At 46.6% G+C, this 71,075-nt stretch overlaps 2 protein-coding genes across 2 annotated transcripts; one reads left to right on the top strand and one right to left on the bottom strand.

Moving 5' to 3' along the window:
- Nucleotides 1-4,745: 4,745 nt before the first annotated feature.
- LOC129399142 (TBC1 domain family member 30-like) lies at nucleotides 4,746-13,719 on the bottom strand. Its single transcript, XM_055118399.1, has 3 exons — nucleotides 13,026-13,719; nucleotides 5,768-5,932; nucleotides 4,746-4,837 (listed from the first exon to the last, which is right to left on the bottom strand). Exons 1-3 carry the CDS (start codon nucleotides 13,717-13,719, stop codon nucleotides 4,782-4,784), a joined length of 915 nt encoding a protein of 304 aa, XP_054974374.1. The 3' UTR covers nucleotides 4,746-4,781.
- Nucleotides 13,720-32,958: 19,239 nt separating this feature from the next.
- Nucleotides 32,959-70,837, top strand: GNS (glucosamine (N-acetyl)-6-sulfatase). The gene is made up of 14 exons (XM_004602640.2): nucleotides 32,959-33,268; nucleotides 40,166-40,225; nucleotides 43,154-43,360; nucleotides 45,783-45,848; nucleotides 46,433-46,531; nucleotides 48,511-48,678; nucleotides 50,705-50,787; nucleotides 52,240-52,358; nucleotides 54,508-54,611; nucleotides 59,199-59,300; nucleotides 63,509-63,616; nucleotides 64,429-64,539; nucleotides 65,813-65,973; nucleotides 67,896-70,837. Exons 1-14 carry the CDS (start codon nucleotides 33,098-33,100, stop codon nucleotides 67,975-67,977), a joined length of 1,641 nt encoding a protein of 546 aa, XP_004602697.2. The 5' UTR covers nucleotides 32,959-33,097; the 3' UTR covers nucleotides 67,978-70,837.
- The last annotated feature ends 238 nt before the right edge of the window (nucleotides 70,838-71,075 follow it).

The raw sequence follows: 71,075 nt of genomic DNA, 5'->3' as shown, positions 1-71,075 counted from the left end.
GAGCCATTTTCAATTCATAATACACACATGATTCTTGTTTCAAAATTATTATATCCCCTTAACGTATTCATTACTGAAATAAACGTGAAAGGGCATGAGAGACAGCTCAGCGCTGACGAGTGCTGGCTCCACATGGCCCCCCCGGACACTGCAGCAGTGAAGCCCACGCCCTGAGCAAGGAGACGCTCCTGAGCACCAGGAAAACAAACCCAAAACTAAAATAAAGCCATTGATACAATATTGTAAAGTGATTTTATTCCATGGCATATTACAGTGTTATGAAGGGGTTAGAGCTGTATTGTTTTGTTTTGTTTTGTCGGGGGAGAAAGCACACCCAGCAATGCTCAGAGATTACTCCGGCTCTGTGCTCGGGGATCGCCCTTGGCTGGGTCTGAGGGACCACCTGTAGTGTTGAAGGCTGAGCCCAGCTCAGCTGCACGCAAGCAAGTGCCCACTGGACCCATCGATCTCCGGGGTAAGCCTCTCATGGAAAGAATCACAAGCATGAGACCAAACAGATAACACAAGAGGTAAGATCCTTGCCTTGTCTGTGGCAAAGCCTGGTACGATCCCTAGCACCACATACAGCCTGAGCACTGCCCCCATACTGCCAGGCATGGCCCAGACCACCCATGTACCCATCCGCCCAAAAACAAGTATAAGCATGGAATCCATATAGAGGGAAAAGTAGGGGTCATATGGACTTTGATATATGAAATACAAGCAAGTTAGCACACATGGTATTTGAGTGTATCAGCACTAATCACTGCTAAAAGCTCAGTTATTTAGCATGATAATGAAATCTTAATTTTTTTTTAATTTTCTTGGTTATAAGATATATTTTAACAGCAAATTGTACATTTTGCTGTTAAAATCTAGAGACATTTCTGCGAGCTCCATTTTGTGCTCAAAAAGCAATGATCACCGTGCTGTGCTCGGAAAGGAAGGGCCGAGAGAAAAAAACCCTTCCCCCATGGCGCCACATGGGGCAGTGGCTCAGTTCACAGTCTAGAGGCATTTCTGCGAGCTGCTGGTGCCCAAAGTAGTTTAGTTGGCCTCTGGGATCATGCTCGTGCAGCAGTGGAAACGCCTTAACAGCAAATTGTAAGGTGTTGGATATTAGCCCTAAGTGTTTTAGCCTTCATCAGTGAATTGCCCCTTTTCCTCCTCCCAGAGAAGCTTACAGTGCTCTTATGAGCACTCTTTTTTTTTTAGTTTTTTTTAAATTTTTTAATCACTGTGAGAGTACAGTTACAGATTTATACATTTTTGTGCTCATGTTTCCCTCATACAAAGTTCAAGAACCCATCCCTTCATCAGTGCCCATTCTCCACCACAAATAAACCCAGCATCCCTCCAACCCTCCCCAATCCCATCTCCCCCCTACCCCACCCTGTCACTGTGGCAAGGAATTCCCTTTTGTTCTCTCTCTCTAATTAGGTGTTGTAGTTTGCAATAAAAGTGTTGAGTGGCCATTGTGTTCAGTCTCTAGTCTACATTCAGCATGCATCACCCTTCCCCCACATGGCCTCCAACCACATTTTACTTGGTGTTCCCTTCTCTATCTGAGTTGCCTTCTCCCCAGAATGTGAGGCCAGCTTCCAAGCCATGGAGTCAGCCTCCTGGTACTTATTTCTACTATTCTTGGGTGTTAGTCTCCTACTCTGTTATTCTATATTCCACAAATGAGTGCAATCTTTCTATGTCTGTCTCTCTCTTTCTGACTCATTTCACTTAGCATGATACTTTCCATGCTGATCCACTTATATGCAAACTTCATGACCTCATTTTTTCTAACAGCTGCATAGTATTCCATTGTATAGATGTACCAAAGTTTCTTCAACCAGTCGTCTGTTCTAGGGCATTCGGGTTTTTTCCAGATTCTGGCTATTGTAAACAGTGCTGCAATGAACATATAAGTGCAGATGTCATTTCGACTATACTTTTTTTGCTTCTCTGGGATATATTCCCAGCAGTGGTATTGCTGGGTCAAATGGGAGTTCAACCTCTAGTTTTTTGAGAATTGTCCATATTGTTTTCCAAAAGGGCTGAACCAGTCGACATTCCCACCAGCAGTGTAGAAGGGTCCCTTTCTCCCCACATCCTCTCCAACAGCAGTTGCTTTTGTTCTTTTGGATGTGTGCTAGTCTCTGTGGTATGAGGTGGTATCTCATGGTTGTTTTGATCTGCATCTCCCTGATGATTAGTGATGTAGGACACTTTTTCATGTGCCTTTTGGCCATTCGTATCTCTTCCTTGGGAAAGTTTCTGTTCATTTCTTTGCCCCATTTTCTGATGGGGTTGGATGTTTTCTTCTTGTAGAGTTCAACCAGTGCTTTATATACCCTTGATATCAACCCCTTATCTGATGGGTATTGTGTAAATATCCTTTCCCATTCTGTAGATTGTCTTTGTATTCTGGTCATTGTATCTTTTGTGGTGCAGAAGCTTTTTAGCTTAATGTAGTCCCATTTGTTTATCTCTGTTTTCACTTGATTGGCCAGTTGCATGTCATCTTTGAAGAAACCGTTAGCTTCAATATCATGGAGGGTTTTGCCGACCTTGTCTTCAATGTACCTTATGATTGTGGTCTGATGTTGAGGTCTTTAATCCATTTTGATCTGACTTTTGTGCATGGTGTCAGGTCGAGGTCTAAGCCCATTCTTTTGCATGTGGTTGTCCAGTTGTGCCAGCACCATTTGTTAAAGAGGCTTTCCTTGCTCCACTTCACATCTCTTGCTCCCTTATCAAAGATTAGATGATCATACATTTGGGGTTGTGTGTTGGGGATATTCCACCCTGTTCCATTGGTCTGCGGGTCTGCCTTTGTTCCAGTACCATGCTGTTTTAATTGTTACCGCTTTGTAGTAAAGTTTGAGGTTGGGGAGGGTGATGCCTCCCATCGTCTTTTTCCCAAGAATTGTTTTAGCTATCCATGGACGTTTGTTGTTCCATATGAATTTTAGGATTGCTTGATCCATTTCTTTGAAGAATGTCATGGGTATCCCTATAGGGATCGCGTTGAACCTGTATAATGCTTTGGGGAGTATTGCCATTTTGACAATATTGATTCTCCCTATCCATGAGCAGGGTATATGCTTCCATTTCCTCATGTCCTCTTTTATTTCATGGAGAAGCGTTTTATAGTTGAAATCTTAATTTTTAGAAGTCTAATCAAATGTATTTATTCCCAGTTGATATGGAGGGGGAAAGAAGCACAACTTACTAGAATCAGGCATTTTGTCAGAAAACATCTAATCTCTGGAAATGAAATGAGGAGTCATTTGCTTGAATTTCTTTTTTTCTTTTTTTTTTTTTTTGCTTTTTGGGTCACACCCGGCGATGCACAGGGGTTACTCCTGGTTCTACACTCAGGAATTACTCCTGGTGGTGCTCAGGGGACCATATGGGATGCTGGGATTCGAACCCGGGTCGGCCGCGTGCAAGGCAAACGCCCTACCCGCTGTGCTATCGCTCCAGCCCCTTGCTTGAATTTCTAACACAGTATCACATGAAGCAGTTAGTTCTCTTTTGGAGGGTGGGGGGTTGGGCCACACCCAGCAGTGCTCAGAGCTTACTCCTGGCTCTCAGCTCCGAGATCACTCCTGGTGGGGCTGAAGGGACCATATATGGTGCCTGGGCTCAAACCCAGGTTAGTCACATGCAAGGCAAGTGCCCTACTGCTAGACTATCTCTTTGGCCCCCAGTTATACTTCTACTGGATACTCAGATTCACTCAGAATCCATCGAAAAATAGCAAATGCATGTAATATATGCTATATTTTACATATCTATGTTTATTCATATATGTAGATACATATCAGTATGGGCCAGCAGATAAATATATCCATGTATGTGTGTGACTAGCCTGATGAGTAGGTGTCAATAGATACATATTCAACTACTTTCTCTAGCTGTTTCAAACAGGTGCTTAGCCCTGGAGAAAACTATTCAAGGGCCAGTGAGAGAGTCATACACCGGAGCCCCTAGTTCGATCCCCAGCATTGCTGGGTCCTCCAAGCACCACATTGGGAGTGATCCCCAAGCACTCCCAGGTGAAATCCCAAAAACAAAACAAAACTCTTTATCAAAGCCAAGAACTCCATTACAGTCCTGCATTTTTTTTTTTTTGCTTTTTTTGGGTCACACCCGGGGCAATGCACAGGGGTTACTCCTGGTTCTACACTCAGGAATTACTCCTGGCGGTGCTCAGGGGACCATATGGGATGCTGGGATTCAAACCCGGGTCCGCCGCGTGCAAGGCAAACGCCCTACCCGCTGTGCTATCGCTCCAGCCCACAGTCCTGCATTTTTGAACCACTGGATCATTGCACTTAATATAGTGCTAAATTGAAATATTTAATAAACAGGGGCTTTGCCTTGCATGCGGCCGGCTTGGGTTTGATTCCTGACATCCTATATAAATCCCCTGAGGACTGCCAGGAGTAATTCCTGAGTGCAAAGCCAGGAATAACCCCTGAGCATCACTAGGTGTGGCCCAAAAAGGCAAAAAGAAATATGTACTAAACAACAAGAATAAACTTAGAAAAGATATGTGAGAGAAGGGATCTTCTTTCACAAACATAAATTTTGAGACATAATCTTATCATCCTAAACTCATCCAAACCCAAAATTATTTTATGAAATAATATTTTAATTTCAAATGACAAGTAGTCTCCAGGAGACATCACCTTATGTATAAAACGGGGCAGGGTAAGCATGGGACAGAATAAGAAAAAGCAGCATTCACATGCACCTAAGAAGCTGTCGCAGGCATTTTATCAAAACACAACACCAGACCTAGATTCATCATACCTGAACATACTGTTCTGCCAGGCTGCATGTCAACAGAGAACACAAAACAAAAATAGGGAAAAGTTAGCAGAATTAAATATGAAACTATTGCTGAAAATCATAAAATAAGAGAAAATAATAAAGCTGAATTCTATGCTTTTATAGTTACTACTTAACTTTCATGCATTAGCAACTTATTTCTTCATTAACTGAGCAAACCAGCACAGCTCTTAGTCAAGGAAGGACTCCCCACAATCCAGGTTGGTTCAAGTATCTTGTTCCTTTCAGACTTCAGAGGACATTGGACCCTGCTATAAGGGGGCTGAAGAGGTACGACTGCAGGTAGAGTGCTTGTCCTGCACATAGCTGACCCAGGTTTGATCCCCGGCATCCAAATGTGAAGCACCACCAGGAGTGTTCCCTGAGTGCAGAGCCAGGAGTAACCCCTGAGCATCGCAAGGGGTGATCCCTCCAAATGAAAATCCTACTACAAGATTTTCAAGCCAATTGTTTAATTCCCTTAGGAGAGTAAAACAAGAGCAAAGCTGTGCCCTTTGCGCGCTGCCTGATGCTCCTTTGAAAATCTTTAACTTGTTATTAAGCATCAGATTCAAAACAGCCATTGTCAAAGGGAAGTACAGACTCAACACCACAAGAATAAAACCAGGTTTGCAACATCAGGTATGGAATAGAACTTTTAACATTAAAAAAAATGAGTCTGTGACTCTGGACTACAAGCTTCCACAAAAAACTTCATATTTGAGGGACCAGGGAGGTGGTTCAGTGGTAAAGGGTGAACCTCCACCTCTGTGAGACCTTAAGTTTGACCCCACACCACACACACACACACACACACACACACACACACACCTCTTTTCATACATTCAGATACACCGCGATTCTGCATTCTGCAGCCGGCTTCACTAGCACCCCAGCCCATGTGGCACACAGGCTCACCCAGTCCAGCACTCACGTCTCTTCGGCGATGCGGCCTGCAGGCACGCCGTCAGCACATCGCAGTTCTTCTGCACCTTATGCAGAAGCCGGTCCTTCTGCTTCAGCTGCCGGAGCAGCTTCGCTGACTGCGTACCAATTCTGTACTTCAGCTCTCGGAGGATTATCTTCAGCTCGTTGATATCTACCGGGAAAGGAAAAGAAAACAGGGGACTCTATAGTGCGGTCTCGCCAGGCTGCCCACCGGCCGGACCTCTGCCCTCGAGGTCTCGCTTCCAAACAGCCCCATACCTGAGCCCATCTTTTCATTTGCGGAGGATGACTTATCCTGCGGTGCTTGGAGCCCTGGCGATGCTTTTCTACAAGAGTTGGTAACCAGCAGCCAATGATCTTTTTGTTTGGGAGTAACAGTGCTCAAGAGCTACTCCTAGCTCTGTGCTCAGAAGACCCTCCAAGCAGTGCTCTGTGAACCATATGTGATGTGGGGGATTGAATGGAGTCAGTCACAGGCCAGGCAAATGCTTCAACCCTATTCTATCTCTTTTGTCCTAGTTGACAGGAATCTTTATATGAATCATCAATCCTGGATTTTTGTTTATCACATGATATTTCCACTGTCAGTCACTGTCAGGCAGGAAATCTTCCTTGCCATTGGTTAGGCCCACATCAGGGGTCCTTGTGAAGCTTGAATGTGCTCATTTAAAAGGGATTTAGAGAATCTGGAGAGGATCAGAACAAAAGAAATGTTCAAAAGAAAAGTACCCCTGAGACCAAAGGAAATGCTTCCTTGGGTTCTGCAGAGTCAGCTGGTGGAGGGCACTTACACCGATGTCTTGACCACACTGCTGAAAACATTCGACCTTGAGATAAAAAGAACTGCCTTCAGATCAATCAACTTAAAGACAGTGCTCCGAGTCTCAACTTATGCTTAGTGTGTAAGATTTCGTGAGAAACAAACCATAGGGTCTTTATTAGTACTAAATAGAAATAGCACTAAAATAAGAATTAGAAATTTCTTTTTGGTTTTGGGGCCGCGCCCAGTGATGGTCTGCACTCAGGAATTGCTCCTGGTAGTAGCTGGGGCCATATGGGATGCTGGAGACCAGACCTGGGTGAGACGGGTGCAGGGCAAGCTGCTGTACTATCTCTCCAATATCCCAAAATAAGAAATTTCTATGAAAAAGAGGAAAAAATGCCAGTTATTTCCTCATCTTAAGGTCAAATGTATGGGTTATAAAAACACACTTAGGTGAAATAAAATATTTAGGGTCTAAGATGAATAAACAGAGTGAAAAGCTTCAAGAAAAGAGAAAACTCTCCATTCCCAGAGTACTTAATTTATAGCAAATGGCTATATCTTTATCCCGGGGTGAGGGGACCACACCTTCCTCAAGGCTTACTCCTCCCTCTGTACCCAGGCTGCTCACTCCTGGGAGCACTCAGGGGCCAAATGAAGTACCGGGTCAGCCACACAGTCATTCTAAACTTTTTTCCTTCTAGAAACAAACGAGTTAAGAATTTTATCGTCTTTTTGTTTGGTTTGGTTTTTTGGGTCACACCCAGCAGTGCTCAGGGCTTACTCCTGGCTCTTTGCTCAGAGCAAGACAAGTGCCTCACCCACTGTACTCTAGCCCAGGATTTCATCATCTTGAATTTATGTTATGTTCAACACCAGAAGAGTCCTTTTTTGGTGACATTTGAAGTACTAAAGCCCTGATATTCTCTGAACTATAGGTACTTGTCAATATAGGAAAAGTCACCAGAGTTTAATTAAAAGAGCAACATTCACTGGTATTTCCTGAGGACGGAAATACAGTCTCCTTTATCTTTGATTGGCCCACAGCATCGGCCAAGGCGCCTAACAGTCTTAAATAAATGAGGAAATTGTAAATGTTGAACAGTGGACAACTTGTTCTCTAAGGAATTACAGTGCATATATTAAAATAACACTCAACATTTACTGAACATTTTAAACACACTGACTTAAATAATCTTTTCTCTTTTTTGGGCGGGGTGATCACACCTGGCAATGTTCAGGGGTGACTCCTTGCTCTGCACTCAGGAATCACTCCTGGTTCAGGTGACCATATAGGGTAGCAGGGACCAAAATTGAGTCTGCTGCAAATGCCCTACCCACTGTGCTATTGCTCTGGAGCCTTAAATAATTTTCATCAAAGCTCTCTGAGATAGGTACTATCACGACTAAGAAAAATGTAGCACAGAGAGGTTAAATATCACCCCCAGGAACACAGCAGAAAAGAAAAGCAGTAAATATCAGCTCAGGCATTGTTTTGTTTGGGGGCCACACCCAGCTGTGCTCAGGGATTAATCTGACTCTACAATCAGGGATCTTCCTGGCAGGGCTCAAGAGACCATATGGGCTGCTGGGGATCAAACCCAGGTCAGCCGCATGCAGGGAGGCACCTAAACCACTGTATTACGACTTCAGTCTCACTCAGCTCAAGTATTCCAAGTCCAAAGTTTACTCTCTTCTTGAACAGATATAATGAACAGATACAGTATGGAATAAGGCTACAAAATTATTACAAAAACCTTTGGAATTTATGCATGCAAATAATGAACTAGAATACAGAGAAATTAAAAGGACAATCCCTTTCAAATAGTGTCCAAAAATATTAAATACCTAGGATTTAGCTAAACAAACGAGATGAAAAACCTATACAGTGAAAAATTATAAATACTAGAAAGAAATAGATGAGGACATCAGAAAATAAAAATATATTACCTGTTTATGGATTGGAAGAACCAACATGATCAGAGTAACCTTCTTCAAAACATGTCTTCAAAGATATTAAACTCTACTAAAATTTGTATGAAACCATAGCACTCCCCAAATAGCTGAATTATTAGTAAGAAAACAAAAATGATGGATGGTATTGCAATTTCCAACTTTGAACTAAACTACAAAACTAAAATAATCAAAACTGCATGGTATTGGACTAAAGATAGACTCACAGACCACTGGTGCAGAATAGAGAGCATTGAATTAAATCCCCAATCCCCAGATTTAAAGGCAGCTAATCTCTAACAGAGGAGCTAAATACATGAAGTGGAGCAAGGAAAGTCTCTTGGTGTTGGGAAAACTGGATAGCCACATGTAAGGAAATGAAATTGGAACCATATCTCACACCATTCACAAAAGTAAATGCACAGTGAATTAAAGATCCCTAGATTAAGACATAATTCATTAAATACATTGAAGAAAACTCTTCAGGATATGAACTTCAGACATCTCATCTTCAACGAGAGAACCACAGAGGCAAAAGCAGCAAAAACAAAAATAAATGAAGTGAACTACATCAAATTCAAAAGCTCTGGCCAGAGTGATAATATAGAAGGTAAGGCGTTTGCCTTGCACATGGCCAACCTGGGTTCAATCCCCAGCATATCGATGGTCTCCTGAGTACCGCCAGGAGTTGCTTCTGAGCATTGCCAAGTGTGTGTCAACCAAAAAGTTTTTTTAAAAAAAGCTTTTGCAAAGGAAATTCAAGCTAAAATAAAAAGACACACCACTAAATGGGAGAAAATATTATGACACAATAACTCAAATAAAAGGCTAATATCCAATATCTATAAAGCACTCAAAGTTTAACAGCAAAAAAATCTAATAACCCTATCCAAATGTAGAGATAAGAGATAAACATATACTTCCCCAAACCAGTGAGAATAGCATTTATGTAAAAGCCTGTAAGCTGCAAGTGTAGTGAGGGAGTAGTGAGAAATGAAACCTCATTCGCTGTTGGTGGGAATAGCATCTGGTTCCACCTTTATAGAAAGTAATGTGGAGATTTATCCAGGAAGATTATCTGCAGTAATAGAACTTCCACACACAGTTCATAAATGCCACTTCTTAGTATCTACCTCTCAAAAGCTAAACACATTAATTTGAAAGGATATGTGCAATGTTCACTGCAATGCTTAGCAAAATGGCGAAGACATAAAATGACTCAAATTCCCAATTACACAAGAAGTTATGACACACACATACACAATATATATAATGGAATACTATGCAGCTATACACAAGGACAAACTCATGAAATTTGTCAAAACATGGATGGAACTAAAGAACAGCACGTTAAGCAAAGCCAGTCAGAAAAAAAGGGATTGACACAGAATGATCTCTTTCATATGTGTAACCTAAATACACACAGTAAGGGGAAAACAAATGGCCAAAGGTAATAGAACTGGAGAGTTGGACAAGGGGGCAAGGAGTAGAACAGAAGTGACATTTGGGACCCTTGTGGAGAGAAGTGATAGGTATACCCTAGTAGTGGCTGTGATGAGCTGATGTACTGCATGAAACTACCATTAACATTATAAATCACAGTACCTCAATAAAGATTTAAAAGAATAAGAAGAAACAAACAAAAAAAATCCCACAAGTTTCACTCCCAGCTGAAAACACTGCTAGGGCATTTGCCTTGCACATGACCAAAAAAACCTGGTTCCATCCCTGGCATCCCATATGGTCACCTAAACACTGCCAGGAGTCATTTCTGAGTGCAGAGCCAGAAATAACCTCTGAGCATCACCGGGTATGACCCAAAAGCAAATAAATAAATAAAATAGAAACACTGAGACAACAACTGCAATTTCCTGATAAGCCATTTTTAAGCAGTATTTCTCTAAGGCAGCGGGGCAGGAGGGGGTGCTAATGGCCACTGAAGGGTCCCAGGCTGTTCCAATAGGTCTACAGATGAAAAGCTAGTAAGTGGGGGCCACATGGCATTAGACTAGGGACCAGCCAATAGGGGCGAGGCCACAGAAAAGAAACAGGGTCAGACCAGAGCCTCAGTAGAAGGTTGAGAAACTCTGATCTAAAGAACATACATGGGGCTGGAGCGATAGCATAGCGGGTAGGGCATTTGCCTTGCACACGGCCGACCCAGGTTCAATTCCCAGCATCCCATATGGTCCCCCAAGCACCACCAGGAGTAATTCCTGAGTGCAGAGCCAGGAGTAACCCCTGTGCATTGCCGATGTGACCCAAAAAAGAAAAAAAAAAAGAACATACATGTTCTATGTGAGCAGGGTGACATTGGTGCTACCACAAAATCCTTAGCAGTGAGAGAGAACACATATGCAGATTACCTGCAATATGCAAGATTCTTATTAAGTATTATGTTAGAAGGGACATTTTTTGACTCTGAAAAAAACCAAAAATCTCTCATCAGCAGCATTGCTTTAGCAGACAGCTCTTTTCATCGCCTGACTCTTTGACTCTGATTTCTTTTTGTTGTGGGGTTGTTGTGTCTTTTTTTTTTTTGAAGGGGGTGCACACTCAGCTTGCACAGGGGTTACTCCTGGCTCTGCGGTCAGGTATTATTTTTGGTGGGGCTCAGGGGACAATATAGGATGTCCCCTGGGTGGGCTGCATGACAGACAAGCATCCTACCTGCCACGGTATCTCTCTGACCCCTGATTCTTTAATGTCATCTTACTCATATTTACTGACAACTGCTATGTGTGACTTACAGTATGGCCGTCTCCTTGACCCAGGAGGCTTCTTTACAAAAGAAAAGAACAGACAACCACCCTTGTTCTAAGGCTAAGACTTGGGCAAACCTGATTCTTAAAGATCTGAATGAAACAAAAGTTGGGGGCAAATTCAGAAAGAAAGTAGAGCAGGCAGGGAGCTTGCTTTGCACAAGTCTCACACAGTTTTGGTCCTCGCTACTCCACATGGTCTCCTGAACCCCGTCAGGAATGATCCCTGAGCACAGAGCCAGGAGTAAGAACCGGGCAGAGCCAGCTGTGACACAACCCCTCACCCAAAAAAAAACTTCTTAACGGTCAGTAGAATGATCACTTGTTTGAAACACAAAACGTGCTTGGCAAAGCTGGTTACCTCTTGACATATCAGTATGTATGTCAAATTTCCTCTTCTAAAAGGAAATTACTAATCTCCTAAATTCCCTCACTAACAAAAGGTGAACAGCCTTGTAAGGCAAAAAGCCAAATCATATTTCCTCAAAATTAACTTTGTTGGATTCTGAGAGAACTATTGCCTTATAGAACTGGTGGCATAAACAGACACTCCAAGAACAGCCGAATAATTGTATAAAATGAAGTGCCTCAACTCCAGCTACAGTCCCAGGGCAAGGAAGGAAGGAGAGGCCATTTGTAACCATCAGCTGGGGGAAAATCCCCCCAGGAAGCCAGCAGAGGAAGCAAAGAGCTGTTTATAGAGATTTGAGAAAGTTGACAGGTTTATTACTTTTGTGGTTAGTTTTTGTTTGGGGTTTTTGGTTTTAGGTTGTTTTGTTTTGTTTTCTGGCACCAGTTAGACCAATTTTATAATGAGGCAACAACAACACAAACTAAATTTTATCTTTTTTCTTTCCTTGCTTTCCCTGGTAAATTAGCACAAAACATTCCTTGGAAGAAAAGCTATGTTGATTTAGCACCTGCTTTTAACACCTTACTTCATTCTGTAAATTGAAGTCTTGATCTATGAAAAAAAGGCAGCTGTAATCACTATGTTTCCTGCCTGGAAGCCAAGGCCTTTTCCAATGGCCCTGTCCACGTGTGAAGGTCCCAGCAGCTAAAAGGGGGGCCTCGCCAAGACTCTCCCTAGGGCCTTCCACTAGTCTGCTAGTGAGACAAAATGTAAACCCACCTACCGAGCTCTGGGAAACCAGATCTCTGGCAGAAATGGAATTGCCGCGTTCTGCTTAGAAACTACATTATCGAATTAGTCCGCCCCACTAGTTAAATACCAAGTGGTGCAGAATTAATTTAAGGAAAAAAGAAAGAAAGAAAGAAAGAAAGAAAGAAAGAAAGAAAGAAAGAAAGAAAGAAAGAAAGAAAGAAAGAAAGAAAGAAAGAAAGAAAGAAAGAAAGAAAGAAAGAAAGAAAGAAAGAAAGAAAGAAAGAAAGAAAGAAAGAAAGAAAGAAAGAAAGAAAGAAAGAAAGAAAAAGCCCGGGAGTGCCAGCCTTCCCCTGGCGGCGCCCTCTAGGTAACTTCAGATACTCGGATCAGAAACTCCAACCCGTGCTAACAGCTGTTCCGTGCTATCGCATGCCACCAGAACCTGCATGCCTCTCTTCGGGGGTGAGGGCTCCATGAACACACGAACGGGGCGGGGGGAGGGAGACCCCACAACTAACCGCCAGCCACGGTGCGCCCCCAGGCACCGCAGAGGGCCAGGGAAGACGGCTCGCGTCCGGAACTGCGTCTGCTCGCAGCGCAGCGGTCACTGCGCACCCGCGGGACTGGACCCGGGGGTGCCCCGACCCCCGCGCGCGCTCACCTTTCTGCCGCAGGTACTGCAGCTGGAGCCGGGGGCTCGGCCGCTCCTGCAGCTCCTGCAGCACGCGGGAGTCGCCGGCGCCGCCGCGGCCGCCCAGGAACACGTCGGAGCCCGAGGCCTCGGTGGAGCTGTCCAGGCTGTCGCGGCGTCCCCGGCCGCTCCCCGGGCCGCGGCCCCCTCCGGCCGCCTCGTCGTCGGCGCAGCTGTAGAGCTCGGTGAGCAGCCCGCTGACCAGGGACGCCGTGCGGCTCGCGCGGCCGCGCCCCGGCCCGTCCCCGCCCTCCGCGGCCGCCCCCGGCGAGGACGGGGTCCGCGCCCTCCCGGGCACCTCCGCCTCGGGGCGCCCCGGCCGGTCCCCGCCCGCCCCCGGGACTTCCATGGGGCCCCTGGCCAGCCGCCGCGCTCCGGCCGCTGCGCCCCGAACGCCACGCCGGCCAGTTCCGGGAGGGGGCGCGGCCTGGTCCCCAGCGGGTGCCCGCGGGCACCGCCCCAGGCTCCGTGCCCGCCGCCCCGTCGGCCACACCTGCGCCAGGTGGGGCGCGCGCCCGCGAGGGCTCCCCTTAAGGCCGGGAAGGGGCCCGAACGCGCTGCAGAAGGAGCCCCCGGGACGGGCCAGCGCCACCTGCAGGACGCAGCGCTTGAGCCAACGTAAAAGAAGGCACCACTGGCTTCCTCGTCGGCTGGCAGCTGGCATTCATTGCCCCCCAGAGCTGCAATAGGCAGGTCATCCTTGGCACGCTCGGGATCAGTGCCCACCCGGGCCACTTTCTCACCCGACACCCGAGTCTTGAAAGGCGCTCTCAGTTTCCCTGCGCCCAGAACCTTGCTGAAGACCTAGGTCTACCCGAATTTTAATACATGCCGTGAACTTGTTTTAATGTGTTTTTTGTTTGTTTGTTTGTTTGTTTTTTGTCTTGAGTCAAAAATGAAGTCCTGGATTAAGATCAGCCCCTTCAGGGCCCACGGATGTATCTCAGTGGTGAAGTTCGGGGCTCGCGTGCAGGAGACTTGCACAGCAGAAACAATAACGTGGGGAGAATCAACTGATTCTCTCCTAAGAGGCTTGACAGGCAATGGGAGTTGTTGGGTTTGTTGGTTTTTGGTTTGGTTTGACTGTGCTCAGGGCTGACTCCTGGCTCTGTGCTCAGGGGTCACTCCTGGTAGTGCTCACGGAATCATAAGTGGTGCCGGGGATTCAATTAGAGTTGATTGCATGCAAGGCGGACACCTCACCCACTATACTAAATGGACTTCTGCTTTGTTGTTTGGGGCCACACCTGGCAATGCTCAGGGGTTACTCCTGGCTCTGCACTCAGGAATTACACCACCTAGTGGTGGTGCTCAGAGGACCATATGGGATGCCAGGAATCGAACCCCAGTATGCTGTGTGCAAGGCAAACACCCTGCCCACTGTAATATCGCTCCAGCCCCTAGGTGGAATTTCAATTAATGTCCATGAAATGGCCCAAGTGATGGAACAGTAAAACTACAATTTTATGTGGTATCCTGAGAGGCGTATCTTTAAATCAGACATCAATGAAAGAACCCTGAGATGCAGGCCCACCCTCGCTACCTGTGGGGTGAATTTCAGCACTGTTGTTTATTTTAGCTGCCTTAGCATTGTTCCTAGTGCGCTGCTCACCGACCTTCCTTCTCACTTTACCCCTTGAAGCAGGTAAGTAGTATCTTATCCTCACTTTGCAGGGGGGGAGCACAGTGGCAGGGAGTCTAAGCAGCTGCCCATCCACGGTGAATAAAGTGAAATTTTCAAAAGTGGCTGGCTCCATTGTCAATTATACATATTTGGTTTCTTTTCAGAAGTGCACAGTTGCCTATCTCCTGGTGCCATGAAGTACTTGATACCCTCCTAAAAGGCAGTGGGAGTCTCGGGGATGAATCACAGTGGTGCTTTGTTCGTGCTACACACTTTTGACCTTCCCAGAACTTTGCTAATAGAATCTGCCACCACAGGTGGAAAGAGGACGCTTATGGAAACTGGAGCTAATACAAAGACAGGGGAGATTTTATAATGTTTCTCTCCAGTATCCAGAATTTAAAAATAATACCCTATCTTATGAATTTATAACTGGACTACTAATTATTTGTATAATTTTAAAAATACACGAAGTGGGAAGAATTCATTCATTTTTGTTTTGAGGATTTTTCCCTATTGTCCCCAGCAGTGAATAGATGCTTCATAGTCCACATTTTGCCACAAGCAGAACTTTCAGAGAGAAATACTGAAATCGGATTCCTTTTCTTCCCTGACTTCCCAGCCCTTTCTCTCCATCTCTGCCTAACAGATGTGAAAACTAATAGTCTTCAGAACAATTCTCATTGAGGATATCTGTCAAGGCCTGTGGATAAAGAAACTGCAGTTGAGCTGAAGGGAATGGTGAAAAGATCAGAAACAGCACAGTCTTTGATGATCAATGTACGTAATTTATCAGAATCTCACAGTTAATTCCCCTTTCCCATCATTATCAAATCACCTGAAAGGAGGAAGCTGGCAAAATTAAAACTAGGAACAATTAAAAATCCGTTGCTGGTTGGAATTTTTATTTTCTTTTTGGGGCACCACACCAATGGTGCCAGCGTTGTCCAAATGCGAAGCACATGCCTTGACCATAGACTCTCACTGGCCTCACACTTGTTCGAGTGACCTTCACTTGGACATCCACACCCAACTTATGCAGTTTTCATGTGTGGCCCCTATGGAATATCCTGCCACCTCACGGGGGCCCTCTCTCCGGCAACTGAGAAACGCTGGGTCAGTTTTCTCACTTTCTCCCCCATCAGTGACATACGGAGACACACAGTATTTTGGTTGAAGCCAACATTACTTTTCAATATTATTTATTTTCTTCTTAAACTTGTTTTCTTTTTTTGGTCCCTTGAGCAGAAATCAAATCCTTTTTTTTATTTGGCCACTTCTGGTGATACTCAGGGCACAATATGTAATACTGGGATTGAACTTGGGTCTGCTGCAAGGCAAACACCCTACCTGCAATACTATCATGTTGGCCCCTTTAAAAAAAAAAGGAAAATGAAAAAGCAAAAAAACAACAACAGTGGTGATGCTGGGTCCGAATTTCAGATCCCCAGTTGTGGAGAGACTAAGTCCACACACGATAATGCAAAAGCAAAGGAACTTTATTGCTCACTCAAGTGAGGGTCCAAGTCTCATTCAATGCAGTGAGGCTTGACAAGCACCAGGAGTCCTAATCACATGCGTTTATATAAGTTTCAAAGTTAAGCAAGCATAAGGTAACAGTGTTCAGGCAACAGTTAAACAATAGTTTCCAATAATAGTAACAGTTCTATGATTACATCCGCCACCCATGCCTTGCTGTTAACAAAAGATAATTTCTGGGGCATAATAACTGAGGCCTAGTGATTGAGCATTTATTGGACCCAGGAACTTCCCAGGTGGGTTCAGTGTGGTTAGTTATACATTGTTTCATTGCTGGGAACCTAAGTCTGGTTCAGTTCCAGGAACTGAACCTGAGGCCTACCTGATTTTGCTGATTTCTGCTGCCTGTTATGGCGTCAGTTTTGCCCTTACAGTGATAGTTCAGCTGATATCTTTCCTTGAACAAAACCAAAAACCAATCCAGGTTCGATTCCCAGCATCCCATATGGTCCCCTGAGCAACACCAGGAGTAATGACTGAGTGCAAGCCAGGAGGAACCCCTCAGCACTGCCGGGTGTGGTACCCAAACCCAAATTAATTAATACAGTTTAAAAAAAATATTTTTAGTTAAAAAGGGGAAAGGGCTGGAGCAATAGCACAGCGGGTAGGGCATTTGCCTTGCATGCGGCCCACCCAGGTTCGATTCCTTCTCCCCTCTCGAAGAGCCGGGCAAGCTACCGAGGGTATCTCGCACAATTGATTGTGCTCCTAAGAGCAATCAGTATTTTAACTTGTTTGGGACTTGTTTTAACATCTAAATGAATAATGCTAATTGTTTATACCAGATTAAAGGTCAAAATACTGAATTATTTTTGAATGTAACAAAGAAGATTCTAAGTTTGATACAATTTACTATCATCTATAGAAAGTGATTTAAGTAAATCTAATTTAGAGACCAAAGTCTATGAATATTGAAATTGTTTTCAACTTTCTACAGGAGCTTGCCAGTAGCCTTTAACACCAATAATTTAAAGTTGCTTTAACAAAATTCTTTATATTTTATAATTAATTTTTCTAATGTGTGTAAAGACTAAATTGCTATGATGAAAGCTATGATTATACTTTGAAAGACTGGTTTCTAAAATTCAGCAGCTAACCTTTTACACTAATCCTTAAGGGATTAATTATTCCCAGATCACAAGAGAAATGCAAAAGGTCATTGCTGGGTTTCAACTTCTCAAGGAGAATCACTTTTTCTCTTAAATTTGACTGGTTACAATTTCCTTATAGAAACAAAATTAAAACCTGTATTTTCTACTCAATAGCTACATGAAATTTCAAACCCAAAAAGTTGGGTTGAATGATTAACAAAAAAGGAAGATTTTTGTCTTTTGAGAAGCCATTAAACTGGGACATACACAATAGTACATGATAGATAGCCAACAAATAAAAGCAATTAGTTAAATAAAATTGTAGTGTTTAGAGAAACTTTGGAGAACTGAATACATACTTTAAATTAAATATTAAAATTCTGTGACTCACAGATGAATCTCAGAACTGGGCAGCTCACTGCAGGGATGGCTCCTGACCTTGCGCCAGGCACCTCAGAGGGGAGCAGGCATCCTCTCCCACCTGCCCCAGATGAACCCCAGCAGCCACAAACCTCCAGAACCTGTTGCTGCTGATCTTCACAGGCTCCTCCCAAGCCTCCAACGCAAGATAATAAATCTGCTGAAAAAAACAGGTATTCGGGACCAGTGATTGAAAATGCCAGACTTCAAGGGGTCAGGACTGGGCCATCCCTTCCCATCTTCCCGCCCTTCCAGTGTCCTGGCTGTGATGCCCACTAACTGCCTCTGGGTACCACTTAAGCACAATAACGGCTATGATCTAGAGACTCACAAATGAATCTCGGAACCGAGCAACTCACTGCAGATGGCTCTAGTCCCCAATTATTTAAATTTTTAGAATCCCAGGAGCGGGCGGCCACTTTCTTGACCTCAAGATTTCTCATACTATTTTTTTTTTATTTTTTGTTGAATCACTGTGAGATAAACCCTTACAGACATCTTATACTATTCATAACAAGCAATACACAATAAATTTCCTAGCATCTGCCTGTGGGGAGGTTTGAGTGGTGGTGGGAAACTTCAAAATAAGAGTGGTGGAAAGGTGTAATAGTGGTGGGACTGGTGTTGAAATATTGAATGTAATCAATTACTGTGAACAACTTTATGAAAATAAAATTTAAAAATTTAAAAATTAAATAAAATAAGTAAATAAATATTAAAATACTAATGTGAACTTAAAATTTTTTTGCTTTTTTTGGGTCACACCTGGCAATGCACAGGGTTTACTCCTGGATCTGCACTCGGGAATTACTCCTGGCGGTGCTCAGGGGACCATATGGGATGCTGGGGATTGAACCCGGGTCTGCCGCGTGCAAGCAAATGCCCTAGCCACTGTGCTATTGCTCCAGCCCCAAACTTAAAATATTTTTAAGTATCAAAAAATAATTATTACCCTTATTTGCAAGTGACCAAATATAACCTTTCTTTCAATAGTGGAGAGAAATGTTGTGATTGCTCAGATAATATCAGCTGAGAGCAAACTCTGACTTTCAGCTGTTCTCAGGTGACATTTCTTGAGAGTAATAGGGTGTCTGTCAACCTAGCACTTAGGGAGCCATTGACAAAGGCAGGATAACACCAATTAGGTAAGCTATTTTGTCTGCTAATTACCTCTTCCATGGTAAAGCTTTCAGGTGGGCAAAATATATGTCATACAAAGGTCACAGTTTGTGTCTGTTCTCTTGTGTCCATCCATGTGTTCCTTACCACAGGCCTCCACATCTCTAATTTCAAAACTCATGACCACCCAGGCAAGGTTTACCATGTTTACCACGGCCAAGGAGTCCATGTCCATTCTAACTCTTGATCTTTCCAGGCTAGAACATGTTTATCCCCTATATAAAACCTGCTGCATCCTGTGGTCCAGCCCTGCGGCATGGTGGGACTAACATATATGGTGTTTGTCAGCTGCTCCCAGTTCGTCTGACTGTATTGTGTGGACTGAAAATGATAATATAAATATCCAAATGCCCGTGGCAGAAAAATACTAACAAACAGGACGAAATGGTGCATCCTCCAAAGCTCTGCCCATTAGAATTATTTCCTCTAGGTGCTGTCATTCATTGCCAATCTATTGAATATAGCATTCAATTCCTCTTTGCATCCATGAACCAAACTTAGATTTTCTCCTCTTCCTTGAACTGGTTTTAGGATAAGATCTGGGGTAACCATGATAGGATCACCTATTTATGGAAACGTTCTACTCTCTCATCTTGTCCACGCTTAATTCTAGATGTGATTATAATGTCATCTTTCTAAGGACTACTGATGCTCTTTACCTTTCTTATGACTTGGCAGTTTCAAGAGAGTCAGATTTATCATGGCTCTGTCCCTGTTAGGGCTCAGTACATTGAGAGCTGTGTTCAAAATCTGTGTAATTCCTAGGCTGGAAAGACAGTACAGGGGTTTAGACACTGACCTTGCAAGTGGTTGACCCCAATTCCATCCCCAGCACCACAGAGAGCAACCCCTTAGCAGTGAGCCAAGAACACCCACTGAGAATTGCTAAGTGTGGCCCATTAAAATATAGGTAATTCCTACCATAGATAACATGCCCTCGCTCAAAACTCCAAGGGTCAGCCTGCATTTAACAGGGAAATGCTCTACATTGCTCTACATGGCCTCTTCCCACAACAACCATCAGATCCTTATAGGGTCTGCCAGAGTATGTTGGCCAAGCAGGATTCTGGCTGCATCATGGGTAGTATCTGCACCAGAGTGTGGGACATCCTGAGGTGACCTCTGCAACCATAGAAGTCCTCATCTCAGAAGGTCTCCACATGTGGTTTGTTGCTTTGTTGCTCAGTTGTCACATTCTGAAATTAAGTCAGTCTCTGAACGTGTGTTTATGTGTGTAATCCAATAGGACAATAGGGCATGTGTATGAGCAGCAGAGAGCAATGAGGATGGGGGTGGGGAGAGGTATTACAGCACATAGCAGGCAGGATTAAGCAGGTGTCACATGTGCATGCCTTGGAGCAATATCACACCCGCAAGGGAGGCACTTTGCCACTAGTGAGCTATCTTCAGGCACCCTGAGTTTGGGAGGAGTCAAAAGTTATGCCTGGAGTTTTTATTTAGTTGGTATTCCTAACCTCTGCATTGTTTGGGGCTCAGCTATACTTTCTGAATATTGCCTCAGTGGAGTACCATAGTTTTTGGTGTGTTATGTTTTCATTTATAACTATCCAAAGAAATATGTTTAGTTTCCCTTTGGGGGTTTGAGAGTGGGTGGACCACACATGGCAGTTATTAAGACTGACTCCTGGCTCTGTGCTCAGGGATCATTCCTGACGAGGACTGAGGGAGCATGTAGGGGTGCCAGGATTGAATGCAGCTGGTCACATGCAAGGAAAGAAACCTACCTCTCTCTCCAGACTTCCCATTTATGAGTAAAAACTCAAGCAATCAAGAATATAAGAAATTTACCTCAGTATACTAAGAACAAACATGACAAATTCACATCATACTCAATGGCAAAAAAAAAACCCTGAAAGCCTTTCCTCAAAGATCAGACACACAGCAAAGACGTCCCCTTTCACCATTTTTTGTTACTTATGATTCTGTCCTCAGGGATCACCCCTGGTAGTTTTCAGAGGACTCTTTGTAGCACCAGGGATAAAACCTGGTTCAGTAGTGTGCAAGGCAAATACCCTACCCACTATACTCTCTCCAACTCCTTCACTGTATCACTGTCATCCCATTGCTCATCGATTTGCTCAAGCAGGCACCAGTAGTCTCTCCACTGTGAGACTTGTTACTGTTTTTGGCATATCGAATACACCAAGGTAACTTGCCAGGTCCTGCCGTGTGGGCAAGATACTCTTGGTAGCTTTCCAGGCTCTCCTGAGAGGAGTGGAGGAATTGAACCTGTGTCGGCCGCCTGCAAGGTAAATGCCTTACCTGCTGTGCTATCACTCCGGCCCTCTCCAACTCCTTAACTTTCTTCTTATTTTTTTTGGGGGGGTCACTCCTGGCTATGCACAGGGATTACTCCTGGCTCATACACTCAGGAATTACTCCTGACGGTGCTCGGGGGATCATATGGGATGTTGGGAATCGAACCCAGGTCGGCCACGTGCAAGGCAAATGCCTTACCCGCTCCTCTATCACTCCAGACCCAACCTTCATTTTTAAAAAGATAACCTTACTGCATATAGGATTCTCAGTTGACAAGTTTTGTTTTGTTTTGGTGCACTCTGGTACTATCTCCTGCCTTATGAGCTGCTTTTCAGTGAAAAGTCATGTTCATCTTATTGAAGTTCTCCTTATAGTAATAAGTTATTCTTTCTTCTGCTGTTTAGATTTTTATTTTTGCCTTTAACTTGCATTATTTTTAAATAAATATATTAGCAGACATATTCATGTCTTCAATAACTGACTTCTCTTCCTTTATTATTGCACTGGCTAAATCATGGAGTGTAAGACTGAACAGAAATATTAAATGCTGTCTTCCTTGTAGGAACAAGGAAATAAGGAGAAAACATTTGCCTCTTACCATCAAGTATAATAGTAATTAACTTTTTCAGAGAGAAACTATTATCATATTGAGGAAGTAGCTTCTATCTTTAGGTTGTTAAGCGTTTTTATTCTGAATAGGTACTAAATTGTGTCCATTTCTTTTGTGTTTGTTTTAAAAAGCAAATGATTTTTCTCCTTCAATGTGGAGCTGAAATCACTTTGATTTTTCAATCACATTTCAAGACAAAACCTTTTTTTTCTAGTGAAGCAAGGTAGGTTTCATTGAATGAAACTTGCTTAAAAGGATATGAGAGGAAAGAACGAGGGAAAATATATTCAATACAGAACCTGGGCAGCAAAGAAAAAGAGACAGGCAAGCGAGATATGTGTTAAAGGGAAAACACAGGCTTGAAGAGCAAGCCAGGACAATATCTTCTTGAAATGACATCTAATTATTTTTTCATTACACAGAATTTAATTTGCTAGTTTTTGTTAAGGAAGAACACTGGAGTCAAAAGGACTCCGTTCTTTTTGACTAACATATGCCTCAGAGACCTGGGCCCTACGAAAACAGGACGAGAACGCTATTTGGGTATCCCAAAGAGGAATTGAAAGGGCTATGCTTGGAATATCACATTTTACTCAAGTGAGAGAAGGAATCCAGAGTTCCAACCTCCATCGATGACCAAGAATTCAGAGATGCTGTCTCGTTTGCCAAGGCATCAAAAATCAGATGGGCCGGACACGTAGTGTGATTTGGAGATGACCACTGGGCTAGAGCTGTTACGGACTGAATTCCACGAGACGTCAAAAGAACACCTGGCCACCCACCTATGAGATGGTCAGATTTCTTCATCAAGACCCTGAATGAACGGTTTGAGGCTCTTCCTGTTCCTGGAGCAAGCAAATGGCATTGGGCTACACTAGCATGCAACAGGGACAAATGGAGATGTTACTGGTGCCCACTCAAGCAAATCGATGAACAATGGGATAACAAGTGATACAAGTTTTTGTTAAAGGTATTTGCACCTTTGTTCATGAAAGTTTTCTAGTTTTGTTTTCTGGTAATGGATGTGGCTGAATTTGGTAGCAGGGTAATTCTGGTCTCACAAACTTAGGAATTATTCTCTTATTTCTGACTTTGTACAGAAATTATCTTGTTCCTTTTTTAAATGTTTGGTATAATTCATCAGTGATGTCCTCTAGAGGTTTCTAGGGCAAAGGTTTTAAATTATTTATTCGGTTTCTAACAAGTGTCACAATGGAGATGTTACTGGTGCCCGCTTGAGCAAATCGACAAACGACGGGATGACAGTGCTACAGTGCAGTGCTACTCGGTTTCTATAGTGGGTAGAGGACCACTTAAAGTTTCCCTTCCCTAAAACAGTTCATATAATTTGTTTTGAAAAACTTTGCAAGTTTCATTTAAGTTGTCAAATGTATTCATGAAGTATTTATTATCCATAAAATCTACATTAGTTTTTATTTTAGACATTGATGTATTATCTTTTCATTTTTGTATAATTGTAATTAGAAATCTCTCAATTATAATTAACTTCTCAAAGAACAGGTTTGTTTTTATTGTCTTTTTATTTTTCAATGCTATTGTATTTCTCAATTCCTTCTAATTTCAGTTTAAATTTTCTCTTTTACTAACTTCTGAAGGTGTAAACTTAAGAAATTAACCCTTTTGTTTCTTACTCATAAATTTCTCAATACAGCTTCAGCTGCATGTCACAAATTTTGAAACAGTTTCCATTTTAATGAGTTAAAAATATTTTCTAAATTCCTTGTGATTTCTTCTAGGACTCATAGATAATTTAAGTGTGTTGTTTAGCTTCCTAATATTTGGTTTGAATATTATTTAATAACTGTTATTGATTTCTAATTTAATTCTGTTGTCGCTGGAAAAACATATGGTCTGTATGATTTAGTTCTTCTAAATATATTAATACTTGGAACCAGAGCAATAGTACAGTGGGTAGAACACTTGCCTTGCATAAAGCCAACTCTGATTCGATATATGATTTTTCATTTTTGTTTTTGCTTTTGCTCTTTGGGTCACACTGGTGATGCTCAGTGGTTACGCCTGCTTCTGCACTGTATTCAGGAATTACTTCTGGTGGTGCTCAGGGGACTATGTGGGATGCCAGAGATCAAACCTGAATGGGCTTCACGCAAGGCAAACACCCTACCTGCTGTACTATCGCTCTGGCCCTTATTTGTCCATGGTACTCCATCTGTTCCCCTGAGCCCTGCCAGGAGTGATCCTTGGGCTCAGAGCCCAGAGTAAGCCCTGAGGACAACTTAGAACCAAAAGAAAAAACTTTTAATTAAAAAAATACATATATTAATACTTGCTTTGTGGCCTTTATTAAAATAATGTGTGACACCTTCTCCAGATGGAGCCCTGGCGACACTGAGCAGCAACTAACATGGCTCCGGGATGCGGGACTGGGACACATCCGAGCCGCGGTGGGGCACTGGAGTGGGACGGCGCCAGCCCAGCCTCCAAGTGGTCCCGGCCACTGGAAGTCATGCCCTCAATCCACCCTCAGTGCCATCTTGCCACATTCAACAGAGAAGCAGCCAGGCATTCTGGTGAGCAACGCGGCCGGACAAAGCTCCGGACCCGAATTGGGGCCAGCAACACCGGGGATCAGGACGGAGGAGGTGTAGCCACCACACTTTCTCCAGATGGAGCCCTGGCGACACTGAGCAGCAACTAACACGGCTCCGGGATGCGGGACTGGAACACATCCGAACCATGCGGCCGCGCAACCTTTTCTAAAAATTGAAAACATACAATCTTTTAATGGAAAACTAATTATCAAATGCTTCCTTAGTAGGGCTGTCTTTTTTGGGGGGAAACTCCCACAACAATAGTGAGTTTTGTGTTGAAATATGGAACGTAATCAAGGTAAAGAGAAAATGAAGTGAAATTCATCAGTTATACAGTTGGGGGTGGGGGGGGATGGGGGTATACTGGGGATTTTGGTGTTGGAATATGGGCACTGATGAAGGGATGGTGTTTGAATATTGTATAACTGAGATGTAAACCTGAGAACTTTATAACTTTCCACATGGTGATAAAAATTTTTTTAAATAAAAATTTTTTTAAAAAATTTAAAAAAATAAAATGAATAAAATAAAATAATGTGTGCTCTACTTTTGTGGGGTTGTGTGTTCTACAAATGTCGGTGAGAATAAGTTGGACATGAGAAAGCGCTGAGCAGGCTGGAGCTCTCGCCCCGCAAACAGAAGGCGCACTTGGTTCCTGGCACTGAGTGTGCTCCCGGAACCACTAAGAGCCACCCCGAAGTCCTGAGCTGAGTCACCCCCAGTCTGCTCGGTGTGCTCGCTCCCCACAAAAGAATAGGTTTGTTAATAGTGTTTGCTCTTCCCATCTCTTTATTGATTTGGGTTTGTTTGTGTTATTTTGTTGTTGTTGTTGTTGTTTTTAAGATTTTATTATTGAATCACCGTGAGATAGATCTTTACAAAGCTGTTTGTAATTTGGCTTCAGTCATCCAGTTGGAACACTGAAATTTTTTCAGTGCTGAGGATCAAGCCCAGGCCCTCTGGCACAGATGCCAGGCGAGTGCTCAATGACTGAGCCGCCTCCCTGGCTTGTCTATTGTTTTTATTATTAACTAGACTTGGAGATTTGTCTCAGCACCTGCCTAGCTCTGTTGGATAGGTATGTTTTGGAGCCCGGGATTAAGTGCAGCAGGGCCTTAAATGTGTGAGGCATGCATTCTACCTCTGAGCTCTAGCCCTAGCTGTGTCAGTTATGAAAATAAACTGTACTGGGGCAGGGAAATGAGTGGTAAAGCACATGCCTGGCATTCGGAAGGTGCTGACTTTACCACCTCCAGCTCTGCATGGGAACTTAAAACCATGATCTCATTTTCTCCCCTGCCTTGCCCTCTCTTGTTGTTGCAATCACTGGGGGTGTTGGAACATATGGTTGGTTGTAGTACTCGCACATTTTAGCTGTGGTGCTTGCTGGGCTTGCACATCAGGTTGTGGTGCTTATCCACTTGGCTGTAGTGCTCATGCAGGGAGCTATCCTAGTAGCTGTGTATGCACACATGCCTGTAGGGGGATGTGGGGTTATGCTTCTGGCCACAGTGCTTGCACATCTTCTTTATTTATTTATTTATTTATTTGTTTATTTTTGCTTTTTGGGTCACACCCAGCGATGCTCAGGGGTTACTCCTGGCTTTGCACTCAGGAATTACTCCTGGAGGTGCTCAGGGGACCATATGGGATGCCGGGGATCGAACCTGGGTCGGCCGCGTGCAAGGCAAACGCCCTACCTGCTGTTCTATCGCTCCGGCCCCTCTTTTTTTTTTTAAAAGACATATTTTAATTGTGCTTCTTTAAGCCACATATACTTTGATCGTGCTTCTTAAAAATTTAGACTAATAATTGCTACCTATTAATTGGGATTTATTAGAACACTTACATAGTCTTTATTTGTCATGATAGTATAGTAATTTTTATTGGATAAAGAAAATTATAATTTTCTCTTTTTATTATAATTTTCATGTAGTTTGATATCGTGTAATTTAACATTGGTCGTCTTATCTTAAAGAGTGTTGGACGTTGATCTGGCTGGAAATTTTCTTGAAGATCAGTCTGATATTTTCAGATTCGTATTTAAAATGTTACTGCATTGGAAGTTAGAGTGATTGTACAGTGGGTAGGGTATTTACCTTGAATTGAACCAACCTGGGTTCAATCTCCAGCACTCCATATGGTCCCCTGAGCATTGCTATGAGTGTTCACTGAGCATAGAGCTAGGAGTAATCCTGAAACATCACCAGGTGTGACCCCAAAACAAAAAAGTGCTATTGCATTCATTTTCACATAGGATAGTTTGGCTCTGCTACTCCGGTCTGACCTTCCCAGGTTCTCCACTGAATACCTTTGGTGACCAGGAAGAGTTTCCCTTCTGAATCTCAAGGCTCCCCGCTCTTCTGAGAATGATTACTACTCCTTAGTCATTCCTTGCCTTACCGATGGTGCCTTCAACACATGTACACACAGCTTAATGGTCAACAAAGCCTCAAGAGGGTATGTATGTTGGCTGATGAGTCTTCAAAGCTACATTTATCTTCCTCCTCTCTGGAATATTGCCCCAGGACATCTAGATTCTTCATCTGCCCTGAACTTTAATCTCTGTCGGCTCAGTTCAACTTCATTCTGCCTGGGATCTTCTTAGTGATTTCCTAATTCAGAATGTATCTCTGGTTAGAAAAATAGGGCAATTGTTTCTCTTCATAGATGTATCACAATTCTGCATGGACTACTGTTCATTGTGAGAAAACACATCTTTTTTCTTGTGTCCAAATTCAATAGTTCTCAATCTTTTAACACCTGAAGATTGTCACCATGGTTGGAAACCACTTCCCTAGCTGTTTATAACAGGAGTATCAGCTGGCACTGGAGTTTCACCATGGCCACATGTGGATATCTTCTCTCTCTCTGTCTTTAATTTTTCAGACCCAAGGCCTCAAATATTCAAGGCAAGAGTTCTAGATTTGAGCCTCATCCCCAGTACTACAGGTTATTAAGTAAGTAGAAAATATTTGTACTTCAGAGGTCATGGCAAAAGTGTCTAGTGTGGGGGCTGGAGTGATAGCACAGCGGGTAGGGCGTTTGCCTTGCACGCGGCCAACCCAGGTTCGATCCCCGGCATCCCATATGGTCCCCCAAGCACCGCCAGGAGTAATTCCTGAGTGCAAAGCCAGGAGTAACCCCTGAGCATCGCTGGGTGTGACCCCCCCAAAAAAAAAGCAAAAAAAAAAAGTGTCTAGTGTGTACTCATAATGGAAAATTCATGAGAAAGATTCAACTAATAGCTAGATTTTATATACCCCCTCCCCCTTTTCTTTGCTTGAGTTCTTGGGGAAAATGACAAGTGAAAATACATATTTTGGGGGGAAAACTGTTTATGTGTACTCTCCCCCGAGTAACAGACTATAAAACAGGAATTGGAGAGATAGTACAATGACTAAGGCACTTGCCTTGCATGCCACCAATTCTGTCATGACCCAGGTTTCGTGTTCCATTCCTGGTACCACCTATGGTTCCATGAGCACCACCGGGAATGATCCCTGAGTGTAAAGCCAAGAGTAATCTCTGATCACAGCCAGGTGCAAGCCAAAACAGTAACAATGAAGAAAAAAATAAGCCATGAAACCAACGTAAAAGAGGAGTGAGAAAATCAAGAAGAATATTCTGGAAGGAGGCTATGCTCACCACTATACCACGAAAGTAAGAGGATTATTCTGATATTGGAAGTGAATCATCATGCAATTTTTAGATAAAAATGAAATTATAATTCATTAGAGGAAAGTGAGAAATTGCAAAGTAGTTATAAATAGGTTCTTTACTGATGATCAATTTGTGATGCAAATTGAGTCATATAAACTCAAAATAAATTTCTAATATGACTTTAAGCTGGTCATCAATAAAAAATTAACTCATAATACATGATTATAATTGGTATGTTCAAGTAAGTGTTTCCAATGCAAAGACAAAAAGGGATTAGTAACTGCAAATATGAAATGTATGAAGTACCCACATAGATGTTTGATAGAGCTTTCTGAGATTTGACAAAAATTTAGTGTAAATGTACCAATAGTGAATTATGAGGGTGAGAAAATAATCAGATCAATTTTAAAAATAGATACTGATCATCTAAGCTAGAGAAAAGACTAAATCATCTTCTTACTGTTTTCCTATAAAATATCACAAACTATTATATATGATCTACTGATATATGTACAATTAAAGATTATATAGTCATTAAATATTATAAAAATATGGAGAAATATGTCTGGCAGCTAACTAATAAACATTAATTAGAACCATGGAGGTAGTACAGCAGATAGGACACTTGCCCTGCACACAGCTGACATGGGTTTGGTTCCGGCACTACACATGGTTCCCTGATAACGACCAGAAGTGATCCCTGGGCACAGAGTCGGGAGTAAGCCCTGAACACAGTCAGGTATGCCCCTCTTCAAAAAAAGTTTTGTCGTTGTTATTTGTTTGTTTGGGGGGCACACCTGGTGGTGCTCAGGCAGGGCTCACTCCTGGCTCTACTCTCAGGAATTACTCGTGGTAAGCTTGGGGACCCTATAGGGTGCTGGAGACTGACTCTGGTTGGCTGCGTGCAAGGAAAGGGCCCTACCACTGTACTATTGCTCCAGCCCGTCTTTGTAGTATTTCTAATTTAAAACATTAAAATACTGTGTGGAGAGATGGTACAGAGGTCAGGTACTACCTTACCTGTGGAGACCCCGGTTCAATCCCTGGCATCACATATGATCTCCTGTGAACCACCAGGGTCAGTCTGACTACAGCACCATGGGGTATGAGCCAATTCCCCCCTCCCCAAATGAAAATATTGTAATTTATTTCTTAGCTTATTCACTTTAAACCAATTTTGTATTTACAATTGTTCTTTTTAAGTTAAAATTTTATTGCAAAACTGTTACTTATTTGCCTGAAAGACAAATATATTTTTTAAAAAGCACCAACAAACACAGTATAATGCAAAATGAAGAGAGTATTGTTCTTCATCTGACACTTATACTACTATAAAAACTTTCTGCACCTCCAGTACCTCCCAATGGAAGATCATTAAGCTTTTTATACAGGGAGCACCCCCCAACAGAGTTGGGTTAAAGGGATATGCCTGTGCCTAGGATCAAACTCCTGCCTCACTCGGAGGAAGGCAGTAATACTTACACGTGACCTATTTTCCCAGCCCTGTGAGATCATTAAGCATTTGGATCTAAATCCAGGGAGGGATGTAAGCAAGTTACAATGTTACACGGGGGAAGGCCAGGAAGATAGTTCAAAGGGCTAGTGTGTAAGCTTTATATGTGCAGACCTACCCTTGATTCTGGGCATCATGTTGCCCCCTAAGCACTCCTAGATGTGACTCCCAAACAACACATAAGGTTTAAAATAAGAATGTCATTCTTGTATTGCACAATATCTGTAAATAGTTTGACCACAGATCATTTCAGGAATCCTTAATATTATAATGAGCCTTAGCCTAAAAGTAATAGTGTTGTGAAAAAGATTCATATTGTCATCATCTATAAATCCTGTGAATTTAAGGAATGGTTTTCTAATAACATTTCTGCAGGTAGTTTCTTTTTTCCATTCACATTGTAAGTTGCTATTTTAATTTTTTGTTTGTTTGTTTTGAGGCAATGCTCAGGGGTTACACCTGGTTCTGCAATCAGGAATTATTCCTGGTGGTACTCAAAGGATCATATATAATGCTGGGGATCAAATCCAGGTAGGTGGGCAGCATGCAAGGCAAACAGCGCCCTACCCACTGTAGTATCGTTCTGGCCCCCATGAGTTGTTATTTTAAGTATTCTACTCAGGGCTGGAGCGATAGCACAGTAGGTAGGCTGACCCAGGTAGGGCATTCGCCTAGCACGTGGCTGATCCCCAGTATCCCATACAGTCCCCTGAGCACTGCCAGAAGTAATTCCTGAGTGCCAAGCCAGGAGAATTTCCAGGAGTGACCCAAAAACAAACAAAAAATATATCATGAAGGGCGAACGAAATAGTACAGATGGTAGGACATTTGCCTTGCATGTGGTTAAACTGAGTATAAGCCCTGGGGTCCCAGACCCCACTAGGAGTGATCCCTGAGCACAGAGCTAGCTAGGTATAACCTAAAATTTAAAAAAAGTTTTAATTATTTTTACTTTTTCTGTGATTTATCATAACTTCAGGACTAGTCTCATCCTTTAAGATAGCTCTTAATTTTATTTTTATAAAGTTGTTCACAATAATTTATTACATTCAATATTACGACACCATTCCCACTACCATTATACCTTCCCACCACCACCCAAAGCAGATCCTAAATAATTTATTTTTGTATTGCTTGTTTGTAGTGGTAATTTTTTTTTAAATCAAGATTGGTTACCTTATATTTTACACCCCATCAAATGTGGTGTGCTACTTTGGGTACATCAGTGGCATATTTATGAGATGTCATTCCAGGAACTCTAAAATTTTAAATAGGGTGATACAGCTGAGGTTAAATTTTTTTTTTCACTTTTTGGGTCACACTTGGCGATGCACAGGGGTTGTTCCTGGCTCTGCACTCAGGAATTACTCCTGGCGGTGCTCAGGGGACCATATGGGATGCTGGGAATCAAACCCAGGTCGGCCGCGTGCAAGGCAAACACCCTACCCTCTGTGCTATCGCTCCAGCCCCTGAGGTTAAGTTTTTAACTGAATGGTGTCTTTAGGGTCCAGAGGCATCTCTGCAGCATGTTGATTGATCTCTTCGAGATTTATTTGTGAGTGTCTGGGTCATGGCCATTAATGAGTTTAGATGGCGCCAGAGGCAGTTTGTGGCCTTGATGGCAGGGCTCCGGGAAGGACAGGGAGATGGGGGTGTTCGCCCACCCCTGACTCTGTGAGAGCCTGGAGATTTGCCACAAAACCTGCATGCCCGAGTTTTTCAGCAGATTCATTCTCATTGATGAGGCGCATCCTGAGCCTGTGGAGATGGCCACAAGCATAGCGGAAGTTGGATTCTGGAGGTTTGGGGCTGCCAGGGCTCTATTGAGGTGGCTGGAGGGAATCATCTGCTCCTCAGAGATGCCCCGGATGAGCCAGTCAGTCTTTTCATTCTTTTGTTTGGGGTTTTGGTTTTGGAGCATTGCCTGGTGATATACAGGGTTGTAGTTTTTTTTCTTGGTCTTCACTCAGGAATCACTCCTAGGGGGGCTCAGGAGACCAGATGTGGTGCCAGGGAGAGAATCCCAGTTGGCCATACACCAGACAAGTGCCCTACCAGCTGTACTATCTCTCTGGCTCCTTCTCTCAGTTCTTGGAACAAAACAGCTCAGTACCTTTGCACATGCTGTGCTCTATGCCTCAAGGAACGCCCTCCCCACCCTCACCCCACTATTACATTAACAAAAACTTGAAAATGTCACTCAGACATTCTGGAATTACTTTCTCAGACTATCAGAGACAAGGTCAGTCCCTGACCCTCTTGAATTTAGCTCTTTATACTCTTCCCATGTAACCTGTCTTCTTTGTCTTCCTTTTCGTAATTATATGCTTCTGTGACTTATTACATTGTAGATCTCTCTACCAGTAGATTGCAAGGTCCCAGAAAGGGCTGTTTCCTCAGCACTGGTTCAGCATTTGAGATAAATGGGGTACCTTCTTACACAATCTCTGGACTCAAATACTGTACAATCTGGCCTTGACCCAGAAGCAGACAACCTGGGTCATCAGTGCAAATGGAAAAAGGTCTTCACAGGAAGGGCCTCTTTGTGGTGGTGTGGTAACCCTTGTACTGTGGTACAGGACCCTGGAACAAATTCATTTTATAGACAATTAAGTCCATAAGACTTCCCAGAAGGTTAAAATCTGATGAGTATGAGGGGGTTAGCTATTCCACCAGCTTGCAAAATTAGCCTTGCCTAGTTTTGCTGAATGTAACCAGTATTCTGTCTGGGGAAACACCAGCTTTTCCGTATAATTTTCTCTTGCAGTGGAACCCTACTTCATTTTAAGAATCTGTCTTCTGGGGCCAGCGTTATAGCACAGCGAGTGCTGCATGCTTGCTTTCCCCGTGGGAAGGTTCACTCCACGTCGGGAGCTGGAAGGCCCGGCCTGCAGCAGCGAGCTGGGAACACAGCTGGTGGCTTCACCCTGCAAGAGAGCCTGTGTTAAGATTACGCGTAATAGGGATGGGCGACCGTGTTTGGGGGTCGCTTTTGCTTAACGCCAAGGGGCAGGCGGGGGTCGGGTCCGAAGGCGCCCTGAGCCGTGTGCAGCCGGGGTCTAGCTCAGGACGGCAGTGGCCGGGCGAGCCGGGCGGACGGGGCTGAGTCCGGTCCAGGGTTCGCAGCTGAGCCAGAGGCGGAAGCTCACGCGTCCGGGAGAGATTTTAAAACGACGGAATGTATACGGGCTCCGCGACTGGGGGCTCAAACAGGGTCGCGTGCAGCCGTGGCCCACGGCCGATGCCTCTTTCTTTCCTCGGGGGTCACGTCTCCCACCTGCTCAGACACAGAACGCGGGAAGAGCCCCACGGCGGCCGCGCCCGCCCACTTCCGGGTTTCCGCTGGCCCCGCCCCGCCGCCCGTCACGTGAGCGCACGGCGTGCCCCGCCCCCTCTGGCTCACGTGACTGCGCCGGGGGCGAAGAGAACGCCTGACCCCGGCCCCGGCCTCTGCCGTCCGGCGCTTTCGTCTCCGCGCTTGCCCGCCTCGACCCTTCGGCCCCCTGCGCCGTCCCAGGCCCGACCCGGGGCCCCCGGAGTGCTGTGCGCCATGCGGCTCCCGCCTCCGGCCCGGGCTGGGCCCCGGCGGGGCGGCCCCGCGCTGCTGCTGCTGCTGCTGCTGGCCGGCTGCCCGCGGGGCTCCGGGGGCGCGGCCGGCGCCCGCAGGCCCAACGTGGTGCTGCTGCTCACCGACGACCAGGACGCGGTGCTCGGCGGCATGGTAACTCCTCTCTCTGCCCCGCCCCGCCCCTCGCCTCCAGCCCACCCCGGCTCCCCGCCGCCCGGGTCGGCTTGCTCCGGGCCTCCGCGGGTCCGGCACGCCCCGAGGGGGCCAGCAGTCTCCTTCCCGGTCTTTCTCCCGGGTCTCTTCTGGACTGACTCATGCATCACACACGCGCACACACGCACACACACCCCTTCTCGTTCTGAACCGCTCTGGATTGACTCATGCACCCCCCCACCATACACACACACACACACACACACACACACACACACACACTTTCTCGCCCTGAACACACACTCTCTCTCTCTCTCTCTCTCTCACACACACACACACACACACACATGTGGGGTCGCCAGTGAGGGTTGGGTCAAGTCGTCAGGAGCAGGTGCTCGTCAAGTGCTCGCGAGCCCCTTCATTGCTTTGCCTTGGGATTGAGAGAGTCAGATAGAGCCCTAGGCCACCGTTCTGCCTTTGTTCCCTGGTGCAGTGTCTGTGCTTGGTGTTAATAAGATGGTCGCAGAAATGCGCTCCTCTGTGGACCTGTGTAGGGCGTGCTTTGTGCGCAGTGATCAAGTAAGTTCAGTTAGCCTGCGGACACCTGCAGGATGCACGGGGTGCTCGCAGTGTGTCTCCCACTTCAGATTGATGAGGTGTGTGGAGGCTCTTGTTTTTCGGCTTTTGAGCCACATCAGACTTGCGCTCAAGGGGCGTTCCATTCCCTGAGTTGCCTGTTCAGGGAAATGTGGTACCAGGAATCAAACTCAGGGCCTCGTGCACGCACATCCCCTGTCCTGATCAGTCGGATATTGTCCTGAGAGTGTTTCATGCTTCCTTAGACTTAACTTTACTTCTTTGTCTTAGTGTTTGCAGACCAGTGACCTTTGGAACACCTGCCTAGCCCCTTACTAAAAGAAGATGTATGAAGTGGCTTCCCAGGCCACTTACTTAGTGGAGGAGGCTGGATAAAATTTAACTAGTGCCCCGCTCAGTCTAGGGCATTCCTCTTAAACTTTACAATACATGGAGTAGAATTGGCTTCTTTGTTCTCTTTTGTACTTTTCAGCTAAATGCTGAAGTCTGAAATTGCTTCAGGCAGGGGGGGCTTTAACTTTTGCTGTGTCGGGAACAACACCCTTGCTTAGTGAGTGTTAACCCTTAAGTGACCTGTGTGGTCAGTTTATTTAGTGGCAAGCCGCAGTTTTGCTTTCCTGTGGGATATAGGAAATAGAAGTTTCCCAGCAAAGCAAGCCCCATCGATATAATGTGTGTCCGGGATGTAGAATAACTGCCCAAGACCACGAGTGTCTTTCCTCGCTCATATTTGCATTTTAACTCACCTTGTCTTTTCACCTTGCCTTATTGCTCCTTGGTTTCTACCCAGCTCCACTGACTGTTTGAAGACTATTGACTCCATTGCCCTCTTGGATTTTTCTTTGTTTTTAACTGTGGTTCCAACCTCCTACACTTGTCCTTCTCATGATAGACCTTTTTTAAAAAAAGAACTGTTGTTTTTGAGAATCTTTTTTTTTTAAGGCAAGTTATCTCTAAAACTAATGCACATCTCTAAGACTAATGCACTTAATTTAAAGGCCAAGTGTTCACATCACTATTATTTTTTAAAAGATATTTCAATCGGGGCCACTTCAGCACAGTTAGGAAGCCACATAGTGCTGGGGCTTGAACTCGGGATCTTGTGAGGGCTAGAAGTGTGCTCTGTGGCGTGACCTCGCTCCTTGGCTCTTTCTGTGGTTTTTGGGTTTTGTTTATTTTTTTTAATTTCTCCCCACTCCCTGTTGTCACTGGGCGGGGGGAGGGAGGGAAGGTTGGGGAAGAGATTGTTGCGCTTACTGAGCACCCTACACTTTAGTTGTGGTGCTTGAACACACCTGGTTGAGGTTTGCTGACAAAGGCACACTTGTGGGGCCAGGGATCCCAGGAGACACTGTTGCCCGGGTTGCACTGGGGCAGTGCCAGGGATTGATGCCTACAGGAACCTTATGTCACTGTATAAAATTATCATTTAAATGTAAGGTCTTCAGGGGTCTGGAACACATGCTTCATGTAGGAACCCCAGACTGAATCCTCAGCAACACATGGAACTCAGATGCACTAAGCTGGGATCAGCCCCCAAGCACTGCTGGGTGTGGCCCCAACACCCCATATCCCCAAATATATGTGTCTTCAGGGGAGATAGCTCAAACAACTGGGGCACATACCTGGCATTGGAGGCCCTGAGTTCACACTGGCACCTCGTGGCCCGCCAAGGACTGCTGGTGTGGTCCTGGTGACAACTAACACTGAACCGCTGGGCCAGCACCACCAGTCCCAGGTGTCACCAGCAGTGGCCCCTTTATCTGGCCCCAGACATTGTTTGGAAGACCCCCAAATATAAGATCTTGAAAATCGAGTTTCTGGGAGGGGGCTGTCGGTCAGCCAAAGAATCCTTTTTCTGAGTTTATGAGACGCGAGTTCCGTCCCCAGCGCTGCACACACACGCCAAAGCATTCAGCTTCTCCATTCTTGCTCACCGTAGACCTCTTCCCCTAGCCTGCGCATGGTTTTGTTGACCCAGGTGTAGATTGTTCTTTACAGGTGTGTACACTGGAGAGGGGCAGAGTCGAAGGAATCGGTCAGATCTCAGTGTTCCCAGCTCTGGAGACGTGCGTCTTCTGTCGTCTTCTCAGGCCAGCCTCGAGTGCAAAGGCAGTAATAGCAGCGTTTCAGAACCTGCCTGGCGCCAGCGGCATGTGAGGTGCCTTACACTGTGTTCCGGCCGCTGCGGGCCCTCTGCAGTAGGTGTTTTCTCCTTATCTCAGAGGAAAGGAAAACGAGGTTAAGTACTTGCGCAAGTTTGACTTAGGTAATAGGGGGTGAAACCTAGGTATCTTGTGATCTTTTTTCTTTCTCTATAAAATACCGTGATAATGACTGGCCTGGGGTCTTCCAGTCAGTGCAGCCACCCCCGCAGATCAGAGCTGCTTCGGGTGATATCTGGGGATGTCAGTGAGGCAAGGACCTCCTTAAGACACGTGTATATATTTAGCTGGATTTATTTCAGTTCTCCTCTCTGGGACTCTACTTTTTAGTTTAGGTTTCTGGTTTGGGTTTGGTTTTGGTTTATTTTGTTTGTTTGTTTTTTTATTTGGGGTCATACCCAAGCAGTGCTCAGGAATCACTCCTGGCAGTGCTTGGGGTTCACAGGTAGTTCCAGGGATCAGCTGGGGCCAGCAGCACGAAGGCAAGTGCCTACCTACTGCACTCTCTCTTAGGCCCTGCCGTCTATTCATTTTGCATGATTGTCATTATAGCCCGATGAGCACATCTTCCTTCGCAGAAGCACAGATATCTCTTTTTTAGATTATGTGTTCTTAGGGGCTGGGAAATCAGTGCCATGGTCAAGGGCATGTGCCCTGAGTGTGATCCCAGTGTCACTTGCCCCCCACCCCCCAGCATCTCCAGGCCCAGGCATTTAACCAGGCAGCCTGGTGGCTACGTATCTCTCAGCAGGAGTCCCTCAAGTCTGCTGAGCACTGCTTGTAAGCCTCCGCCCCCACTCCACATCATTTCCTTGAATAAGGAAGTCAGACACGGGGGCTGGAGCAATAGTACAGCAGGTAGGGTGTTTGCCTTGCACGCGGCCCACCCGGGTTCCATTCCCAGCATCCCATATGGTCCCCTGAGCACCACCAGGAGTAATTCCTGAGTGCAGAGCCAGGAGTAACCCCTGTGTATCGCCGGGTGTGATCCAAAAAGAAAAACAAACAAACAAACAAGGAAGTCAGGCGCTTTCTGCTGTCCTGGCGGAGACGAGACTGTGTCTGAGGCCTGGGTCCTCGCTGGTCCCACTGGCTCATGACTGCAGCTTCCTTCTTAAGTGGGGGGTGAAAATGTGAAGTCTGTGGATGAGAAGAATCCAGACTGAATTGAAAGAAAACATAAAAACCTTTCTAAAAAAATTGTCGAGGACAGATGACATTCAGTCAAAACCTCATCAAGGAAGGGGCCGTGATGAAGTATAAACAGGGACTAAGGACATCACGTCTTTGCTGAAAGCACAGGGGCTTTCTCTCATTAAAATAAGTTAGCTACTGGCAACCCGAGTTGTACAAACTTTCAGGGGAATGGTGCATGGAGCCAGGACAGGAAATAAGTCTTTAGCATTCCCAGATTTCCCCACACGCAGGCATGAGAGTGCTCTGTCGAGAGTGCTGTCTTAGCTTCATTCTTGGCTTTCAGGTTGGCACAGACCAGAAACATGTCAGTTCCATGTGCTTTCTGTGGGGACTGGTTTGCTTAAGCCCTGGATTTGGTTTTCATTTGTATTGCTGCTATAATAGTGTGATGATGAACATAAATTTTGTTTGTTTTGGGGCCACACCCAGTGGTGCTTACAGTTTACTCCTGAACTCCTGACCGAGCTCAGGAATCACTCCTGGTGGTTTCAGGGAACCATGTGGGATGCGGGGATCAAACCTGGGTCGGCATGTGCAAGGCAGATAGTACCCACTCTACTGTTACTCTGGCCTAGAATGTACATTTCTTACACTGAAGTCTGATTCCTGCATAGCCTATGGCACGGCCTGCTTCCTGCCTGCATCTGCGGCCTTGTCTTACCCACTCTGCCTCACTGCACCGCTCCCTTCCTCCGTCACGTGTGTCCTTCCACTGGCAGTCTGTTCACTCCCCGGGACCTTTGCAAGGCTGACTCACCTGGCGCCTCTCCATATCAAGACCTTTCTTGGCCACCCATCTCATAAGTTCTCTCTTCCCTTCTGTCATCTGCAGTTGGGTTTATTCTCTTCATAACACTTTCTGATGTCTGAAGTATATGGGTTCTTGCTTGTTTTGGCGCCACACCCAGCAGTGCTTAGGGCTTACTCCTGACTCAACTCCACGGGGCTGGGGGACCGCAGGTGGTGTCGGGGTTGGCGGCCGCCTGAGAGGCAAACACGCTTCCTGCTGTATTATATCTCCGCCCTCCTAAGATGAATGTTTACTTGTTAGTTGCTTAAGTCCCAAGGGCACGAGGACCTTAGGGCAGGAGCCCTCTGTTCTCTGTTCACTGGATGTGCCTCTGGCACACATGTGGTGTCTCCTGGTTGCATTATAGCCACACAGTATGGGCTTGGCTATTCTTCATTTGCTCTGCATGCTCGATAGACAGTCTGACAGTTAAACTCAGTCATTCGCAGGCCCTATCCCCATATGCTTTCCGTCCTCGGATCCCCTTCCTGTATCCCCACTGTAACCCCAAATCCTTCACCAGCCCAGCGTCACTGACCTGAGGGTGTGCTGTGATGGCCTGGCTGTCGCACTGCCACTGAAGGTCCTCAAACACCTGTCACATCTCTGGCCGTTGCTTTCAAGGTTCTTGCAACTGTGAACTGGCAAAATAGAAATATTTTGTGCATTGCCAAGGCAGAAATAAAAGAAAATAATGTATATTTTAAAATATGATGTTATAAAATCAAAATTTTATTCAGATATAGCAAGGTAACTTTTCATGGTCTGGCAGGATATTTCTGGTGACCAGCACCGCTCTGCAAAGTGCTGTTGAGAGAAAGGTCTGGTCTGGAATATTGCTGCGTCAGCTGTGGCCACAGCCTTTAAAGGAGAGATGCTCTTGGTTATGATTTATTGGCAGTAAATATTTGATATGTGTACCTATTACATATACCTATATACCCTAGATCGCATAAAAATTCCTAGAGAGAAAAGGGATTTTAAAGGGAAAAGGTTAAGAAGCCTTGATCTACAGCATCTTCTGGGAACCATATGGATATACTCATGAAATCCTCAGAGCTCTTTTTGAATAAGTTAGAATTTGTTTCCTTTAAGCTTAAAGATTCCTTTTTGTTTCCTGCTGTATGTCATGGGGCAAGTCATTGACAGTGCTAAAAATGAGAGACTACTGTCATCACATTTGGATTATTTTTCAGGAAATACACACAGAATGTACCTTGAACTGCAGTCATTATGGGCTAAGATTTCACGGATACTTCAGAATCATGAATTGACTCCTAAAATATGTCTGAGATTCTCTTCAGTGGCCCTTTCTTGCTGTTTGGAATCTGAATACAAATGATTTAGTGTTCCTGTTATTTAAATGACCATTTAAATGTCCATCTCATACCAATATCTTCCCTTTAGGATTTGAAATGGATTTATGCTTTTATTTAGCATAAATTATTTTTTAAATAATTTTATTTCTTCGTGCTTTTCAGGATGGTGGATTTTGAATAAAAGATTCAAAGGCTATGAGTAACTTATGACTCGTGTCCGTAGCTTTTGCTTGATGCATAAATGTACATCTGGTTCACATCCTTACCTTGGGTGGTTGTTACTATAGTGCAGAGAGCCCTGCATCTCAGTTGAAAACCTGGACTCCCCTATTGAGAGGCTGATATATGAGTCTATTTCCAAATTTTGGGTCTTTCTGGTTCTCACTGAAGAACTGAAGTTCTTACCTTACTTGGGTCTTCAAGGAGGGAAGTCTCCCACATAAGCTTTATAACCTGCTTCTAAACAGGAGTTAATGGACATAGTTTTTACCTGTCTCACAAGGGATTGTTGACAGATGAACAGAGGGCACCAGGTTTTCTTTACATGGAAATCAACATTTGCTAGAATGATGTCCTCAGCTTTGAACTTGCTCTTTCTGCAGGCATGAAGACACTCTGAGTGTCTGTGCAGGAAGTATCTGACTGTCACCAAACTGTTTGAGTCTCCTTGTGTATCACACAGGACTCTCGGCTGTTTCTTATTGTCAGTAGGAGCTCATCATTGGGGAGGGAAAGCTTGAATGGAAGATGCAAAATATGTGAATTTTGGTTTTCTGTTTACATTGTAAATTGGAATAAGTGGTCTAACAGAAAATTGCTTGCTTTGCAGACCCCACTAAAGAAAACAAAGGCTCTCATCGGGGAGATGGGGATGACTTTCTCCAGTGCTGTGAGTTTTGAAGCCATTTTAATTTTATTAGATTTTGTGTTTGTTCTGAAAAGAAACACTTCTTGGCTGTCTTGTATAATCTGTACCTGTGGAGTGAATGTGGTAGTTCAGCTATATTATAACGGCTTTTGAAGGTTGGGCCAAAATGCCAAGGGCCACTTGATTACATTGGTCTTACTAAGAAAATGAATTCTAAGAAACTTTGGGTGCCACCTATTCTTTTAGAGAGTACATATTATCAGAATTTTAAAAAAGAATTTTAGTACTTTAGAATATGAAATGCTGGGGCTGGAGCAATAGCACAGCAGGTAGCGCATTTGCCTTGTACGCACCCGACCCAGGTTCGATTCCTCCACCCCTCTTGGAGAGCCTGGCAAGCTACCTGTGGCGTATTGGATATGCCAAAAACAGTAACAAGTCTCAAAATGGAGACGTTACTGGTGGTGCTGGAGCAAATCGATGAGCAATGGGATGACAGTGATACAGTGATAGATGCATGATCTGAGGGGAAAGACTTTACATGCTGGGATATAAATGTTTATTATAGTTAATTGTTAAATTTGAATTAAATTCTTATGAATTGAAGATCATTGCAGGTATTTTCTAAGTTATCTGGTTCCTTAACTCAAAACTAAAGAATTTTATTGTAAAATGTCACTAGTAGAGGTTTGAAAATGAATTGTAAGACTCAAGTAACGTTTGTAAACTTTCCCATAACCAGTGTTTGCAAACCACTTTGCAAAGCTAACTCTGACACAGATACTAGCCAACACAGCACATTGTATAGAAAGAGAGAGAGATGGAGGTAGACCTAGATGAGATATATGATGCAAAAAATGACCAACACATGTGGAAAGTGGTCTAGAACTCTGTGAGTGTTAAAATTAAAACACCTAAAATATTGAATTTACACAGATTTTCTGTGGGAAGGTAGAGCACTTGCCTTGCATAATACTTCGTAACCCTATGGTCGCCCCAAGCCCCTTCCCGAGTGATTCCTGAGCACAGAACCAGGAATAAGCCCTTATACTCTGAGCACCACCAGGTTGTGGCCTCAAAGCAAAACAAAAAGTTGTGATAAGAATGAAAAAAACATTATATTAAATTCAAAAGTTGTCTGGGATGATAGAATAATCAAGGCATTTTTTTTTTTTAATTTAAGGAAAGAGGCACTTTATTAACATAGAAACAGCTTAAGTTGGGACGCATGTCCAACTAGAACATGCATTCAAGGCAATTTTTTTTAAGTTGCTCTATTAGCTACTAAAATGCAGTATGGGGGCCGGAGCAATAGTACAGTGGGTAGGGCATTTGCCTTGCACATTGAACGACCCAGGTTTGATCCCTGAGCACTGCCAGGAGTACAGGAGTAATTCCTGAGTGCAGAGCCAGGAATAACCCTCTGAGCATTGCCGGGTGTAACCCAAAAAGCAAAAAAAAAAAAAAAAAAAACCAACCACACACACGTGTGTGTGTGTGTGTGTGTGTGTATATATATATATACACATATATATACATGTATATATATACACACATATATGTGTGTATATATATATATAAACACATATGTAATATGAAGAAACAGTAGACTATGTAACACAGGGAAGAAAATAGGTCCGGAGGGGTCAGAGATACAGTACAGCAGGTAGGACACTTGCCAAGCTATATAGTACAGCAGGTAGGACACTTGCCTTGCTTGAGGCTGGTGGGTGGTTCTATCCCCAGTATCTCATGTGGCCCCCTGTGTACCGCCAGGAGTAATTCCTGAATGTAGAACCATTGCCAGGTGTTGCACAAAAGCCAAAAAAAAATAACCCCAACCAAAAAAAAAAAAGAAAATAGCTCAGGAAACCCCCCAAAAGGGGGGTGGAGAAAGAATTAAAATGCTGGGGGCCAGAGCGACAGTGCATTGAGGAGGGCATTTGCCTTGCATGCAGCCAACCTGGGTTCAACCCCTGGCATCCCTTGGGCACCGCCAGGAGTCATTCCTGAGTGCAGAGCCAGGAGTAACCCCTGACCATTGCTGGGTGTAACCCAAAAAGCCAAAAGAAAAGAAAAAAAAAAGAATTAAAATGCTAATAATGAAAAAAATCTCAGATGCCAAACAGTTAACAAAAATGAGTAAAATTTAGGAAGTCCTTGTAACATGACTGAATCCTCCTTAGTTAAGTTCTGTGTCACGAGTGGTCCGTGACCAAGGAGGGCAGAAGTGGGCAAAGCACATGCACACACTGTCCACATAAGTTCAGTTGGTCAGCTAGTCCGGGCAGTACTTCTCCCTGTCAGGACGGAAATCAGAACTGACCCTCTCTCTTCCCCTCACTCAATCCAATTCGACAGACCAAAGAAATGCTAATTGTTTAAAAGGGATAATATGTGGTCTTGACAAAGGGCTACTCTAATGAGCGTTCTTTCCCTGTTGGTGCTAGTATTAGCCTTTAAAGTGGCTCAGTGATGTGGATTAAGTCAAAATACAGATCAGCTGGGGTAGGATGGGGCCAGTCTCTTGGTGGCAGACACTAATAGAAGCAGGGGAGAAAATAAAATGTATCTCACTCAGCGGTACAGGGATATATAAAACTGCAGATTGGCCTAACAGTGAACGTCCTCTCCTCCCTTATGCTGGAATCAAGCCAGTCTTTCTCTGTGCTTAAGCACCAGCTCCCCCGGGCCCTGCCCCTCGCCTGTAACTGTTATATCTTTGGCAGATGACATTGGAAGAATTGTTTTCCTGTGGAAAAGGAAGTGTCTCTTGGTTGACTGTATCTGCTTTACTGTCTTCACATTGACTTAGGCTTGGGTGTGAAAACTTCTCTTCCATGGGCAGCTAACCATTCAAAGTCAAGATTTTCGAGTAACCTTTATTGTTCTAGAAATTAGAAGTCAGTCTTGTGTAACTTTGTCCTTTTTGCTTCTCTTCCTTTCTAGTATGTGCCAAGTGCTCTCTGCTGCCCCAGCCGAGCCAGCATCCTGACAGGGAAGTACCCACATAACCATCACGTTGTCAACAACACATTAGAGGGGAACTGCAGTAGTGCGTCTTGGCAGAAGATCCAGGAGCCACACACTTTCCCAGCAATACTCAGATCAGTGTGTGGCTACCAAACCTTTTTTGCAGGGAAATATTTAAATGAGGTATGGTGAATGCGTGTCGCTTCCATTTTTTCAAAATAGTTTTCAAAATGTGAGTCAACAAATAATTTGGTTTTTTTTTTAATTACTTTGAATTCGTGTTAAGAGGTTTAATGATCAGTATTAGTAGCTTTCTCCTATTCTTCCTGTTAAAAGCTTAATTTCCATAAACGCGTTTACATGAACTAGGGTCCTGTGGTTACTCTTTTGTTCATCTGTTCTGTTTTTAATTCCTGCTCAGGGACTGTTCTGCCTTGTTGCTCTGAGTTGCTCCTGCCAGATGCCCGGGAGCCACGAGCAGTGCCCCGGATGGAATCTGAGCCTTCCGCACACAGTTTGTGCTCAGCCCCATTGTACAGTCTCTCGGGTCCTCAGTTGCTTTTCCCTTAAGTTACCCTGGCAGCTCTAAACACGTCCAGACCACTGCCATCTCACGCACCTTCCCTTTTCCTCAAGAATTGCTTGTCATGTGGCATTCATGGTATTTTTGTTTCCATTTCCTCTTTATCATGATTAGACTGAAGATTATTTTTTCCACTTAAAGTCCTTCCTGAATTAATGTGACTTAAATGCGTGGCCCAATTTCTTCTCTTTTGGGGAGCAGTGGGTGCCATACCCAGCTGTGCTCAGGGATCGTATCTGGTGGTGCTAGGGGGACCGTTGAGGTGTAGAGATCAGACCGGGGTCAGCCGCAGGCAGGGCAGATGCCTTAACCCCTGTATTCTCTCTCCAGCCCCTTAGCTTATTTCCTAATATGGAGAAAGGGAATAAAATATGGACGGGTGAGTATGAGGAAGAGCGTCCAGATGCTGGGCACTCAGGCTTTCGCAGCCTGTGCCTGGGCAGTGGGTATGTGGGCCTTGAGGGCCGGGAGGGAGGTAGGAGGGAGGGATGCCTCATTAACTGGCCGGTCAGATGTTGTGGCCTCCAGTTCGCCATATTAGCCCGAGTTTTTTGTCAGGATTCAAACTTAAAGGAAATAGGTGCTTCAGTGTCATTGGGTTTGGGGTTGAGTGAAAATGGGCATGTAGCACAGGAAAATGGACATTTTCTTGGATATTTTATCTGTGGTTCCTAGAGATAAAATTTTCTGTAAATTCACCTCCTTCTCCAGAGTTTGGGAAAATGTATCTTGTTGATTTGAAATCCATTAAGAAAGAATTATGAGAACCAGTGGGTGGAGATAGTAGGGCACTTGCCTTGTACTTGGCCCATCCAAGTTTGGTCTCCAGCATCTCATCTGATCCCTCTGAGCACTATCAGGAGTATTTCTGTAGCACAGAGGAAGGAATACCCCTGAGCATCGCTAGATGTGGCCCAGAAACTTAAAAAAGAAAATTACGAGATTTAAGTGTGAGTACAGGATCATTGGGTGAATGCTCTGGGGTCATAAAGAGAGCTTAAATTACTTTATATATTAGAGATCATTTAATAAGTGTATAAAATTAGAGAAAAAAATTTACAAAGATTTAGTTCATAAGGGTTAAATTCTACATAAAGTAAGTGGTATTAAATCTCATCCACAGAAAATGGGTGATTCTCCGGCCTCCTCACTTAGTCATTTAATCAGACAGATTGGGCTTCAAAAGTAGATTTCCTCAGTGGGATTACTGAATTTAGATGCCTATAGCTCATACTCTTGATTATTTTGTTGTTTGCCTCACGCTTCATTGGACTATTAAGTAGCTTGCCCGGTGATTATGTGGACTGACTCTGTGAACACTTCCTTTATAGGACCAGAGAGTCAATATTTCAGACTCTCCAGGCCTTCTCTCTCTTGCAGCAATTCAGTTCTGCCATCAGCATGAAAGTAGCTGTAGACATACGAAAACCAGTGACCATGACTGTGTCCTAATAAAACATTGTCACTGAAATTTGATTTTTGTATGACCATTGCCTATGTAGAAGAACTCTGATTGATTTCTATGCGTATTTTTAATGATTGGAAAAATTTTTTCTAGTGCAAAGTTGCAAAGCTAGATGTTTCTACCAGCTCTAGTTTGCCACTCCTGCTTCTGAGAAGCACCTAGGATAATTGTCTTCTGAAGAACAGTCTTTAGTGCTTTAAGTTGTGTTTAAAAAAACGGTTTTTCACTGTTTATATGCCAAAAATTAAAAAAAAAAATTTTTGAACTCCTGTGTTTGACCAGTAGATTTCTTAAAAAGTTTTCTTTTTGTGGGGCTGGAGCAATAGTACAACAGGTAGGGTGTTTGCCTTGCACGCAGCCGACCCAGGTTCGATTCCCAGCATCCCATGTGGTCCCCTGAGCACCGCCAAAAGTTCATTCCTGAGTGCAGAGCCAGGAGTAACCCCTGTGCATCACTGGATGTGACCCAAAGAGAAAAAAAAAAAAGTTTCCTTTTTGTTTCTGGTCTTATGATGATGTCTGGAGCCTCCTAATGCCCTGCTTGTCTTGGTTTTCAGTACGGATCCCCAGACGCAGGTGGACTGGAACATGTTCCTCTGGGCTGGAGCTACTGGTATGCCTTGGTGAGTGATCATTGAAGTCAGTGACAGTCTCACATTGCTCTAGTAGATCCTGAAATGTCTTCTGATACTCGCATAACTGGTTTGCTTTTATGATCAGCTGTTTTCTGTCCTCAAAGAAAGCATTAATTAGTTACTTCCTTCTGGGCTGTTTTTGCTGCTTCTCACAGTCTATTTCTAGCTTTTAGAAGCAGGACTTACGGGCCTGGCGAGATAGTGCAGTGGGTAGGGTGCTTGCCTTGCGCACTGCCGGCCCCGGGCCTCATCCCTGGCTTCCTTACGGTCCTCGGTGCATGCCGGGAGTGATTCCTCGGTGGAGCCAGTAGGAGCCCCCGAGCATTGCTGGGTATGACCCAAAAACCAAAAAATAACTTTTAAATACATTAAAACAAAAGTGGGACGTATTATGGAAACTAAGCTGGTAGCTAATGAGACCACAGTCAAAATTCCAGTGCAGTAGTGACTTCAGTAATTCCCTTTCTTTTAAATGTCTTTATCTTGATTTAAACAGAGTAGTTTGGCCCAGCATGGATTCCAGCGTTCATTTTGTATGCTGAGTTCATAACAAACTTTTATCTCTTGAATAGGAAAAGAATTCTAAATACTATAATTACACCCTGTCTATCAACGGGAAGGCGCGGAGGCATGGCGAGAACTACAGTGTGGACTATCTGACAGATGTCCTGGTGAGTCTCGGGAGCTCTGTCCTGCTGGGCTGGCACCAGCCTGAGTGGGGACTCCCGCCTGGAGAACCTTAGGGGGCTTCACTCGTGTCGGGAGCAGGAATGTATGATAGCTTGGTCAGCTGCCAACGAGTATTTCCAGCTGACTACACAGCTCCCAGGAGCCATTTCTGCTTGTAAACCAGAGTCAGATCTAATGTTCTTGAAATTCCAGCAACAAATCCCTCTTCTAAAGGCTAATCTCTAAGATTAGAGATTACTTTGAAGAGGTTTCACTTTGTAGGGGCTCCTACCCTTCCCCCCAGTTCCAGTCACGTTTGAGAGGACAGCTTAGGGACTCATCATGAGGGCCGGGGATAGGAATGTGGGCAGTTCTTTGGGCATTTTGTGCCAATTCGCTGCTGAAACCAGTGAATTGGGTATTTTCCTTTCCCACGCAAGGTGCTCTCTAGTCACGGCCTTCAGGGGACAGTCACTCACCAAGTAGTTCAGTACAAGTTAGAGCAGGTGTTAGCAGTCACTGAAGCAGAGTTCCTAATCTAGATTGTATTTACACATATGTGCGTTTTTGCACACAGCGCTTGGTTGTCTCATTAGATGGTGATCAGTTGGGTTAGCAGAGTGATGGGCTGAGTCGGGTGATCTTGAAGCAGAAGCCGGAGGGAGACGAGAAGCAGCTGTGTTGGTCAGAGTAGCGAGCGCCACAGGCAGAGGGACCTGCCTGCGAGGGCCTGGGCCTGAGTGCCTGATTGTTCGAGGGACCTTGCGGAAGCTGACCGGGCTGAGTCAGGTAGGTGGGTGGGACGTTGGCAGGAAATCAGTACGGCCACAATGTCGGAGTCCAGTGTTTAGGAAGGTATGAAGATGGAGTCAGCAAGGACAGTGAAAATGGGCCAGAGCAATAGCACAGCGGGAAGGGCTCTTGCCTTGCTTGTAGCCTGCTCAGGTGCAATTCCCAGCATCCCATACAGTCCCCTGAGTCCCACCAGGAGTAATTCCTGAGTGCAAAGCCAGGAATACCACAGGTGTGACTTAAAAACAAAATCAAAATAGAGAACAAGAAAAAAAAATTTTTTAAGGGGGGGAAAAACCCTCTAAGAGGGGTGCTTTTATTGATCTCCAGTAAGCAAATGAAAAATTAAGTCCAGGACCAGAGCAATAGTACAGCGGGTAGGGCGTCTGCCTTGCATGCAGCTGACCTGGGTTTGATCTCCAGCATCCCATATAGTCCCTGAGCACCGCAGGAGTAAGTCCTGAGTGCAGAGCCAGGAGTAACCCCTGAGCATCGCCAGGTGTGACCAAAAAACAAAAACAAAATAATTAAGTCCATATCATTTAGAGTTGTGGTGTGTCGTATTTTGATTTAATTTTTAATTTAGCTACTTCAGCTGCCATGACTCTATATAGTTTTTGTAAAGTTAAGGTAACAAGCCGCTTTTCCCATTTTTGAAAACTAAATTGACACTCTTACAGCCTTTTACTATAAAGTTTTAAATGTATATTTTCTATGCAGAGTTTATATAAACCAATGCTAAAATGTTCATAGTACTATTTTTTTTCTTAGGGGTAGTTTATATTTCTGGTTCATGTGAAATTAAGGTCTTCATTACTATCTTAGGATGGTTTGCTTTTCATTTTCCAAGTATTGATTAAAAGCCCAATATTTGGGCTGGAGCAGTGGTACAGGAGTAAGAAGGACACTGGCCTTTCCGTGCAGCTGGCCCAGGCTCAGAGCCAGCACTGCCTGCCAGGAGTGGTCCCTCGGCACAGAGCAGGAGTAAGACCTGAGCAGTGCTGGTGTGCCCCCCATCCCCATCCACCCCCCGCCACACACACACACAAAGCCCAATGTTTTCCAGTGATGAGACAGTGCTGAGGTGGGTTACAGCTGTTGTTCCCTCATACACTCTGCCAGGAGACGTGTGTCTGTCATGTCTTCAGCTGCTGTGTAGGGCATGGGATGACAACTCTCTGTGTGTCAGGCGAACGTCTCCTTGGACTTCCTGGACTACAAGACCAATTCCGAGCCTTTCTTCATGATGATCTCCACTCCTGCACCCCACTCCCCATGGACTGCCGCCCCTCAGTACCAGAAGGCCTTCCAGAACGTCTCTGCACCACGAAGCAAGAACTTCAACATCCACGGAACGGTAGCGTCCCCTGACTCTTGAAGGAAGCCACTCGCAGTACGACTAGCTGACAGACCTGGCAGAAGCCTCAGAGCCGTGTTGCTGGCCTTCCCTCCAGATCTCCTGGAGTCAGTTCCCCTTCTCTCTGCCAGTGTAGTATCCACCGGCTTCAGTAGCCAACACCAGGTTCTTGCCGCAGGTCCAGTGAGTGGCTGGAGAGTATAGAAAATGTTATAGAAAAATCTTCCTGCCTGCAGGCTCTCCTTAGGACAGTCTGTGCTCCTTCCTGCTGGTGCAGGTGTTGCTCAGAGCTGACTTGGGCCTCAGCACCTCCTTGCCCTCACCAGGCCAAGGCATGGAAAGAGGAGGGATGGTGCAGCTCACTAGGAGGGAGAGTTGGATGGAGAAATAAGCCAATAGGGGCATGTAATTAAGGGCTATAACTTAAATATGTGCCTCACATGCCCAGGGGACCCAGGGCTGTCTACTTACTCAAAGGCAGATGCCAGGGCCTGGAGCGATAGCACAGCGGGTAGGGCGTTTGCCTTGCATGCAGCCGACCCGGGTTCGATTCCCAGCGTCCCATATGGTTCTCCAAGCACCGCCAGGAGTAATTCCTGAGTGCATGAGCCAGGAGTAACCCCTGTGCAGCACCGGTTGTGACCCGAAAAGCAAAAAAAAAAGGCAGAAGCCAGTTACTGTCTCCTGCCCTTCACCCAGGAATCTCAGTTGCTGTGATTTAGTCTTAGACTCAGCACTGCTGCTTCCTGGCTCAGTGACTGAACCCTGAGGACGAGGCCTGACTTCCTTCTGTGTCTAAAGTGGGAGCTTTTGCTCGCTCATGTGACTACTGTGTGGATTAAAGTAGTTAGAAACTTCTAGCAGATGCCTGACACATACATGGAGGTGTTGAGCGTCATAGTACAGCTGGGTTAAGAGGTAAGTAAAGCTGAGTGAGCTGGGTTTCAAACTAGAGGACCATTCGCAGACTGTCGCAGAAAGAGGCGAATAGACTTTCCCTGACCAGGTAAGTTAGGAACTTTAGATTAGAGCAGGCTCCCTGCGGGGGTTTCATGTTCAGTTATTTATGGCCCAGCGTGCATTTCCAATAGACCGTGTGCTGTGTAACATTTTCCACATGCGCGCAGTTTGGAAGGTCTCTGCTTAGGGCGTTAGGAGTAAGCAGGATGGAATTAATGGCTGTCTGTGTTAATTCTGGAATGTTTTTATTTTGAAAAACGTGATTTTATTTAAATAAGGAGCGGGGGAGAGAAGCCTCCAGATTTAGACATCGTTTTAAGAAGTTGCTGTGAGGAGATTTCCCCTCGGACTTCACTTGGGGTGATAGTTGTCATGGATAGGAAACTCAAGGGAGTGTATCTCATTTTAACCAGTACCTTTTTTTGCTAATAAGCATTACTGACCTTTTTTTTTTTCTTTTTGGGTCACACCTGGCAATGCACAGAGGTTACTCCTGGCTCTGCACTCAGGAATTTCCCCTGGCGGTGCTCAGGGGACCATATGGCTATCCTCTTCTCCCCCACGGGAGGGCGGCTCAGCCAGTGGAGGGAGATGGCTTCGTGGTTGAAGCGAGTGCTTTGCCCGTGTGGGGTCCAGATTTCATCCCTGGCACTGCATTGTGCCCAGTGACTGTTGGAAGCAATCCTCGAGCACTGCCAGGTTTGACATAAAACCCAAAAAAAAAGAATCAGCAGTAAAAATCAACAAGTGAGTGTTGGTGTAAGAAAATCTTTTATAAACATGGGGCAAAAGGAAGCAATGGGAGGAGAAAGTCTTAGCTTGAACGTGTTGGGTGAGAGAGTCAGGGAGATGGCGTGGTGGCTGGAGCATGCTCTTTGCAGGCTGAAGTCCCAGGTTTGATCCCTGGCACCTTGTGGTCCTCCCAGTACCCAAAAAACAAATGACAGTCTACAAACAAAAACAAGTTGAAGTCAGTTGCTTCCTTTTTCTGTTGTTGTAATGAATCTTTCATTATGTACTTTGGTCGTTTGACTCGATAATGACTTTTTTCCCCTTTAAATTTCAGAACAAGCACTGGTTAATTAGGCAAGCCAAGACCCCAATGACGAATTCCTCAATCCAGTTTCTAGATAATGCGTTTAGGAAGAGGTGAGCACTGCTACTTCCTCAGCTTGTGAGATCTTTGAGTGTGCCTGTGAGTGGGGGCTTAGCACGTGGGAATTGCCTCTGAGATGGAGTCAGAGGGCAGGACAGCAAGTTGGTGGGCGAGACCTTGATACGGGAGCCTGCTGCCTCTGTGCAGGCAGATCAGGTTGTCATCAGACCTTGTACAACCCTTTTTATTACTTATTGGAGCTTGTTGCAAACAGAAGTGTTAGTGTTAAAAGCTCCTACAGAAAAATTCACTCACAGATCAGCCTTGTGTTTGCACAAGGCCCAGCGGTGTGCACCGGTATTTGCTTGTGCTAATATTTACCAAAATTTTGCTTTTGCTGCTTGAAATTTCCACTAGCTTCTTTTAAGATCAGTTTTTAAAACTCCATTCATGTCTCTTACGCATCTGGTGTAGATGGGGCGGGGGGTGGCATGCCTGCTTGACAGGGCAGCTGGTAGTGACCGCGGACCTGCAGGCCGTGTCGGTCTCAGCGCTTGACACTGCTGCCAGAACGGAAGGAGCCACAGACAGCACAGGGGCGAGCCAGCGTGACTGTCCCAGCAGAGCTTCCTGAAACTCGCCAGGGGATTGTTACTTTGCAGATATGCAAGATGAGAGTTTTCCAGAGAGTTGTGTCACTGTGTAAATTTACTTAATGTGGTTGATCTGCACACTTAAAAATTGTTAAGATGGAAAAAAAAATTGTTAAGACGGTGAACTTTATGTCAGGTGCTCTTTTTTTTAACCCCAGTTTTAAAGCAGTAGCCACACCAGTATAGTGGGTGAGCTCACCCTTGAGCGCTTGCTTGCCAGCCCCCACTTCAGACCGTTAAACACTGCTACTTGGATTCATCTGTGTGAACAGCACACAGTTGACAGCTGTCCTTTCAGTGGTGGTCAAAAAAAAAAAAAGCTGGTTATAAAGAGTTTTGATTGGGGGCCAGGGAGATAGACCAGGGGCCGGAGCTCATGCCCGGCGTTACACAGGGCACCTGGGCCCAACCTCCAGGACCCAAGCACCACCAGGCATAGTCCTGGGGGTCACCAGCACAGCCGTGGAGGCCGACCCTCCAAAAAAAGACATCATTAATTTTTGTGGATATGGTTAAATTTGGAACCAATTTTCCTGTTTTCCAGTGAGAGATCGGGGAAGGCAGTTGCTGCATGAGCTTTGAGGGGGAGTGGTTTTGAGTTGGGGCCACGCCTGGCGGTGCTCAGAGGCTCAGGCCGCCCTGCTCAGGCCCCTGCTCCGTCACCGCACTGCCGCGGATGGAACCCGGGCTTCCCATATCCAGCACTCGGAGGGTCCAGCTCTGACCCTCCTGCCTCAAGGGTTTGTTTTCGTTTGAGGGTTTTGTATTTAGGTTTCTGGTGGGGAGGAAGACAGGCCAAGATAGCAGCACTTGAGCCATCAAGATCAATTGTTCCGCTCTGTCTTCATCCAGGTGGCAAACTCTTCTCTCGGTTGATGACCTCGTTGAGAAATTAATCAAGAGATTGGAGTTCAATGGGGACCTCAACAACACTTACATCTTTTATACCTCAGACAATGGCTTTCACACAGGTAAGGTAGAGGAGGGGGAGACACAACACTCCCTCAAGTGCCTCTCCCCTTTCACCCATCAGCAGCACCTCCGGACCAGGACCAGAGTGGGCGATGTGCTCTCAGGATCCCACTGGTCGGAGGACTACTCCCTCCCACCCATCGTTTGCCATTCTGTATCCTGCGTTACTAGGAGTCAGGAACAGACAGTAAACGTGATGGGTTGGAGGTGGGGCTTATGGAAATGCAAGAAAATCACCCCCATTTTAAGGCCAAGTTGGCCCTAGTGAATTAGGGATGAATCTCCGGCTAGCATCTCGAAGGCACCATCTCATCTCCCCTCCGAAGCTCTCCGGGCAAGGGTCTGCTGCGTGCTTGGGTGGGCAGTTCATGGGCGAGACATTTTATATGGGGAAGACCACAGGAGGGTGTCATGGGGAGAGACAACTTCTCGCTCAGTTGTGAGCTTTGGGTTTGTGGTTTTGCTCTTTGTGGGAGGAGGGCCTTCAGTGCCAGGGACCCAGGGTGGCAGTAGGGTGGGAGGGGAATCCATATGCTGCAGCCTTTGGGCTGTCCCTTCAACCTGGTTTTGTATTTCTGAAACTGCACTACCCCGAATCCTCAACACTGGTCCTTTCTCCTTGGAGCTTGCTTCTGTAGCAAACACAAGTGTTTTTCTTTTTCCCCATCTGTGAATGTCCACTTGAATGCAATAACCTGAGTGTTGTTTATATAGAAACAGGTAGAACATTAATGCATTGTTGTGAGTATTTTTAAACATTCCAGGTAGAGACTAAAAATGTAACCCTTATTATCCAGCCTTTATTTCTTGGCATGTTGATATTTCCCTTTCTCCTGTTTTTCTTTCTTTGCCCAGTTTTCAGAGACATCCCAGGTCCTGTGATTTCCTGTACATCAGTACTTAATTATGTATCTGATGAGAGGTTTTATGTATCTGGACCTATACAAAATCCACACAACACCCTTTGTTAGGGTGTTTTTGTTTTGTTTTGTTTTTTATGGCTTTACTATTGACTCTGCACTCAGGAATTACCCCTGACGGTGCTCAGGGGACCATATGAGATGCTGGAAATCAAACCTGGGTTTCTGTGTGCAAGGCAAACACCCTACCTGATGTACTGTTGCTCCAGCCTCAACTTTTTTATTTTTTGTCTCTTCTAAGGGCATTTTTCACTAATTGACTAGGGTGAAAATAATTTTTTCTCCTTTAAAATGTGCCATATTCTGGATTTGACTAATTGCTGCCTTGCAGTGCCTTAATTTGTTTTTTCACACTCAGCATTTCCTGCAGATCGATAGTTAAGTTTAGAGTCCGGGTAGAATTCCCACTTTCCAAAACAGGCTCCTGGTGATGCTGCGGTGACCTCCTGCACCTGGTGCCTGAGTGACGCTCACTGGGGATGCATGTCCTGCTGCGTGGAGCCCACACCCTTCCTCTGGCCTCTGTGGCTGTGGTGTCCACTGATTACTGTTGCTTAACTCTGTTCTTCCTTTTGAATTTATTCACTGGAATTTCCCTGGAAGAATTTCTCATCAACTGAATGTTTTGAAACGAGCTTTATTTAGGAAAGAACAGGGTTCAATGTTCCCCCCTCCACCGCCGCACCCCCCATAAAGTAGCAGATGTAGAGTAGCCTCATTCCACTGTGATCAGGTCATACATTTGTTTGTCTGTGTTTTTGCACTTGATCCGGTGATTGGTTCATACATTTGGGTTTTTGTTGTTATTGTTTTGTTTTGGGGCCATACCCTGCTTTGTTACTACATACCAGTAGTTACTCCTGGCTTTGCATTCAGGGATTACTCCTGGCGGTGCTCAGGAGATCATATGGCATGTCAGGAATCAAAACCGGGTTGGCCAAAATACAGGTCAGCAACATACAAGGCAAACGCCCTACCCGCTGTACTTTGACTCTGTCCCCGAGTGTTACACCTTTGATTTTATATTTTATGACTCTCTAGTCATTCTGCTGCACTTGGTCCATCTTAGACCAGGTAGTCCCCCAGGCATTTATTTAAGGGAAATGGACTCACTGTTGCAGCTTTCTGTTAAATAATCGAATAGAACAAGTTGATTTCAGCTGTGCCATTGGTTGCGCGAGTCACTCTTCCCTTGGTGCCACCTTTACCCTGTATGTTTTGTTTTCAGGACAGTTTTCTTTGCCAATAGACAAAAGACAGCTGTATGAATTCGATATCAAAGTTCCGCTGTTGGTCCGTGGACCGGGGATTAAACCCAATCAGACCAGCAAGGTAGGTGTGTGCCCCTGATGCTTTGGGCCGACAGCACTTCATCCTCCTGTGTGAAGGCTGCTGGCAGCTTAATCGAGATCTGAAAAATGTGACAAAAAGCTGGAAACATGACTTTGTTTTCTTCTATTGGGGTTCACATCCAGCGGTGCTTAGGGACTACAGAGCGTGGTGTGGTCGTTGGGGGTAGCTCCTGGGGGTGCTCGGTTGGGCACGCTAGCCTGTTAGCTCTTGCGCCATGGTTTTCTGCTCAGGGTTCCACCTCAGCAGCCTGCGGTGCTGGTGGGAAAGTGAGGTCCCTGTGCCGGGGCAGACCGGGCCTTTCGCACTCTAGGCACTGTGCCACTTGAGCTGTGTCCCCATCCCTGGTTTTTTGTTTTTTAAAACCCCAAGCCAAGGCCGTGAGCTGTGCTCCCTCTCTTACATTCCCGTCCCATTGGCATGAACAGTTTTTACTTGGCCTCTAAAACTAGACCTTGAGCCGGAGAGAGAGTACCTAGGCTAAGGTGCTCGCCGCACACATGACTAACCTGGGTTTGATCCTCAGCGCCACATAGGGTCCCCCCAAGCCCCGCCAGGAGGAAGCCCTGCACACAGCTGGGTGTGTTCCCCAAGAAGTAACAAAGCAAAGCCTAAAGGACCTTGACTTTGCCCTGGAGCTGGGATGCCCCCACCAGGGAATCACCTAACTTCTGCCTCTGTGAGGAAGAGGACCAGCAGTGCTTGGCAGTGCCCCGAAGGTTCGGAAGAACTCTCGGCCTGGAGCAGGAAGCCGTGCCCTCTCCTTCCCTGCAGGGTCCAGTGCTTCTTCGAGGACGTTGCTCTGGGGCGCTCTGCCGGGCAGCGTGCGGCCCCACTATGTGCGCAGGTCGCCTTGGAGTCTTGCGAGAGTGCGGGTCGCGCTTCTGTCTCTGATCAGTCCCGGGGGCTGCCCCGTGGCAGGAGGAGGCGCCACTTCTGAGGAGTGAGCACTCACTGTGTGACGCGCAGTGCTCCTCTCCGAACCGTTCCCGAGAGGTGTGTTAGCCCACCAGTGTGTTGCTGTCTCCCTTTGGTTCAGTGGGTTTTTCCACAGTGTTAGGTTTTGGTGCCTAACACGGGGTGATTTGTTCCGAGGTCTGTGGGTACCTGGTCCCAGACACAGAGCTCTGATGCTCCCTGGGGAGGACTGGGAGCGGGTCGGGGAGACGGCTCCAGAGACAGGGAGCCGAGTTCAGTCCCTGGTACTGCAGAGCCTCCGGAATGCCACAGGGGGTGCTTGCAAAGAGAGCAGAGTGCCCGCGGCCCAGGAGCTCTTCTCTTGCTTATAGCGTAGTTTCTGCCCCAGCTTTGTGGAACAAGAGTAAATCAGGGAGGGGGGAACACACAGTGGGGAGGGCACTTGCCTTGCACACAGCTTACCCTGGTTCAAGCTCTGGCACCCCTGAGCACTGCTGGGCATGATTCCTGAGCACAGAGCCAGGAGTACCTCATAAGCACTGCCAGGTGTGTGGCCCAAAACCCAGCAGAAAGAACAAATCTGTCATCTAAGCTAGAGTTAGAAAACAGACCAGACTTTCTGAATATATTGAGTACTTCTGTTTTATTTCTGCCTATTATATATGTCTAAAATAACATATTTTAACATACATGGCCCCCAGCGCCATGTAATCTCATCAACAGCCAAGATCCAGAGACTATAAAAAAAGCTCCCAGAAGAGAGCTATGCAATTTTCCCTGGAGCCCATAAGGCCCCGTAAGGATGATTAGAGGCTGCCCCAGAAGCCTCCGTCCCCCTCGGAGCGCCTGGCAAGCTACCGAGGATATTCCTCCCGCAGAGCGGAGCCTGGCAAGCTACCTGTGACATACTTGATATGACAAAAACAGTAACAGTAACAACAATGTGCTCTCTGTTCCTGGAGCGAGCAGATGCCATTGGGCTACACTAGCACACGACAAGGATGAATGAAGATGTTACTGGTGCCCGCTTGAACCATCGATGAATAGTGGGATGACAGTGACAGTGAAAATACCTAGCATTCACTTTTAGTTCTTTGATGAGATTATTTGCTGGTTTCTTGGAAGGATGAAGTGGCTGTTAAGTTTTTTTTTTTTTTTTACAAATCAATTTCCTGAGCCCAGAGAAGGAGTAGGGGAGCAGGGTGCTGGCCTTCCCCGGGCTCAGCCCCTGACTCCCGTATGGTCCTCCACGCCCTCCAGGAGTAATGTCCAAGCGCAGAGCCACAAGCAGGCCCTGAGCATAGCCAGGTATGGCCCAAAACCGAAGGAAAAAGAAAAGAAAAGGTTCCATTTCCTGGGCCCGAGAGACTGCAGGGGAAAGGTGTCTGCCTGCAGGTGACTGGCCTTGGCTCAGTCCCCAGCACCACAGGTGGCCTCCCGAGCCCTGCTGGCAGTGGCTTCTGAGCACCACTGGGTTTGGTCCAAAAACCTCCAAAAAACTAAATTTAAAATATCAGATTCCTCCATTTGAACTACAGTGGTCGACTCGTGTCTTTACACTTGATCCACAGGACCGTTACTCGGTAGCTGTTTGTTTTGATGGGGGTGGGGGGACAGTCAGCAGCTGTGCTCAGGGCTTATCCTGCTCTGCACTCGGGGATCACTCCTGCAGGACTCAGGTGCTGGGGATCGAAACTGGGTTAGCCCCTTGCAGGGCAAATGCCCAACCTGCTGTCCTGTCGCTCCAGCCCTGACAAGTACTAAGCCCTCTTGGGCTAGGTCAGCACCCTCCCTTGGACCCAACAGTGAGCCGCCAGGGAAGATCCCTTCTCCCTCCCTGTGTTGGGCTGCAGTTGTTGATGAAAGCCTGCGAGGTATTGGAGCAGAAACCTGGGCGTCAAGACGGTTTAGTGCTGCAGAAGTCTGTGAGCCAAGCGGCAAACGCAGGCACGGATTTGAGGCTGACCTTGTCTTCTCTGGGGGAAGGTGTCCGTGGTCGTGACCGCCTTCTGGGTGCTGAGTAAGCATCCTCTCCTCACCCTGACTGCCCAGGCTGTGCCCTCTCACTGGCTAAATGAATTGTCCTCAGGGGCTGTGCTGGGGTGGGGGGGCCTCCCTCCGGATCCCTGTCCCAACAGGGAGCAGGTGCTGACGTCATAGAGTGAGTGACAGAACCGGGACTGCAGCTTAACTGTGTGTGTCAGTCTCAAGATCCACGTTGCGTCTTCCCTGCTGTGCCAGCAAACATGGCCTGGGCTTTCGGCAGGTGCGGGGACAGTGAGCCGGCAGGGATTAATCATGTCCTGGCAGTGCAGTTGTCTTGGAGGTTCATAGAGTGAGGGGCGCAGGGTTGGACTTGGGTGTGATGAGTCGAGCCGAGCAAGAGCTGGCCAGTGGCCTGGTAGGGTGTTGTCTAGGAGCAGGGCCAGGCCGCGTTGGCTGCTGGGGTTGTCTCCTCTGGCTATTAGTGAACATACTCCTGGATTTACTGGCAGAGCCTGCCAGGGGGCGGGGGAGGCAAAGCATAGCAGGAGCACTTGGTCCACCTGACCCAGGGCAGAAGGAAGCAGGTGGGCCTTTGGAAGGCCAGCTTATTGCCCAGAAGATTCGGGTTCCCACGGAAACTGGGAGACTAGTAAGTGCAGATTCTCCGGCTAATGAGGTGAATGAAAGCTGGGCATGAGATGGGGTGGGGTGGGGCAGGGGACGAGGAGAGTGTTGTTTTGGGTCACACCCTATGGTACCCTGGGTGCTCCTGGCTCTGTGCTCAGGAGTCACTCCTGGTCGTGCTATGGGGTAATGAGTGCCAGGGATCACTCTGGGCTTGATCGCCGAAAGGGCAAGCATTTAATCCCTACACTGCTCTTTCCAGTCCTGGTTTTGTTTTTGCTTTTTCACTTTTTTTGACTTAATTTTTTAAATAAATTTTTCACTTTCCTTCCATTGCTCTTGTCACAGTGGCCAGAGACACATGGGAGGGCAAGGTGCCTGCGGGCTGGGGTGCAGGGGCACCCACACGGGGTCACTCGTTCACAGGCACCTCTGCGAGCTGCTCTGGGGCCACACGCGTGAGGTGCGGGCACCGGTGCTGTCAGCAGAGCCACTGGGCCCCGCCGGGCTTTGAGGAAACTTGCCTGGCTGCTGTGCTGGGAATGGTTTCCGGCAGCCTTCAAAACCCATCACATTTTGTGGCCAAGTTGTCACGCTGAGAAACTTTTTAAAGGACTGGTTCCCACTGGTGGTCAGCATTCCACCTTCAAGACGTTCAGAGTTGTCTCCTGTCTATTTAAAGTTAAACCTAATCTAGTGAACTTGCATCATCAATCGGGAACTCACTCTGTATGAAATCATTTCTTTCCATTTCTCTCACATTTTCTGACTCAAGGCCATCCCAAAGGAGTTTTTAAAACCTGGTCAGTAAATACCAGCATGAGCACAATAAGTCTGTAACTTCCCAGGGTCACACAGCCCAACCTTTACAAGTCCCTGTGCTTTAAAATGTCTAGAGTTGCATTTGCGTGTGTAGTGCAGCCTGTGGGGGTGATGGTGAGGGCCCTTTCTCCCATAAGGGAGGAGGGGAGAGCTCAGTGCAGATACAACAGAAACTCAGAACCAGTTGTGTTCTAGATTTTTTTGTGTGTGTTCTTCTAGATGCTGGTTGCTAACATTGACTTGGGCCCCACTATTCTGGACATTGCTGGCTTTAATCCAAATAAGACACAGATGGACGGGATGTCTCTTTTGCCCATTTTGGTGAGTATAAAACTCTTAGACAAGCTTGGACCAAGATTCTGAAATAAATTTCCAGATTGTATAAAGACTAAAGATTTTAAATTCTAAGAAAGAGTATTAAATTTGGGGAGCAAGGAATAGAATTTTTCTCTAGTGGAGGAAAGGAATTTTCTAAAAGAAAACATTGATTGTCCCATAAGTAAATGTGAGACTTCTATATCCTTCCTTCCCCCACACGGAACTCTTACTATAAACAAAGTGAGGATTGGTGACAAAATGAAAAAAAAGTTTGCAGCATTACGAAAAGAGGTAGTTAGTTGTAATAAATACGAGGTTAGAAAGCAACAATTATTGAGGTCTGCACAGGCTAGATCACATGCTTTGCATTGTGGAGCCCCTGAGCATTGCCCAGTGCTACCCAGCATACCGCCCCCCCAAAACTTCATCCCCTGCCCCCACACACACAAACCAAACACAGAGATAAAGATCCCAGGAGAAAACTGGGCAAAACATTTCACTCATAAAACCAGAGAGATAGTATAAGGGTTAAGGCATTTGCCTTTTATGCGGCGATCCTGGTTTGATCCCTGGCACTGCTGGTGGTTACTCCTGAGCACAAAGCCAGGAGTAGCCCCCAAGCACTGCCAGGTGTGGCCCCCAAGCCCCTTCTCCCTACCAAAGAATTATCAACTCATGGGAGAATTAGACACCCCCAGAGTAAATGCAGAAGATTATTTCATTGCTGATTGAAGAAATACTTAGCTGAAGGGAGTCTGTATTGCCTGCTGAACTGGCTAGGATTAATACCCAGATTTGTAAAAGTCTGAGAAAATGGAAACTACTCAGGTGATGCTAATTACTCTCTTAGGGGAAGGATCTCCCAGGAGCCCAATTTCAGAAGTTGTAGCAATTCATGCCTATGTTAAGTAGCACCATCTGGGAATTTGTGCTATGGAAATAAATTGATTCGAGGAATGTTTGAGAACCTACTATGTGCATGACACTGCATACAGTTACATGCAGGAAATGTTATCCATAGAATTACGAGAAAATTGAAAATGTATCCAAAACAAAATTTATTGGATTGTTGGGCAATTAAAACAGTAGGCTGTTAAGCATCCCTTAAAGATGTAGATCTGTGGAAAGATTCCTGCCACATATTATAGGGGTTTTGTAGCAGCATCTTTTCCCCGTTAAAAACTGTGAGGACCAGGTTGGAGAAATACCACGGCAGTAGGACGTCTGCTTTGCACGTGGCTGACCCAGGTTCGATTCCCAGCATCCCAAGCACCGCCTGGGGGTAATTCCTGAGTGCAAAGCCAGGAGTAACCCCTGTGCATCACTGGTGTGACCCAAAAAAAAAACAAAAACAAAACTGTGAGGATGAGGATAGAGTGCAAAGTTTAAAGCCCTTGTCTAGCATGTGACTAGGTCCAAATCCCCGCACTGCATGTGGTCCCCTGAGCATCACGAGATGTGACCTAAAAACCAAAGCAAAGTTCAAAGATGTACATGAATCTATTTAAGCAGAGGGAGGTATGGAGGAATCAAATCTAAATTGTTTTGCCAATGACTGAAGCCCTCTCTCAGGGATAAAATTATAGGTGGTTCTTACTGATTTATCTGGACCTATTACAATGTATTACAGTACATGACTTATGTAAGAGAACAGCTGCAAATCACATATGTTAATATGAGAAAATACCCGTGGGCCAGAGAGTACAGTGGTTAGGGCACTTGCTTAACACGCAGCTGACCCAGGTTCCATCTTCAGCGCCACAGGTGGTCTCCTAAACCCCACCATGAGGGGTCCCTGAGCACTGCTAGGTGTGGCCCAAAAACAGCAAAAAAAGAGAGAGAAATACCTATGAACCCCATTTAGTAATGCAGGTACTGCTAATACCTCTGAGTCGCCTCTTGTGTCATTGCCTGGAAATTATTATTTTCCTGAATTTCATGATTATTCCCTGTGGCTTTTGTGTTTCAGAATTAGCATATATGTATTTCGAAGTGAAGCTTGCTTTTTCAACTCTAAAAAATGACACCCTATGGATATACTATGAGATGTTTTCAGTTCGTCTTTGTTTGAATATTGATTCCTTTTTTCACAGCTGCCTAATGTCCCACTGTGTCAATGTGTCAGTGTGTCACAGTTTAGTACCTGCGTCTTGGTCGATGGTCACCTGGGCGGGAGCTGTTTTCTGCACTCCTGGTCGCATTCTGACGCGTGCCTCCTAATGAACATAAAGGCAGTTTCCAGTTCTTTGACTTTCTGCTCACTTTCAGGAAGGAGTGACTCAGTGACCCTTACTGGACATCTCTGTCCTTTAAACAAGCACCCATCTTGTGCCCAGAGTTCCCACTCACCTGCATATTCCCGTGCCTGGGGGCCAGGGGTGGTAAGGCCCGCTTTGCAAGACAGTGGGTCGTGGCCACTGTGCATGTTCATTTCTGCAAATACAACCAAGTTATTTCACACAGTGCTTGTCAGTTCCCAGGGCCGCTGGCAGGACACGCAAGTTTCTTTGTCTTTATGAAACCCTGGAGACAGTTTTTGAGTTTTTTGCTGATCTCATAGGTGAAAAAAGTTCAAAATTATATCCCCCACTTCCCACCACTGTGAACTTCTTCTAGTGAGATGAATCATTTTTCAGTAGTCTCAATTCACTATACAATTCACTAATTGTGTGTGGGGGGAAGGGGTGAAACGAGATTTCTACTGGAGCATGTTTAGAAAGATGCAGGAGAGAAAGGGAGAAGTACATATACGAAAGAGGACACAGGCTTCTCCAGAGTGGAAATAGCGAAGAAACACAGACAAGCAAGCAAGGTGCATGTCCCAGGGGGAGCACAGCCGACTGGAAGAGCAAGCCTGCTGTTCACTAGTTTAAATTTTGCAGTACAGTAGTTTAGGGCATATTTACTGGATAGTGCAACTAACCATAATCCAATTTTAGGACATTTTCACCACCCCAATACAATAAAACCCCAGACACTTCACAGTCCCTCCCCCAGTGGTCTCTGTCCCAGTGTCAGGTAATTGTTCATCTGGTTTCTCTCTTTATAGACTTACTGCTTTGAACTTTTCTGCGATTAGAGTCATGCATGTATGTAGCAGAGTGATAGTACAGTGGGTAGGGCACTTGCCTTGTATGCAGCTGACCCAGTTTCAATCCTGGCACCCTATACAGTCCCCCAAGCACTGCCAGGAGTAATTTCTGAATGCAGATTCAGGCATCAAGTGTGACCCATAAAACAAAACAAAACAAGAATCATAGTTTTCAGCGTCTTGTGGTTGGTTTCTTTCACGGAACACATTTTCAGGTGATCCACCTGGTAATGCGCACCAGGACGCCATGCCTTTTCATTACCAAACAGTAAGCAGTGTAGGAATATATCTCCTCCGCCACCTCCTGCGGCTCCGGGGGCCGCCGCTACTGCGGCCTCTCCCAAGCGCGGCCCTGGCTCGTGTGGGTGCCCAGCCCGGCCCCTTCCAGAGCTTCTCACCTGCCGTTCTTTGCAGAGCAGGGTGGTGCCTGCTGCGCCCCTGGCCCACTCCCACCAGGACGTGCAGGGCCCCTCGTGGGCGTCTGGAGACTGGCTTAGGGGCCCACACTCCCGCGCTCTGCCCCGCGCGCACACACACAGACGTTTCCTGCTGTTCGGGACCCCTTCACCCCATGTGTGCCCGCGTGAACCTTCCCCCGCCAGAGCCCGCCGCCGCTGCTGCTGCTGCCACTTCCCCCCAGGAATGTGAACCTTGAACGGGCCCCGGATGTCCATGTGTCTTCATCTGACCTTCTGGCCAGGTGCTTGCTAGCACATCCGCCCTGTTGGTGTTTAAACGGGTCCCCTGTGTGCTGGTCTGTACATGTCCTGGTGTGGGCCAAGGGCAAGTGTTCCTGCAGCATTTGGGAACAATACTGTTTCATCTGAACTCTTGGCACCTTACGCCGTGACCTCTGTTCCTGCTTAACTGTTTCCTCCCTTTACCTTCCTCACCTGCTACTCAGCAGTCAGCCCTGGGAAATCTCTGTCCATGCTCAGAGCCCTTGGCCACCCCCGTAAGGGCCCTTTGACACCAAGCCCAGCTCTCAGTTCCAGTCACACCCTGTGGTTCATGAGGAGCAGCAGGGTCGGTCTCCACGCTTCCCTTAGCTTTGGAGTCATGCGCGTCGGTCCTTTTTGAAGTCTGTGTGCCTTACAGCAGCCTCCTCTGCTCTTCCTAGAGAGGTGCCAGTAACCTGACTTGGCGATCAGACGTCCTGGTGGAGTATCAAGGAGAAGGCCGTGATGTCACCGACCCTACGTGCCCCTCCCTGAGTCCTGGAGTATCTGTGAGTAGTAGCTTGAGCTGGAGTCCACTGCTTTCTCCCTGGTGGCAGAGCAGGCCGCTGTTTGCAGGTGCCAGGTGATGAAAGCCTGGCCGCTGGGGCACAGCTCAGTGGCCAGGCTGTGCTCCTTTGCCAGCAGGAGGCTGGGAGCAGCCCCTGAGCACTGTCCAGTGCGGCCCATAAACCAGACCAGAAGCATAAAAATCTTGATCTCAGGGCCAGAGTGACACCACGGTGGGGCACTTGCCTTGCACATCTCCCCGGTTCAATACCCAACATGCCATCTGGTTTCTGAGGACCACCAGGACTGACCCCTGAGCACAGCCGTGTAGCCCCCCACCCGCCCCTCAAAAAAGCCTTAATCTGAGTCCTGCTCCTCTCTCACCTGACTTCTCCTGACTGTGGACAGAGGTAAATTCCGCAGTCCTGAAAGTGATGCCCCCGACATGTTATCAGTGTGTGCAGTCCGCATCCTAATTTCTGTAAAATATTTTTAATACCCTTTCGTTTCCCTACCCTTCCTGATAGCACTACCTTTCCTTAAAATATTGAATTTTAGGGGCTGGAGCGATGATAGCACAGCAGGGTAGGGTGTTGGCCTTGCACACGGCCGACCAGGGTTCGATTCCCAGCATCCCATATGGTCCCCTGGGCACCACCAGGAGTAACCCCTGTGCATCGCCGGGTTCTGTCGAAAATACCTTCATTTCTGCCCATTTGTGTACCCAGCTTGGGTCTACCTGCCTGCCCCCGTAGCAGAGCTGCCTTGTCACTGTCGGAGAATGGCCCTCACTTACTTCAGAATCCCCTTCCAGCAATGTTTCCCCGACTGCGTGTGTGAGGACGCCTACAACAACACGTACGCGTGCGTGCGGACGCTGTCGGCCCGCTGGGACCTGCAGTACTGCGAGTTCGATGACCAGGAGGTGAGCAAGAGCGCCTGGGGGAGAAGTTCCCGGGCGCTCCCCGTCCACGCGGGCTGCAGCTCCGAACCTGCACGTGGCCTTCCTTCCCTTAAGGGAAGAATCAGGTCCAGGGGTGCCGCCTCATGTGCTTACGGGAAGGAGCCCACCCTGAGCCCGGCAGGCCCATGTTTCCTTCCCCCATGGGCTGGGAACTGCTGTGGGTGCAGGTGTTGCCCCCCACGAGTGGGGAGGGGCCACACTGGCAGTGCTGAGGGCCCACTCCTGGCTCTGCTCTCAGGAATCCCATGGGATGCCAGGGATTGAGTCCCGGCCTGCTGCGTGCAAGGCAAGGGCCCACCGGTGAAACACTCCTGGTCTGCCTGTGTCCCTCCGGTGGGCATGCGAGAAACTGACCTCTGTGCTAGTGAACGCTTCCTGCAGTGCACTGACACAGAGCAGGGCCTGCACTCACCGCAGCAGGGTCAGACACGGGGCGAGGCGGGGCCAGAGGCAGAACCCGGAGCTGTGGCCTTGGGAAAAGGTGACTTCTAGTGAGCGAGGTGACCAGAGTGCAGGGTCAGAGGTCACAGCCAGTCACTGGTGGCATCGTACTTTCAGACTGCAGGTCTCACCAACCCCTGGCGCAGATGTCCACCACCGTGCTGCTCAGATGGCGCTGACCTCCGGCAGGCTCCGAGTCCATGTGGGCAGCAGGCCCGGGGCGTCCCCCTGAGAGGCAGTAGTTTGGTGACCTCTAACTCATCAGCAGCTGCCTATAACTGCAGAATCCACCGCCTGGTGGCTCACTGCCTGCAGTGGCTGTGTCAGGAGTTGGAGTGTTGTGCAGTTCCCTCCCTCCCGGTGTTAGTGTTGAACATTCAGGCGTGCAAACAGGACCCGTGCGTCCCACCTGTAGAGCGTGGGCCCGGCCTTCCAACCACCGTCTGCAGTAGGCCTGCAGCTGTCTTGTTTCTGAGACTTCGGCAATTATAGGGGGTCCTGTGTTCTGCTCTCCCCTAAAATTCCAGTGGGCGATGCATGTCTCTGCCCTCTGCACCCTCCTGACCACCAGAAGGCCCTGGGTATGGAGGCCCTTTCCAGCATTTGGGACACCAGAGCTGTGGGGACCCCTTGCCCTCACCCCCCAAACAGAGGCTGTGCCATCTCCAGCGTTCAGCCCCTGGAGGGCTCCCGCCCATGTGTCGTTCTCATCTCCACCCTCCCCATGTGGAAACGATCGCTCGAGTGTCCTTCAGCTGTAACCTTGCTCTGTCCTGTCCTTCCGGTCCTGTAGGTGTTCGTGGAAGTCTATAACCTGACTGCAGACCCGCACCAAATCACCAACATTGCCAAAAGCATAGACCCAGAGCTTCTAGGCAAGATGAACTACCGGCTGATGATGCTGCAGTCCTGCTCCGGACCCACCTGCCGCACTCCAGGAGTCTTCGACCCTGGGTGAGCACTGCTTCCTGGAGCCCTTGGCTGTGCTCTCTTGCGGCTGTGCTGGGGGGCTGGCTGGGCTCTGTTGCCTGTGGCTCTGGGGCCACAAGCCCGTCCTGAGTGTGGTGCTGGGGAGAGGAGCTGTTAAAAACCCTCCCTCGAACCCTGACTGTGTCCCAGAGCTGCAGACTGCTCCCCCACACCACAGGACTTCTCCGCCAGCCTTCCCCGCCTCGAGCCTTCTTGTGGTGTCACGGTGCCATTTGATTGTACTGGTGACACTTGGGGCCACTTGAAAATAACCTGACCTAAAAAATAATGAGAAGGAAGTTTAGAGAAGACCCGACCTTCCCTAACCCTTCCCAGGAGCCCAGCCTCCGGAGGTGTGGCTGTCGCTAGTTGGGGGAGTGTATCTGGTGCCCGAGCAGCCGCAGGCCACCCCACGGGGAGGACGCGGGTCAGCACTGTGGGCGCCAGAGCTGCTGGCAGGTGGCCGGGCAGCGGTGGCTTGAGAATCAGGGAAATCAGACTTTGACCCGGAAGGGATTATTTCTGCCCTCCGAGGGGGAGAGGGGATGTCCTGACTAAAGCTGCTGGAAAGTTCTTGGTCTTTCTGGTGAAGAGGCTGCCCGGCCTTCTCGGCCCCAGTTGGAGGGAGCGCGTGAGCAGCAGAGGGGCTCCAGACCGGTTACTCAAGAAGTGTGACGGGGGCTTACCTAGCACGCGGCCAACACGGGTGTGATCTCCGGCATCCCATCTGGTCCCTGGAGCACTGCCAGGAGGGATCCTTGAGAGCTGAGCCAGGAGTAGCCTCTGAGCCAGGAAAAAGAATGTAATCCTAGAGTGGGGAGAGCATGGAAGGGCCCTGGGTTTGCTCCCCTCCCCTCCTGGCTCCCTGGAGTGGCCCCTGAGCCTCAGACCTGCTGGGAGGGGCTGCCAGCACCACCAGTGGGGCCCAAAACTAAAAACTCAGCGGAGCAGAAACGGGACCCTTTTGCTGTTAAGTGACAGGCAGTGGGCCCGGAACAACATGGGGCTGAACTGTGTGGGTCTGTTTGTCCCACCTTCCTGCACTTGGCTCACAGTGAGCACTGAACACAGAGGATCAGGGTATCTGGAGGGGGACAGTAGAAGTTAATCCTGAAAGTGTCTCCGGAGCACACCCTGGGATGGCGTGCATGTTGAGGGAGATGGACATTTCCTGTCGCAGCAGAGAGAGCATGGAGGGCACTTGCCTTGCATGTGGCTGACCCTGATTGGATCTTGGGCACCGCATCCTCCGAGTGCCATCAGGAGTGTTTGAGGGGAATTCCTACATCCTCCCCGCCACAGTCTTAATTGCAGGAAGACATTTTGGGGCTGGAGCAATAGTACAGCAGGTAGGGCACTTGCTTGACAAGCAGCACCACCAAGAGTCATCCCTGAGCACTGCCAGGAGTAAGCCCTGAGCACTAACCAGATGTGCCCAAAAAAAAAAAAAACAAAATCAAAGGGAAAGATAAATTAATTCTGGAGCTGGAGTGATAGATAGCACAGTGGGTAGGGCATTTGCCTTGCACGAGGCCAACCCGGGTTCGATTCCCAGCATGCCATGTGGTTCCCCAAGCACCGCCACGAGTGATTCCTGAGTGCAGAGCCAGAAGAAACCCCTGAGCATTGCCAGATGTGACCCAAAAAGAAAAAAAAATTCTGAAATCGTGGCAGGACTTTGGACAAACTCTAGACTCTTCCATAGTGGGAGTCCTGTTCAGATCTTGCCTCCTTTCAACCCGGCATGGCTTTATTGTTTCCTCTCCGCCTCACTGCTGCATTATGGGCTTGCTGGCCTGTGTCAGACATGGTCTCCATTCCATCCCACAGATGCACACTCTCCGGTGGCTCCACTGCTCCTTCCGTCGCCTGGAGATAACCTTGTGGTCTGTTGTTTTTCCTCCCAGATACAGGTTTGACCCTCGCCTCATGTTCAGCAGCAATCAGGGCAGTGTCAGGACTCGAAGGTTCTCAAAGCATCTTCTGTAGCGGCCGGGTCCCTGACGCCTCTGCTGATGAAGTGATGCTAGTCTTGTCTGTGTCTCGTCTGCAAGGCCACGGCCGGAGCTTCTGGACTGGCTGTGCTGTGAGTCCCACTGAGCGAGCAGCCCGTCAGCTGACTTCCTGTGCAATGTGTTAGACTGTGAACTGCGCCCCGGGGCAGGGGCAGCAGTCCCGGTCCCTTCTCAGCTGCTCCTGCTGCTCCCGAGCTCTTTGTTCTCGCCCTTTCTGTCCCGTGACCGCAGTCCCCGATGCTCCGCGTGTGGCTGAGCTTGCAGGGCCAGTCAGATCAGTGGCAGTACTTAGTGGCGGGGGGAGTATTTCGGCTGTGCAGCCTGCCCTGAACTCAAGGGGCCTCACAGCGTTTCAGACTAGCAGGTCCCTCCCTGACATACCAGCCTCACACGTGGCTCACAGAACCACCTGAGCAGCGGAATCGTGGCTTCCCGGAACCGCGGTCCGAGGCGGTGCAGTTCATAGAAATACATTGCTGTAGAACCTCTGGCAGTGTGAGGTTCGAAACATTCGAAACAAGCTGGTATTTATTTGGTTTCATTTTCTGCATACCGGCCTGGTGCAGTGCCGACACCGGCGTGGCACGGAGCAGGAGTGCACGTCTCTCCTCTCCCTTGACATCTGAAGCTAGTTGCCCAGTATGGCAGCAGAGGTTGGAAGAAGCTCCCAGTGGTCAGGTGAAGGTTGTTTTCCTGAGGACCGCTGCCCAGCAGCTCTGGGTGAAGTGGACAGGATGAAGGGCTGCCCTTGGGAGGAACTCCCTGCCCGGCGGGAAGCAGGGTGTGGGCCCATGTGTGGAGATGTTTTGATTCTGTGTTTGGCTGATACTCTTTGTTGTAAGACGTAAAAATTTCCGAGAATTGATGCAAAGTACCAGCCAGGAGAGAATCCCCTTCCTTATCCTCCCTTGTCAGAGGCTGTCTTAGAGCCCCTGTATGATGGGGGTCCCATTCACTGTTCTGTCAAAACCAGATCTTGCTGAGGTTTCGTCCCTGCTTTAAAAGCACCACCAGGAGTGATACCTACGTGCAGAGCTGGGAGTAACCCCTGAGCACTGCTGGGTGTGATTCCAAAACAAAAAAGCTGCACACATTAGGGCCAGAGATAAGAGTACAGGAGGTAGGGCGCTTGCCTCGCCTGCCGCTGACCTGGGTTCAATCCCTGGCACCCCGCATGGTCTCCTGAAGTACCGCTGGGTATAGTTTAAAAACACTTTTATTGTTTGTTTGTTTCATTTAGTTGCATTTCTTGGCAGATTTTTTTTTCCCTTTCCCACAATTTTCTTCACATCAGGCTCACTGACAGCGGGACCGCAGGGGACGGGGCAGTGTTGTGGATCACCACGTGTTAACCAGGCAGCAGCGATGGTAGCTTTGAGAAGGTCTTTGCTTGAGCTTTCAGCACTGTGTAGACATGGCCGTCAGTGACTGCTCTCGGAACCGCAGAGCCTGTGGGTTAGTAGCCACTAGGGATGTTCCTTTACCTCCTGCAAGCTCAGAAACTGAAGTGGGGCCCGGGGCGTGGGAAGGGCGACCGAGAAAAACACCTGTCTGATTTCTTAGGGAACTCAGTCCTAGACCTTCTGGACTAGAAGCAGACTACAGAGTTGACTGTGGTGTGGGCTTCGTCTGATACTTTAATTCTTTACATTAATCAGTCAACATTCAGCTTCCACACTCATGAAAGTTGACCAGTTATGCCCAAATAAAAAGAAGCTTTCACCAGGTCCTGTCTGTGGTTCAGTTCCGTGATGCTGGCTCCCGAAAGCAGGTAAAGCCATAAGAGGGACCCAGTTCCCTGCTGACAGCCCCCCTGCCATACTGCTCATCCCAGCACAGTGAGACCCCCGCCGTGCACCCCTCCTGCCTACCTTCTGCACAACCTCCAAGTTTTCACCTCAGTTGGCTTTGTTCTGGATCCGTGCTAAGATCACTTTCATGCAGAGGCCCTCAGTTAATGGACCCACACTCAGCTTGTCTGACTGCAGATAGGGGACCATGACAAGACCTTGTTTGAAAAGTGCTAGTTTGAATTTTGATGATTTTCCCTTTGTAAAAGGCCGGGTTCTTATCTGTCGATGTTCTTTTCTATACATAGAAAACTGTATAATCATTAGGAGTGAACAGAGGCCATAGAAATGAATAAATTTGTTGCCTTGTTAAGAGTTCTTATAGTTTTCCCGCAACTACACTTGTGAAGTAGGAAACAACATTTGACCATCTTTGAATGTGACCAGTGGTGCTGATGCAAGTATATTTTAATTGAAAATATGAGGGTTTTTTGTTTCAGGATTTGAGGGGCTACACCTAGAGGTATTCGGGGTTACTCCTAGCTCTGTGCTCTAGGGTCACTCCTCGCAAGACTTGGGGACCATCTTGGGTTCCAGGGATCAAACCCAGGCCTCGCAGAGCAAGCATCCTGCCCACTGGACTATTGTTCTAGCCCCAGTGAATACTGGAATTTTTTGTACAGAAGACTAACAAATGATAGCCATGGAAGTTTTATCTAAATCTATGAGAAATGTTACTAATTTTTAAGTATCTAAAGGATAAATGCTTTTTTAAAAAGGAAGACAAATTGTCCTGGACCCTTAGTTAGAGAAAGCAAAGGGTATTCCAGCTTATCCGTCAGTGGGGTTCCATGGGGACTTGGGTTCTTGCGTTTCCCACCGTGAGGGGCCCGCTGAGCGTGTGCTTCCTGTCCACACCGTCTGCTCCTAAAAGGTTTCTCTGCCCTGGCTCTTTGTCATCAGTCATTTGACTTAGAAAGTGCCCTTCAAAGGACCCTGTTCACTGCTGCACTTTTCAACGAATTAAAAAGGATTTCTGTCCTAGTGGAAATGTGTCTTTCATTTCAGTCCACCAGGAGTCATTTTCTTTTTTTAATTTATTATGTCACCGTGATCTGCAGTTAGTTACTCATAATACAGTTGTTTCAGACATAAGATGTCCCAACACCAATCCCAGCACCAATGCGACCCTCCCTCCACCCATGGCCCCCGTTTCCTTCCCACCCTCCCCACCCTCAGCCTGCCCCACAGGTGGCACAAAATAAATTTACTTCCCATTACT

This window comes from Sorex araneus, chromosome 10 (assembly GCF_027595985.1).
Source record: "Sorex araneus isolate mSorAra2 chromosome 10, mSorAra2.pri, whole genome shotgun sequence".
Lineage (NCBI taxonomy): Eukaryota > Metazoa > Chordata > Mammalia > Eulipotyphla > Soricidae > Sorex > Sorex araneus.
The sequence above is the reverse complement of the archived record's forward strand: the minus strand, read 5'-3'. Positions and strand labels throughout refer to the sequence as shown.

Coding starts and splice junctions, on each gene's coding strand:
- LOC129399142 (XM_055118399.1), bottom strand. CDS start 13,719: ATGCCAGCTGCCAGCCGACGAGGAAGCCAGTGGTGCCTTCTTTTACGT. Junction 5,933..13,025: donor GCAGTACCTGCGGCAGAAAG/GTGAGCGCGCGC, acceptor CTTTCCCGGTAG/ATATCAACGAGCTGAAGATA. Junction 4,838..5,767: donor GGCCGCATCGCCGAAGAGAC/GTGAGTGCTGGA, acceptor GTTGACATGCAG/CCTGGCAGAACAGTATGTTC.
- GNS (XM_004602640.2), top strand. CDS start 33,098: ATGCGGCTCCCGCCTCCGGCCCGGGCTGGGCCCCGGCGGGGCGGCCCC. Junction 59,301..63,508: donor TGTCTCTTTTGCCCATTTTG/GTGAGTATAAAA, acceptor TGCTCTTCCTAG/AGAGGTGCCAGTAACCTGAC. Junction 64,540..65,812: donor GCGAGTTCGATGACCAGGAG/GTGAGCAAGAGC, acceptor CCGGTCCTGTAG/GTGTTCGTGGAAGTCTATAA.